The sequence below is a fragment of the Ictalurus furcatus genome, chromosome 6, assembly GCF_023375685.1.
Source record: "Ictalurus furcatus strain D&B chromosome 6, Billie_1.0, whole genome shotgun sequence".
NCBI classification, from domain to species: domain Eukaryota; kingdom Metazoa; phylum Chordata; class Actinopteri; order Siluriformes; family Ictaluridae; genus Ictalurus; species Ictalurus furcatus.
The window spans coordinates 20562614-20623561 of record NC_071260.1 but is presented as its reverse complement, the minus strand read 5'-3'; the positions used below and the strand labels follow the sequence as shown (position 1 = coordinate 20623561).

The window sequence follows — 60948 nt, the reverse complement described above, 5'->3', positions numbered from 1 at the left end:
CATTCATTTCAGGGTTAAATTTTAAGGGTTTGTAAGGCCTTAAAATGCAGAGTTTCATTGAGACTTGTCTTTAAGTGCATCCAGGGGAATTAACTTTGGATTTTGTGTCATTTGTACAACTTTATTTTCCCTTATCCTTTGATTTTTTTTTAAATTCAGATTCCTCTTATGAAGTGAATATGTGCTTGTATGCGTGTGGGGAATGTGTGTTGTGGAGGTGTGCATTGCATGTGTATTTTCTGATGTATTTTTGTGTATTTTCTGATCTTTATTTTTCAAGGTCTTTTGGTTGCTCTCTTTTAAAAAAAATCCCTTGGAGCGCTGGAACTTTTATGATTAAAAGCTCTCTCTCACTTTCTGTGTATGTATGTGTGTGTGTGTTATGCAGATTACACAGATAATGAGGTATTTCTGAGCTTTGTCACTTTCTTTTAGTCTCCTTTCTGGTACTTGATCAGCTACTGGACTGTAAAGGAAATATGTAGGATGCAGACTTGTGGGAGAGAGAGAGAGAGAGAGAGATAGATGGAGAGAGAGAGAGAGGGGTTAACAGAGACACAATGGGAGGCTGAAAGAGCCATAAAGAGGGTCTGAGAGAGCAGAACCCATTTCCTCTCAGGGCAGAGAACTGGCATGTCTGCAGACTGTGTGTGTGTGCGCGTGTGTTGTACATGTGTACGTGTGTGCGTGTTCACAGGGTGCAGCAAGCGGCAGCTCTTGTGTCCTTGCAGCCACTCACTGCTGTGAGGATGAAAGGAGTCCCACTGTGCCCTCTACACTCCTCCTGCTCACACTCCTCCATCAGCTCATCCCCTCTTCCTCTCATCCTTCCATCACTCCGCTTGCCCAGGGGGGCTTGCGCACTCACCTCATACACCTGGCACAACCAAGATAGGATTTCAATGTTTTAAATAAGAGATAGCAAAAGAGAAACAAGAGGCAGTTTTAAACAGAGGATGAAGTAGTTCAGCTGAGAGTGAGATGGAAAAAAAATGGGGAAGAAAGGAATAGTTGAGGTTTTGCTGATGAGTTGGTGGATAGCACGCATGCAGGCCAGCTAAAGCTGCAAACTAACAGCCTCTAATGCATCTAGAGAAGAGGAGAGGTTGGGTGGAAGGGAACAGCAGTGAAGATGTAGTGGAAGCATGTCTGGTAAGATCATGTCACAACAAGCTGATCATCAGCTGCAGTCAGAAAAATGAAAGTAAGAAAAGTGCAAGAAAGCTCACACTCTTCAGCTTTGGGTCATGTGCATTAGTTTGCTCATTTTTTACAATGATATAGCTGAGCACCCAGTTGAAATTCTGAGCACACCACTTAAACAGACTCAAATGAACATGACTACACTCTTAAAAATAAAGGTTCTTCAATGGGTCTTTACAGCACCATAGGTTCTGCAAAGAACCTTCTTCTTGTCAAGAACCATTTTCATAGTACAGGGTTCTTGAGCAGTGTATTGGTTCTTCAAGGTATCATCCCTTACCAGGTTAAAGTGAACCCGATAAGGTTCTTAGTGGGAGTGGAAAAGGTTCTCCTGGCATCACTCTTAAGAACCTTACTTTGGGTCTTTAAAGTACGAACTAAGGTTTTTTTTTGTTGTTGTTGTTTTTTTAGAGAACTTTTGATAACATGGTTCCCTGTGGCACTGCTGTGTAGAACCATTTCTGGGTTCTTTAAAGCACCAGTAAATAGATGGTTCTCTGAAGAGTAAAAATTTCTTTGTGCAACTTAAAAGTGTTCTCCTAATTTTGGTTCTAACTGGAACCTTTATTTTTAAGAATGTAGACTAGTTTATTTGACTACATCCTAAATGGCTTTCTGCCACATTAAAGATCCAATATAATACAGCAATATCCAATCTAATACACCAATATCCAATATAATACACCAATATCCTGTACACCAATATACCAGTCATAGCAGGTATTGATTTTGGTAGGTGGCTCTTTTTTAAAATATTATTTGGAACAACGAATTTCAAAATAAGACATTCAGTGAATATATCATAATACAGGCTGTCCCAAAATTCTTCATACATAGGGGATTATGTTTGCCAGAACCATGTCGGTTGTGCCTTCATCAGTGGATGTTCGCGGACGTCCACATCTCGGTTGGTCTACAACACTTCCAGTCTTTTTAAATTTGTTAAGAAGTTTGGCAAAAGTGTCGTGTGTGATGTGTTCGCCATGTTTCCTGTTAAAGTCCATCATAAGCTTGCGACAGTTTTCCGTACCAGCCATGGTTTATTGATTTCAGAATGATTTCAATACGTTCTTCTTTTACCACAGGCATTTAAAAAAAAATCCTTTTAAACTAAGTATGAAATTTTTTGGAAGACATTTTGCTTAAAAGTGTTCATTTCGCAAATGTATGTAGACTTTTGAGATACCCTGTAGTAAGTCTAGATGAGTGAATTTGTGTTATAATCTTCTCCAGAACTGATGAATGCAAAGAATACCAACCCAATCATATTCAATTCTCTTCATAACAATTCAATCATGCAAACTTGTCAACATTTACAAGCATGAGACCATGTTGACAAAAATGTCCTGAGGTGCTTTTGATTCTCTGTCCAGCTGTGAGAGGGAGTGTAATGAAGTTATGGGGGTGTAGATGGAGGTTTCGCCTATCTAGTCACCATTCAGTGTGAGAATGGAGGCTTTAGAGGCTTCAGCATTGCCTCACTTTGTCCTCGCTGGCCCTGTGGGAGCTTTACCTGCTTGAGCTTTTGGAATTAAGCTGCTCCACTCTATACAGCCACTCAAAGGGGCAGGACACAGGTTCAGGTAGCAGCACCTGTACTCCAGTCTGTTCCCTCCCTCCTGCTCTGTTATTCCTCTTCTTTCCCTCCTTCTCTCCTCTGCTCCTGCTCTGTGTCATTTAAGAAAATCAAAGAAGAGCTGAAGCCTGAGGCCACCTCTATCATGGGGGAAAAAAAGCTGAAAGTAACCTAGTTAAATGAGCACGCAAATGTGCACGCACACACACACACACACACACAAGCAAAACACTACCACTATTAACTATTTGCATTAAGAATCTCTCATCCTGAGACTCACATACTAGCACTAATCATCTGCTTAAAAATTTTTTCACTTCAGCCATAATTATTAAAGCTGTTTTTAAAATGTTAAGTGCATGTGTTTTCTTCATTTAAAATGATCTGAAGTACAACGTATTTCACATGTAGCTGTGTTTCAGAGTGTAATCCTATAAACAGTGCTAAAGTGTTTCTAAAAGCACAGACAGAGCCTGGTGTGTTCTGCGGCCGTGTTTGAGCTTTTCAGTTTCTGAGTGATTAGCAGAAATAATGTCTCTGTCAGCCTTAATCACATTAAAACATGGTTAACATTTAATTTTTCCCATTTGATATGCAAAAATTTCCACTAGATTTGCAGTGAAGGCTATTGAAATTCCATCATAAAAAGAATAAAAATTTCAGGCATCATTTGTTCAGATAGAAAGACACAGGGCAGAAAGTGCTGAATCTTCCTATTAGTGGTGATTTGAGAAATGAGCCACTCACCACAGGATGTTAGGACAGGGATTAGACTCCCATACCGCTCATTCAGTCTCTCTCTCTCTCTCTCTCTCTCTCTCTCTCTCTCTCTCTCTCTCTCTCTGTGTGTGTGTGTGTGTGTGTTTTTGAGTTTTCAGAGCTCTCAGAGTTGCATGTACTTGTATTTTTATATTATACTTAGACCAACATCATTATACATATTTGTTATATTACATGTTCTATTAAGATATAACTAATATGTTTTTTTATCTTTAGTTACAGATTTACATTTTCATTTTATCTTATAAGATTCTGTGTGTGTGTGTGTGTGTGTGTGTGTGTGTCTGATGTAGATAACACAGATAATGAGGTTCGTCAGTCTATTTTAGCCTCCTTTTTGGTAGTTGATCAGCTGCTGGACTGCCAAGGAAATATATAGGAGGATGCAGACTTGTGCAGGAAGGCAGGAAGGGGGAGAGAGAGGGGTTAACAAAGACACACTGCCAGACTGAAAGCCATAAAGAGGTACTGTGATTATTAATGATATAAATATTACTAACATATTGTATCATTATTCATTTAATAATTTAAAAAAATTGTAATTATATATATATATATATATATATATATATATATATATATATATATATACACACACATATATACACACACACACACACACACACACACACACACACACACACACACACACATATATATATTTGTAATTTAGATCAATTGTCTTGCCAAATCCTGTCCGATATATGTGTGTATGTGTGTGTGTGTGTGTGTGTAGTCCATAATTTCCAGTGAACTTTAATTTATCAACTTCAAATTCACGCCATTTCCTTAACACCTGGCAACATGACACTTCTACAAGCCATTATTTTCACAACATAATTGTATTCATGTCCAAATATGTTAAAATGACTTGCCAAAAAAAACCCAAAAAAAACCCTAAATTGATGCTTTGACATTAACATTTTTCCAGTTCATTTGTCAAGTTGTTTGTTCATGGACAAATAATTGGGAGTGACTTTTGATATTGTAAAATTATGAAATACGCCATAAAGTTACTTCAAATTGGTCGTGAAAGCAGTGTTGACAGAGCATCAAATCTCTTAATTGACGCTGCTATGTGTGTGTAGTCAAAGCAGGCTGTGTGTTTTGCAGACCTCAGAGAGAGTGTGTTACTGGTCGCATGTCACTCAGTGCCAGGACCCCAAGACCTCTGTGCTCATTTAGCGTCTCTGTGCCAACATTATGAAAATCATCCCTCAGCGTTGGCGGAAGAGCTTCTTTGTTATACTGCTGCTACTCTCGGCCCTGTCAAACCTTCACCAATTACAGTCGCAGGTACAATGGGCTATTCACAGGATCGCAGCCCTTGACTAGTGTGGCAAGAATGATTTGAGAATCATTACTCCAGAGCCTGAAGAGAATGTGATACCTGAGGGATGCAAATAATGTGCACACAGCTAAGACCGACAACATCCGCCTATTATTGATAACTTGCTATTATCCAGGATCGGATTTTCTCCCTCTTTAAAGAACTATCCATCTACCAGGTTGTGCGTTCTTCGAGGTCTTAAATAAATGTAAACTTCTCATTTTGAAAAACGGCCACCAGTTTGAAAACATCACAAGTTGCAGGATGAAGGTCTGATGATTAAATGTGAAATGCTGAGAGATGTTCAGCGATGTTGCTGTAGAAACGGATGGACCTGTATGTCATAGAAAAGGAGAAAAGTTTCACTCAAATACAGCACTGCATATTTGCAGAAATTGCATGCTCCTGTTCAGAGTTTATTAACTTGTGGAATTGCAGTAATAGTTCTGAGGGCATGGGGCTTTTTTGGACAGAACAAACAGGAAGTTTGTGAATAATGACGGGCGGATCCAGCCACTGAAAGCTGTCAGGATCAGGATCGGCGTGAGGAAGTGGCTCTCCAATTCTATTCTTTGAATCAAGTCCAGCTGAAAGCATGTGGGCTTAATCTCATAATTGCTCCTCAACTCAACCCCCGTCCCCCCCGTCCCCCGTCCCCACCATACACACACACACACACACACACACACACACACACACACACACACACACACACACACACACTCACACACACATTGTTCTTATGAGGAGGCACGGCTTTGTCCCATACTGTCAGGTGTCCCACTGGTTACGAAAAGGGGGAAATCCACTTAAAAGGGCCACAGAATAAGTGATTGACAAAGAAGGGTTTTTTTGGCAGACCTTCAAGCATTTTTCATTTTGAGCCATAAAACGCAGGCATGAAACATTAAAGTCATTCTCACAAAAGAAGATATAAAGGTGAAAGAGGCTCTGTCAAGAACTTATTCACCAGGCACTCCTTTTTCTTTACTTGATGGAGTACATTTAAAAAAAAAAATCATTCTTGTCAGAAATGTTTGAGCCTCTATGATCACATTTTCTTGTGGCTTTTTAATGTTGTTGTTGTTTTAATACATCACTCTAAGTTTTTCATTCTATGTAGGTAAAGTATAGGGGGGAAAAATGTAAATATCTTAGTCATAGGTTCCTTAAATTATACATTTTCATTTTTATTTTTTACTTTACAAATTATTATTATTATTATTATTACTATTATTATTATTATTACCCCAACCAAAATTGTTATTACCTCAATGTGTGTGTTGTAGCCATCATCCTGAAACAATTTGGTTAACTGATGATCAATGGTATCATATTATAATATACATTTATGGCATTTCGCAAACACCCTTGTATAGAGCAACTTACATTTATTTACATTTTTTTAATACAACTAAGCAGTTGAGGGTTAAGGGCCTTGCTCCAGGGCCCAGCAGTGGTAGCGTTGAGATTTAAACTCACAACCTTCTGATCAGTAGTCCAACATTTTAACCACTGAGCTACAGTACCACTGCCCTACCCCTAATATAGAGTTGTTTTATTCAGTGATTGCTGTGTCTTTGGCTTCTTCAGCTAACCGTGGCCCTGGTGGTCAGGCAGATTAGTGTTACCATCTGACTGAGTCATGGCACCAAGTGCTGGAGTGCAGCGAAGCAGAAGTGGAGGGGTGAAGCAGCACAGACTGAGAGAGAGGAGCAGCCATCTCTAAGGTTAATTAGCATTCACTCTCCCTACACTTTATTATCAACTGTGTCCTCAGCGCACTCGTTTAATTGCGTGCGCTGATAGAATAATAAATGGCAGAGTAATTACCATTATAAAGCAAGGATCCCTCTCTTTACGGAACAACTCAGTCAAAGGAGATTTTATTCTAAATTAAGTTTTTAACTGTCATCTGTCATCGCAGGTATAATTATAACTTAGACATTTTGGGTTCATTGTTCTCACAATGTGAAATTCTCGGCGGAGAGAAAAGAAATTGTGACAGCAGATTTTTCGGAGCATGGAAAATGATGTTGGGAAGAGTTTTGAATGTGTCTAAATGAGACAGCAAGTATGCTAATTAATCAAATGCCCTCATACCGGAATAATATATTCAAAATTCAGATGTCTTATTTTATTTATTTAATCAATTTATATATTGCTAGTAATACATACTGGAGAGGATTACGATTAAAAATAATTCGTTACTGAAGATACTCAGCTGGCTGAGCTGTGTACTTTTCTAAAAAGGTTCCAAGCGATTATGAATAATTACTCTGATTTGGTTTTACTTAGTGACTGTGCTTATTGTTTGTATTGATATGAATGTGTATGAATTTAGCCTTAAATGTGAAGTTTCTGAGACTATTTCCTCTGATCAGGAGAAGCTAAGGAATGATCACCCAGGTGAGTCGTGCTCACTTTTACCTGCACCACGATTCAAGCATGTGGCCAGTTATCATCTGTTTTCAGCCTGGTCGCATGGCCGCCCCACACCACCATCACAGGCCGCAGAGAATTGCAGTTACACAGGAAGCTGCTGAGCAGCGAGCGAGGTGCCGCATTGATTGAGGAGGGCAACAATTGATTTTGTCCATTACGTGGTGAGAATGTTTCCATCCTGCGCAGATCAGGCTGCCCTCCTCCTGCCGCTGGAGATAAGGCCCTGCTGCATTGTGGCTGCCTAATCTGTGTGACGGCACTTGTCTGGGTTGAAATTGATGTGGCTTTTCACAGGGCCGTTTTGTGGGCCTCTACAGGGGGGTTCCGCCCCCTGCGCTTCTGTCTCAGTTTTGCCACAGGACCACAGAGAGTTGAGCACATCAACAAACATAAGAGGGATTTGCATCAATACAGATGTTTGGCTTTGCATTCATTCGTGCAAATGTTTGTGAAGAGGATAAAAGGATTTGGAAGTCTTGTAATGAAGTCTCACGACTTGTTGAATTACATTTTGCTGCTGCAATGGCATGTTGGTTAGAAAAAGTACATTTACTAAAGCATTAATAATTTAAGCAAGGAATCTGAATTTGCTACAAGCACATAAAAAGGACTTCTTTTTTCTTTTTTTTACAAGTAACTTGCATTTGAAAGAGTTCATATGTTTATTAAGCCAGTGGTTGTCAGTGTGAACTCTGTCCCTGCACTTATCTCTGTGCAAACAATAAAGAGCTCTCTTAAACCTTTCAACCAGGGTCAACAACAGAGGTCAAAAAACTATTCATTAAAAAAACAGGTCTAGGAACATAACTGATTGCAGCCTGCCTTTATTCGGAATGAAGGGCATTTAGTCAGGTAAGCATCACTGAGTAACTATATTAACCCAATACATCTTACACTGTAAAAACTACACTCTGTAACATGGCACATGCTTTATTAGGCAGGCTCGAGGTGAGCATTATCTATCAGGCAGCTCCCTATAGCTGTCGCATGTGCTGCGTGTCACCCCCAACAGCAGTCCAGCGCGAAGCAAATCACGGTCTCATCTATTTCTCTCCACACAGACAAACCCTGATGCTGATTAATGGTAATTAAACTTACAGGCACTCCGTCAGTAAGATTACACATGGAAGGTAATGTATTGGAGTCATTAAATACACATCATTCTCCTGGCATGAAATATGTTGACCCCAACCTTATTATGTACATAATTAAAAGTGCTCAACAGTTCCCCAGCCGTGCTCCATGGAGCAGTGAGGGGATGTGATGCAGCTCACCAGCAGACTCAAGTTATATTGATGTGGAGCAGGAACGTCATTTGTTTGGCTCATTTGTCACTCTCCTTCCAGCTCATCTCAGCATATAAATGGTCTTTTATTAGAGCATGCAATTTCTGTGGAAAAGAAAAAGGTCTAAAAGCAGTTTTATCGTGTTTATACTTTTGTCTATAGGTGTCTATATTTTTCTTGCAGACCCTTACAGAAAAGTCACATGACCTTCACGTGTGATTTCTTTTCTGCATATTTTGTTTCACACATTTATTAAATTTACACAAGATATATTTACTTTCACATGTAGGACATGTGCTTTAATTGCTCATAAAATAATAATAATAATAATAATAATAATAATAATCATGATTAAATACACCTTAACAGGTCACATTCACAGACTTACATGTGAAAAATTTGTGATCACATGTGACATATATGTGATTTCTGGTAGCTTAGAGCATGGCTGCAAAATATGATGGACACAAACCAAATATATCAATACTTATAAATACTACTGAAAGGAAAGTAATGCAGATTTTGTTTTGTAATAAGGATAAGTATGGACTTTGGACATTTTGCATTGCATTACAACAATATTTTACACTTACTGCCAGAAACTGATCTTAAAATGACTGCCAGTGACTATCATGCAGGTCCCGCAGTGAAAAAGCCAGAGGCCTGTCATGTTCTCTGTCACAGTGAGCCACGATCGTTGCTGCACAGATCAATAGCAGGTGTGGATGTGGATCATCGGTGTGGCTGGAGGGCATTGATAGCAGCTCTGAGGCTTTATCAGACTTAGCAGTGTTTAAAGGCCAGAGTTCAGCACAGTGGCGTCCTCAAAATTATCTACTATTGGGGACACGCACCACCTCCCAGCTCCCTTCACCCCTCACCTATTCAGATGACCTAAAACCTCTTAAACACCTTAAATCCTCAGTACACCCAGTCGAGCAAGATCTACACTGCTGTATTACAAATCTGGACAGTACCTCACTATAAATTGTCTTAACAATGTATTCATTTTTCTCCTACTCTTTCTTCTTCCTCTGTCCATCTCTTACTGCTGTTCCTAATCACTGTGCTTCTCTCTTCTTTTTTCACTAAAGCAGAAAGGAGCTAAGACTCTGCAGGTATTCCAGAGTGAGCCATGTGCTCTTGGAGAAGGGCTTCATTATACCCAGTAATGAAATTCGGGCATCGCAAAGAGGCGTCCGAGGGAGCGCTGTCACGGTGTGGATGAGGGAACTCTCCAGTGATCAGACAGGACTGGCAGTCCCACAGCATATAACAGCTCACCTCTGCATTTCCACAGGGACAGAAATTACTGCACAGTCCTGACAAGCAGTACTGATCGTTGATCTAAACAACGCTGTTTTCCACCTGCTGCATATCCCCTGGACCTGCTTTACCAACCTTTTCTCTCTCTCTGTCTCTCTTTATCAGAGCAGATTTTCTTGGCGTCTGCAGGTTTCTCTATCTGGAGAATGCTGTATTCATTGCCAGCACTGCTCAGATGCTGCTGTTACACTGATAGTGTCAGACAAGTTAAATAATGTGTGAAATTCTTTACATAAGGACTGTTACACGGATGATGAGAGCACGGATTGAGGCTTGCATATCTTCTTTCATGGCTGGCGAGGTGTTGTGACCTTTTAACTGAGCTGGCCTGCTTTGATATGGCTGTGGCTTGTTCGTATAGAGTGTCGATTTTATTTCTTGCAGGGTTTCAGATAGCCGAGAGCAAAAGCATCGGAGCGTGTACTCAAAAGAACATAAAAGAATCACTACTGAGCTCTCCACTGTTCCTAATATGGTTAATACTATTATTAAAATGACATATACGGTGCATTTGTAAAGGCAAAAGCAGTGTGATTAAACAGGGCAAACACTTTTATGAGCAGTGTAGTTTTCACTTAGGTAGTGAATTAAAAAGCTGGGATCCTGAAGCCTAGCCAGTACATTGCAGGGCATTGCACACACATTCACACACACATTCATGTAATAATGCTATATCTACACCTAATCATATTAACTAAAAGAAAGAATTTGATACTTTTTAAGTTTTTAAATCATTTTTCTTAGAGGGGACTATAGAAATGTCCCCACAAGGTCAAAATCGTTCAAATTTTCCAATTATTATTGGGGCATTTGTGGGCATCCAGCGATAAATCTCACATACACCATCTTGTTCACAATAAGAATTACATTTCACCATTAAAATAAGTTTTATGTACAGTTGAAATAAAAATGTGATGAGTGGCTCACAAACATATGTTGTTTTGAAAAAGGGTCCTTTAACTAAAGTCTAACCACAGCTTTTAGAAGTTTCTCAGGCCCTAATTGGTCTGTGCAGATGTGTCTTCGTCCCGAGGGTATGTGTCTTAACTGTTGTTCGTCTCATCTGGTAGATGTGCTGCCATTGTGACACACCATTTCAGCTTTCACGGGAAGTGCCCGGGGCCAAGAACAGCATTTCCCAGAACGATGTCACAAAACTGTTTGTGTGTGTGTGTGTGTGTGCGTGTGTTGGAAAGCTTCACCTGGCGCAGCAACAACAGGTTGACTGATCCAGCTGCCTAAGCTGCTCTTGGTGTAATGCAGGTACTTCTAATATGGCTACACTAAACACATTCTACACAACTTGTTCCACAACTTACACATGTTTTGACATGTTTATAGATTTTTGGCCAGCTGTGAAATACAAGACGACAACAACAACAAAAAAACTCCCAGACTCCCAGTTTACGGCTTCTTAAATGGGAATACAGTTATTAGATGTACTTAGTTAAACCATAGCTAAGGGTTGCATTAGCATGTTATCAGCAGTAGGACATTGTAATGAATGTGTACACTATTCAGGTCAGTCCCTGAGGGAATGCATGCCCTGCAGGTATTTGCACTACAACACCTGTTCATGCTAATTTGCTCATGTTCCCGCAAGGCATTGTAACGAGGTTGTTTAATTGGGTGTTGGATGGTGTTAAGTGGGAGCAAACATATGAATACAGGCTTCAAATTGAAAAGCCTAAAATTAAATCCTAATTAATATGTGTAGAACCCAATTAATACTTAGTGTCACTGATATTAAAATTAAAGTCAGGTGAAAACACAAACAGATTACTGTGAAACTGTAACTGATTTAATCACATGAAATTACCGGTGAGGTAAAACAGCAGTACAGGTTCAGAAAAGTCTGAAGCTTTATTCAATGCATTACTGTTCTCTATCTATCTATCTATCTATCTAAAATCAATTAAAAAAAACAACATATATTTACTTGTGACACTGTAGTCTTGTCTTGTATTTTATTTTATTAATGAATGTGAGAGGAAGCAAGGGATTTTGAATGAGATTCTATCATGATAGGTGAATTAAACAATTAAGGATGAAATGATAGCCCCGAGCAGTTTGAGCCTTAGAAAAGAGTGTTAAGCATTAATCCTAAACAGTGTGTGTGTGTGTGTGTGTGTGTGTGTGTGTGTGTGTGTGTGTGTGTGTGTGTAATTGAGACAGCCCTTTAACCCTGATTAGGTGCCGCTCAGGGGACCTGACACATTAGTCCCCTACAACAACCCACATAACCTGATAACCTCCTTTTATTTCTGAAACAAACAATGGAAATATTTTTTCTATATTCTACCTTATACATATATTAATCTATACACTATAAGATCATAATATAACATTTTGTGTAATATAGTGCAATATAATAGCAGCCATGCCACAGAGGGATTTGGTTCATATAAATCGTGCACAAACTTTTTCTTGTGTGCGTGTGTTTTTTTTTTGTTTTTTTTAATGAATTATTTAATTAATTAATTAATTAATTAAATTTCATCACATAGGAATCTGTAGACCTCTGTCAGCATCAACAGTGTGAGATCCAGTTTGGTTCAGTTTCCTGTTTTACGTAGTGATATTTTTTTCTCTCATTCTCTCCCCTCCCCCTCCCCCCTTGGGGTGTGTGTGTGTGTGTGTGTGTGTGTGTGTGTGTGTGTGTGTGTGTGTGTGTGTGCATGTGTGTGTGTGTGTATATGTGTGTGATTCTATGACTGACTTCTCCCAAGGCAGAAACCAATGCTTTTTAATTTCAGCAGTGGGAATTGGGTGTTTGAATAGGCTAGTGTACGGGTATATCACATTATTAGTAATCATATCTGCTTAAGCCAAGCTTGCTGCTCCAGATGGCGGCTTTCAAGTGCAAATGAAGCAGCGAGACGAGGCTGTCTTTAATACATACTCACGATTCACAAATAGCCATTGATTTTTTTTCTGTCTCCCTCTCCATCCAGCCAGTCTGGGTATTGAGCTTGGATTAAATGGTCTCCTGAGTCTTTAAAAGGAACATCGATTCTTCTAATTAATTGTGCGCTGTTCAGAACCAGAATGCATAAACTCATCCATATTTGCACTTCAAGTCAATTATTTTGAGTTTGGCCGGAAGGGGAACAAATGGATCTAATGTATACAGAGTCAGTTATTTTGTTTCTTTGGGAAGTGTGAATACTCTGAAATGAAAGAGAGTTATTTCCATTTTAGTTGTAGGTTTGAATAGGAATTGACAGAGGAAGAAGTAAAGTCACCCAGTGGGATCCTGGATGGCCTATGAATAAAACATTGTCATTTTTTTTCTCCTCTGTGTGTGTGTGTGTGTGTGTGTGTGTGTGTGTTTTAAACCTCTAGTAGATTTACTTTACTAATGAGAAAGAAAATAGTTTGTGTGATTGTGTGGCTTGATTTAATGTGTTAACGAGTTCTCTCTTCTTTTTCTTCATTATGATCTTAAATGTTGCTCTTCGGTGGGCAAACACCGATATAGACCAAAAACTGCAAACAGATGAATTCCTCCTTCACAAACTGTGCACCGAGGGAATTAGTTTAGCGGAAATGAGTCAGGAGATTTTGATAGCTACCTGCCAGGAGGCGTCCATCCCCTCTTTACCTGCCTGCTGCTGCATTATCTGTGTCGGATTTTCTCTGAGAGCACTGTACTCCTCCTTGCCAAAAGCAAAAGGTCCTCTCACCACTGACAGCTTTGCTATTTAAGACTGGGATGGCCCTCTACTCCAGATTGTAAGAGCGCTTGAAGAAGCGCATTACTCTCCTGATACTTCATTAATCTCCATCAAACGTTGAGACTCTGCCACAGCTGACAGCGGGGACAAAGCAGGCCGCTGCTCTCCTCCCCGCTTAGATAATGCATGTTTTACAGTAGCCCAGATGTCCACACTCAATAAAACATTGGCTAGAAGCAGGCACTGTGTATTTGGGGATGTCTGTATTGACTGGCTGCTGTGTGGGGACGGTGATATGGGGACCTGCTGTTCTCTGATTACAGAATTAAAAGACCAGGCTGACAGAGGGACAGGGAGAATAGTAAGTGTAGAGGGACACTGGTTTCACCAGTGCATGCTGTCTTGGTTATCTTTTTGTAGGAGAAGCATGTTTTGGGAAATCAGACTGGAATTAACCTTTTTATGTTTGTGTGCTCAGGTATATTGAAAAGAGTTTCTGCATTGCTATTTTCATAGAACAACACAGATTCAACACAGACTTGTCCCCGTCTTTTTTTAGAACACGAAAATGATTGAAACTGTTTCTACAATTCCAAAAGTAGTCCTTGTCTGTCCTTAAATCTAATGATAGTCATGTGATTCTGTGATTCTTTGTAGTAAAAACATGGAAAGTAGGAATGCTGAGGATGCTGCAATACCCCTGACTGCCAGGATTTCTTTAAATGCAACTGCAGCTGCAACTGCTAAAATAATAAGAATAAGCACAAAAATAAGAATAATAATAGTAATATACAAAGAACATGTCAAATGTATGCTGCTTAAAATTCCAGCACCCCAATATAAAACGCTACCCCCATCCCAGATCTCCACAAGCATAGGAATATATGACAATTGTTTATACGTGTGTGTGTGTGTGTATATATATATATATATATATATATATATATTACACACACACACACACACACACACACCCTGGCATGCCGAGATTGTGTTCTCGGCAGGAGTTCGAATAGAGAGCCGATCACTCCTCTTCTTATAACACTTCTCTCTAAGACACAACAAATCACTCCTCTCACTCTGACTAGAAATTGAATAAAAATTGTCATCTTTACTCGTATTTACAAGGGAAAAAGTCGGTGTTGATTCTCCCTAGTGTAGTGTTCACTGCTGAAATTGCACTCTAAGGTATTGGAAATGAAATGACTTTTTCAATCCTGCTGCAGTACTTCAGTATGTGATAGGCTGGAAAATATGAATGATAAAATGTGAGAGTTGATAGAATATTTGAAATTGTAGTGATTTGCATGTTTTGATTGTGGGTCATTTTGAGAGATATCTATATTTACTCCCCAGGAAGTCTAGGCGTCCATGCATAGAGAATGTGTCCTTTCATGCCTACCAACTCGCACCACACACGCTATCCGATGATTTCAACAGTCCAGCAAATGTTGTGTATCGTGGAATTAAATGTGAGTAGTGTGTTCACAGCATGGGTGGAGATACAAGTTTAATATTCTCTGGTCAGACTAACTTTATTGTGTGGTTCAAAATGTTTCAGCATATGTGAACATGTAAAAGAAAAAGAACAAGCAAACACTGTGAAAAGGCACAAATGACAAAATGAGGGGCATCACTTATATATACATACCAAACTACATTGTTGATTGTTTATTGGCTAAAAGTAATATTGTGGTTTTCCCTGCAGGAATTTCCTTGGAACTTTATGTTTCTAAAATGATAAATCTGAGAATATTAAAGGCTGATTAGTTGCTGGTTTTAGGGACTCTGTCTTCCCAAATGCTATATATTCGATGGCAGTATCATCAATCAAATGGTGCCACTCGTCCCAGAGACAAACCACAATGGCACAACATCAAGACACAGAAGAAATAAAGTGTTAAACTCATGAAAGTCCAAATTCTGACAGACTTGCATACCCGTGACACACTTGGAAGAATATGTAGACTTTTTCATATTGAAATTTGTGGTGGATGGAAATAAAGATTGGCATTATTGTGTCATTTATTCACCCAGATTCTGTGTGGGCTAATAATGTATAATAGCTGATGATTAATCTTCTATATTCTACTTTCATGATATATGAAATAAAAATCAATAATGGTAACTATGGACAATTTTTCTCTTGGCTATATAATTCTTAGAAAATAATTCAGACATACAGTATATATCTGTATGGATAATTAGAAGTAAAGAATTAAAATCACTTGGTGCTTTAAAAAAAAACAACACATGGATAAAAAAGTACTATGTATATATACAGTACTCACCATTGGTGGTCTCTGTACTTCAATAGCATTCACATTATGGTCTTTTCACTGGCGTGACATTGAGACATATTTTATATTCTGGCCACATCCTTCTCTGCAGTAGCCTTCTGCTTGGAAACCTCCCAGTGAGGCTCAATTTCGCCAGATCTACAGGAATCTGCAGCCAGAGCAGCTATCTCCATGTGGTCCACACCATCACACACCAAGCCCAGCTAGTGCCTCTGTCAATATGTTAATGTGACACTTTTACAGACCACTTACGGTTACTCCGGTCAGTAGACCCCGCTATTTTCACCACGGTTTGAGCATGCAATACCTTTCCACTTCATAAAACACCTGACAATGACTTACCTTCCTGACCAAAACAAAACATGTAGATCGAGGTATCCAATTTTGTACACAAAGGGTTAATGTGGCTACAGGTTTCATTTCAATCAATTGAATGAAGCCCAAGATCAACCTGTGAATCAGGTGTGGCTTCTGTTTGGCCGAAACAGCAACCTGAAGCCACCCAGGCCCTTTGCAGATAAGATTGGACCCTCATGATGTAGATTACTGATAGAAATCCTTTAAATTTGCTGGCTTTGAAACAGTTCGTTATTAGTTTAAGTGTGTGAAATGTTGACTCATCACAGGAACCAATATTATAAGCCCACCACATAAAGCAATCCTTTCTCTTGTCTTTCCTTTACTACCTGCAGGGTGACTCATGTCATTTGCAGCTGGAGTTATTGGGGCTGAATCAGTCAATAACACCAATACAATCCCATGTTCTATGTTTCTACTCTGATTGTCTGATGATTGCAGATGACTTTGGTCAGTTCATCGACTTTAGAATACATGCTCTCACATTCAGAAGCAAGATCAGGGTAATTACGTTTTTGTATTTATCTAAATATATAAGAAGCGCACAGCTGCATTTTGCCTTTCCATTTGAGCATGGGGTCTTTGTGTGGAAGATTGCTGAGCAAAGCTAAGGTGAGCAAGACACAGCTGTGAGGCACTCTAAAGGCTCCGTCTGCCAGCCTGTGTTTACCTGACACTTGGACTGACAGCAGAGTGATTGGAAATATCCACCATTCACTGGTGCGAGCCCCTGAGTGCAGCAAAAGTGCCTTTGTAGTCTTGCTGTAATGGTTCAAGTTTGAATTGAAGGTTGAGGGAAAATGCTGCACTCTGGCCACTCTCAGGGAGGAGCTGACACAGTGGAAATGATGCAGGAACAGTCTCAGAGCTGGAGCGCACTGAACCTTTCTGAGCTGTTATCTCAATGCACTCTTACTAATGTTTTAGCATTTATAGGAGCAACTGCACCTCTGTGGACAAAATCCTACCACACATTTCCCTCTTTTTCTTTCTTTCAGATCCCACACACGCCCACTGAACAATCAGATATAGAAGCTAGATTATATATGTGTGTGGTATAATGTGGGAAAACAACTAAGACCACCGTAAACATTCTGACAAATTACCCTTTCTGCCCTTTATGTCTATTTGTGGGCATATTTTATTTGTTTACATATGTGTTGACTATACTGAACCTACCACCTACTCAGCTCTCCATGATTTACATTTATGGCATTTGGTAGACGCCCTTATCCAGAGAAACTTACATTTTATCTCATTTATACAACTGAAAAGTTGAGGGTTAAGTGCCTTGCTCATGAGCCCAGCAGTGGCAGCTTGGCAGTGCTGGGTATTGAATTCACGACCTTCTGATCAGAAGTCCAAGGAGCTTCTGACTAAGTGCTAATTAAAGAGCTTCTGACTATTTGCCATCAAGTAAAAAGCATTTTTTTTTTTTGCTCTGATAGAATATTTGGCATAGTTATGCTCCACATGGTCTTTCTGCAAAAGAATAAATGAATCTTATATTTACATTTACAGTGTGCAGTAGACGGCATTATCAAGAGCAGCAAACAGAAGTATGTCGTGTAAAAGATAAATTACTATTTTTAAAAAAACTGTTATGAAGAGCTGGTACAACAAAAAATACCTATATTTTATCCATAAAGTTAAAAAGGAAATGAGGGTGCATTCTGAAACTGGTTAATAACACAAGGAAAGGAAAAATAACAAAAGTCAAAAAGTTTTGATATGAATATAGCACAGAGGATATAAAATAGGTTGTAAATTATGGACAGGAGTTATTAGACAATATTCAAATTTCATTCAGAAAAGGAAATGCAAGCTGTGCAAATTGTTATTATTTTGGGTGACACATTATTAATTTTAATTACTTTTGATAATAGCCCTAGGTGTATATTAAAACTTTTGCATTCAAATGACAATTCTAAACAAATTACATCTCCAGCAACAATGAATAAGCCAGTATAAGGAGCTTCCACTCACACTAATTCCACTGTGCTTAAAAGTAGCGGTATGAGTAGGATGATTTGTCTGTCTTTCCAAGTTAACCTTTTAATCAGGTTAATATATTCTCATGATTATCTCATTTGTCCATAAGACTTTTTGCTGGCTCATGTCTGTACTTTTTGGTCTCAAAAATCATTATCTATCGCCAGCATCTGAATCTAAACTGGATACTTTCACTTTCCCTTAGGTAACCTGATGTCATGTGCACTTTTTTTATTTTTTTTTATTCCAGTAACCCAAATAAAGCCAAACAAATTAAATTTCTTGGATTTGTAGAAGAGGTGAGAGAGAGAAACAATATTATATTCATATAGCACATTAGAACCCGATTGTTTATAATGCACTTAGCATTTTCTTACTTAAAATCATATAGAGAACAAAATATTTAAAATACATAAACAACACAGCTGGTCCATTCAATACCTTGTTTACACTCATGATTAAAAGCAGGGCCGGTTCTAGACATTTGGATGCCCTAGGCAAAATTTCTGTTGGAAGCCCTATGCTCCCCTCCTCCACTCCACCTTTCCCTCCCACTATTTGGGATAACGAACAGTTTTGCCTACTCCATACAGTAAAATGAAAAGAAAAAATTACAAGACAATATTACATTGCCATCAAATAATTACAGATGGACACTTCCTGGACACCACTTCAGTAAATGAACATCAGTGCCTTTATCATTTTTTCCTAACTGGCTTTGAACAGGATTTCCCCCTCCCACTGAACCAATGGAGACAATAGTCATAGTATGTATTGCAGTGCATTACCTTAAATATTCACTATATAGCTACACAAATCAACTGCTAGTGGAAGTGAAAGAGACAAACGACTAAGCAGAAAGAATAGTTTGTTTCTTCATAAAATTGTATGCTTATTTTAAAATAAATATAGCCTAACAACAGTATTTTATGATATGACAACTAAAATGAAGTATTATCTTAGAGCAGTAATGCAAACATCAGCAGGATTCAGAAGATATAGCCTACAGACAATTGAGGTGCTTTCTTCGAAACATTAAAAATGTTCTAGTGTGTATGCTCTTTCACTTTGAATACAAACCTCTTTAGTATTTTAGTAGTATTATGTCATTGTACGCACAAATTTAAAGTGTCTGTCAGTCTCGATGCGTCGACGGCTCTTTTCAGTTCAGAATAGACTGCCAAATGAAATTTTTCCAAAAAAAATCTATATCGAAATGACACTGATGGACAGAGCAAGGCCCAGTTAATTTTTAGAATACACTATAATCACTCCAAAATAGACAATGACAACTCACCTGCATCACAAGCTGCTCTTTCTTTGTGTGCGTGTTTAGCCTTTCGCTCAGCAGCCCCTGAAGGAGATGTTCGTTTCTGCGACATCATAAGTCACTTAAAGTCAGTCAGAAAAGTTGCATTTTTGCATTTTGTTCATTGTACCGTATCTCTTCATCTCTTCATACATTCAGAGGCTGGGACTCAATTTGAAACGGTGACATTAATTGGTTTCACTACAAGTGAGTGACAATTCATCTATTTCCAGTGGACAAAGAGCCTAGTCTTTTGCTGCCCGTCTTGATTGGTCAATTAAAAAAAGTTACACATAGGTTCATAGAGGACAAAAATGTCCATGTCCAAAAACTGTTATAAAAATATTATATAATATTTTTTCCACTTTCACTAACGTTTTTTTTTTTTTTTTTTTTTTAACCAGCATCAGTTCTGATCATAATTACCAAACATTCATTCATTTTCTGAATTGTAATCATTCAAATGTTGGTTTGCTTACATAATGCCACAGATGGGTTTTTTAATTAAAAAAAAAGTAATTATTTTCCATATACTAAATGCTAAGCATAATTTTTTTTCTCTTTGATTATTACAATCTTTAATATGTCACTGGTTAACAACAACATTAATTTAGATTAAAAAAAAAAAAAAAGCAACAACAACAAAAATACTACCACTCAGATCCATAAAGGACAAAAATGTCCATGTCAAAAAAATGTCATAGAAATATTATATATTAATATTTTTTTCCACTTTCACTGACTTCGGTCTGTAGATGGTCATCAAGGCACATCAAGACCCTGCTGCCCCCCTCACTGGACCCCCTGCAATTAACGTATCGTCCCAACCGCTTGACAGTTGATCGTCACCACCCTACATGTGGCCCTCACCCACCTGGACGAAAAGAACCCCATGTTTGAATGCTGTTCGTAGACTTCAATTAAGCATTCAACACAATCATTCCTCAGCACCTGATTTGAAAGCTGAATCTGTTGGGCTTTAACACCTCCCTCTGCAACTGGATCCTGGACTTCCTGTCTGGGAGACCTCAGTCAGTCTGGATTGGGAACAGCATCTCCAGCACCATCACACTGAGCACTGGGCCCCCCCAGGGCTGTGTGCTCAGTCTACTGCTGTTCACTCTGCTGACTCATGACTGTGCAGCAACGCACAGCTCCAATCACATCATCATGTTCGCCGATGACACGACCGTGGTGGGTCTCATCCGCAAGAACGACAAGCCAGCATACAGAGAGGAAGTGCAGCGGCTAACGGACTGGTGCAGAGCCAACAACCTGTCTCTGAACGTGAAAAAAAAGATGTGGTTGTTGACTACAGGACAGCACAGAGCAACCACTCTCCACTGAACATTGATGGCTCCTCTGTGGAGATCATCAAGTGCACCAAATTCCTCTGTGTTTACCTGGTGGAGAATCTCACCCGGTCCCTCAACACCAGCTCCACAACTAAGAAAGCCCAGCAGCATCTCTACTTTCTGCAAAGGCTGAAAAAGCCCATCTCCCAACCCCTCATCCTCACGACATTCTACAGAGGAACCGTTCAGAGCATCTTAAGCAGCTGCATCACTGCCTTGTTTGGAAATTGCACCGAAATTATTCCCCCAAGCCATCAGCCTCCTCAATACTCGGAGACTGGACTAACAACACACACACACTCATACTGAACCACTCCCCTTGCAATTTTTGCATGTTTCTGTACTGACTATATGTACCTTTGATGCTACTGTATTAATTTCTTGTCACTATTATACACTTTAACTGGCTGCTACCGCCAAAACTGCTATGCCCATATATGGTATAAACTAATCTCCAGAATACTGTCATAGTATGTTATGTTTATATTCACAGCATTCTTTTGCACTGTGTTATATTTGATACTTCCACACTAGAACTGTGTACTGATCGGTGCTACACTGTCACTTACTTGCCCACTGTCTTGTGTTGTTTGCACACGTTTGCAAGTGCACTTCATGTAGAAATGTGTAGATCTTACTTAGTTCTGTGTCATCTCATGTGGTTAGTGTGTTGGTTTATGTAGCACCATGGTCCTGGAGGAATGTTGTTTAGTTTCACTGTGTACTGTACCAGCTGTATACGGTTGAAATGACAATAAAAGCCACTTGACTTCACCAATGCATCACGCCATTTGGTTGTGGATTATTTTCCTCTTACAGCATGCCCTGGTGTGTTTATTCCTTACATATGTATGCTGTAGCTTCAGTAAACAGAAAAAAAAATCTGTTGAGAAACAGGACATCCCGCAACATCACACTTGTGTTCATCGTTTATTTTGACAGTTTTATTATTTGCACAGGTAATACAAAATGTTTCGTTTGTTTTGTCCCGAATTTAAGCACAAATGCAAAGGTTTTGCTGCACTGGATTTAAAGTTAAAACGTTACCTGCCTAGCTGAGACACATGATAGCTTTTTGTTCTTTATTGTGAACGTTTAGTGTTAAACCTGTACATCTCAACAGACCTACTTGACCATGACCAAACAAAAAGCTGGGCTAGACAACGTTAGCTCGCTACTAATTTAATTATATAATATACACGCTGGGAGGCAATAAATATAATAACGCTTTTGTGAGACCATAAGTCAATTATCCGATCCTAATACTAAAAGAGATGTTGTACAACAGCGTAAAAACAGAAAACAGTAACTTCACTTCATCAGCATCGGTTAACGTTTGCAACGTTTTCTATCCGCGAGACTAGGAACAGGAAGTTGCGCAATTCAAACTGATTGACAGGTCGTACGACCAATCGGAAACCGAAGTCTGAACTAAGGCAGCCAATAGAGGGAGAGAAGAACGGCGGGACATCCTGTTCGTGACGCAAATTTTCACAGTCAACATCGGAAGCTCCACCTTTTGTGTTTCCCGCACCGTCAATCAAAATAGAAAAAAATAGACTCGATTCAGCGATCGCAGCCCGCCTCCGAATAATATAATCATGCTTGGCGTGTAATTAAATCGAGATTTTTTCCTATTAAAGTAATTCAAGTAATGACTGGTATGTAAGACTCAATACGTTTCCATTAGACGCATTCCGCAGCCCTGCCTTAGCTAAGCTAATGCTAATGCTGGCTAAGTGTGTAGGTTTGGTTTGCTAATCTCTTTGCAGTTGTGCTAACTGTTAACATTAGCCAGTTAGCTTAGCCGCTTCTGAATTTTCCGATTTGTGTGCAGATAAGCAGCTCAGTTTGTCGAAGTATTCTTTGTTGTGATCGGAGAGTTGAGCTGGCAGTACGTCCGACTGAGCTGTTTTGCTTCGTGTCCGTGCACCGTGCCTGTGTACAGCGCCCAAACAGCCGGGGAGACAAGAGGAAATGGCTGCCTTAGACGTGGACAGCAGTCAAAGCGAGTTTCTGCAGCAAGATGGTAGCAGAGGAGATCAGGTACTCTTTTCCGTTTCGTCTCTCTCCTTCCTTTGGTAGGGCTTTTTGTTGCCGTAGCTGGACGCATGGTGCTTTTGTGAAGTTCACACGTTTTTAAATTTGTTGTTTAAAAAAAGTGGTACTTCCTGTGTGGCTCCGGACTAACGGCCACCCCCTTTTCTCCTGTTTGAACCCGCCCATTGTGGGTAGGCCAGTCCGCCGTCGCCGCTCGTTCTGCTGGCGGCCACCTGCAGCGAGCTCGGCTCGCCCTCCTCCCGGGGGGAGAACAGGGCTGCCGCTGCCGGGGTAAGTCCCTCACACACCGCCTCCCGACCCCTCATCTGCCCGCCTGCCATCTAACCCCCCATCTGTAACTCAGTCCAGCTGGGGGGGAAAGGCGAAATTCGTCATGATCGGTCTGACCTAAGTGGACTCTGGATCTTAATATTTTGTCTCGCAAAATAACGAAAACAAGCCTCGTAACCATCTTTTACCTAATTCTCATTTTACTTTATTTTGTTTTCAGTTTGGTTTGTAATCAGCTAATCAACCGAGCTGAAGTCGCTCTGTGACTTTTCCAGTGCAATGTTTTGATTACCACAAAATCACCGTGTGAACCAAAAAAAAACAACAACAACAAAACACCATGTTTATTTGTATCAAAATGATTAAAATGTACATATTGTTTATTTAATTCTAAACACTGCATAACATTTGCACCAAAACAAAATCTTGTCCCAGACGCCATCGTTACTTTAACAGTGCTAGCCTGGGAGGCTTCTTTATATAACAACCTAATGTTCACGCTAGCAAGTCGCAGATGACCATTCATTTTCTACATTTCATTGAATACATTTGTCTTGTATGTATTTGATATATATACCTTGTAACGTGACCTTGAGCTTTGGAAAGGTGCTGTATAAATAAAACTTCTTTTCTTCTTCTCCTTCTTTGTCTGTGTGAGACACAGAGCCGTGTTTTCAGCAGTAGCAAGTGATCTAGTCTTAATTCCATGCAAATTAGGTATGACAGGTTAAATTGACAAATTCAAACAACTAGCTTGAATGATTCCTTGAATGAATCCTGTGGTCCGACGTTTCTTCAGTTCTCCACTCAGTTTTAGTTCCTACCTGCAGTTAATTCCCGTTTAGTGTTTGACATGCAAAAGTGGAGGAAGTTCACCTTATCCTATCTTATACAACCTTTCATTAAACATGTATAGAGATGTTGTGAAGAAAAATAAAGCTTGTTGTTGCTTTTGATGAGTTTATATACCTGATATAGTTAGTTTGCTTTGCTAATCTGCCAACCTAGCTAGTACACAGCCTATAATGTAATGCTGAATCCACCTCGTCCGTGAACACGTAACTAACCCCTAAAAAAGCAACCTTGCTCTGGCACTTAGACCTCTACTCTGCGCATTTTGCTTTTTCTCGAACTCAATTAAAGATCTTGTATGGTAGCACTACTTGTATTGTTCTCTGCTAGATATATAGCTTTGCTTGTATTTCCTAATTTGTAAGTCGCTTTGAATAAAAGCAACTGCTAAATGAATAAATGTAAATGAACAGTGCACGTGTACGAGTGACAACAATAGCAGTTGCCAGATGCCCATAAGAGACAAACTATAACTTGGTGCTTGCTAGTGTGAATGTAGGGTCGTTTGATATGTTGATACATTCGCTAAAGAATCTCTAAGTGGTGTCTCTGAAGAATGAATTTGTCAAATTATCTTATGTTTAATGGCATTATCAAGTATGATTTCAGCATGGAGTTTCTCAGGTAACGTATTAATCTTCTTTTTCTCAGGCTGCAGAATCAGGATCAGTGCAGCTAACAAGCTCATCAGAAAGATGGGATGGTGTCAAGGATGACTCAAGCATTGTGCAGCTGCCTGGTGGGGGCATAGTCACCTCCAATGGGCAGTATGTTCTTCCCATTCAGGGCCTTCAGGGCCTCCAGAGCCAGCCCATATTGTTAACATCAGGGACAGACTCCTCCGCCAACGCAGTGCCTAACATCCAGTACCAGGTTATCCCTCAGATCCAGACAAGTGATGGGCAGCTGGGATTCTCTGCTTCAACAGTAGAGGGTGCCTCGCTGGCTCAGGATGCCTCAGGGCACATCCAGATTCTCCCTGATGGCTCTCATGCCATCAGTGTAGCCAGCACCACCACGACTGGCATTCTCAGCAGCAGCCCGAACCTCATGGGCCAGACTGGCCAAGTGCAGCAGATCCAGGGAGTCACTCTGGGAAGCTCAGCCTTTAACAGTCAGGGGCAGGTGGTTGCTAACGTGCCTGTGGGTTTGCCTGGAAATATTACCTTTGTGCCCATTAACAGTGTAGATCTGGACTCACTAGGTCTTTCTGGGGCACAGACGATAGCCACGGGGCTGACCGCTGATGGACAGCTAATCATGACCAATCAGACGGTGGACAACACGGAAGGCTCAGAGAAAGCAGGAGAACAGCTATCACAGCAAACACTAGTGGTCAACAACACTAATGCAGCAGAGATGTTTGTGCCTACCACATCTTCCTCATCATCATCAACTTTGTCCTCGCAGTTGCCTGCTAGCACAATCGATGGTACAGGTGTGCTGACGCAGGGCACGTCTGAGCAGACTGAAGGATTTCTTGCTCAGAGCCAGGTGCAAGTTTCCACAGGGCAGCAGGTGATCCAGCTGCAGCAGGTGCCGCTGCAGAGCAGTGACGGACAGCTGGGCCAGCAACAGGGGCAGCAGGCTCTCCAGAACGTCCAGCTCATCAACCCAGGAACCTTCCTCATTCAGGCACAGACCGTCACACCATCAGGCCAGATACAGTGGCAGACCTTCCAGGTAGGTACTTGGAGTGAGAAATAGTTGAGATATTATTACGGTTGGCATGTCCCCTTAAGTCTGTTACAAGATATTTAGACAAACGAGCCCAACGCATATCAAGTAAACTGTATCATTGCGTTTATTTTTTATAAACTACTGATGGCTAAGAGCCATTCTCTCAAAGTTTACTAAAAAAAATTTCAAGACACCACTGTAGTTTTAGGTGGTATACAAAAAAAGAGCAGTTATACTATGAAAGTAGAAATAGGTGACCAGTAAGATCTTTTAAAAATTTTGTGGCTTTATTATGTACTATGCCAAATTATTTGTTGCCTTTCTTTATTTTTGTCTTTATTAAATATTCTGGTTTAATGTTTAAAAGGAAAATATGGCATTTTGTATTTTCATGCCTCGCTACTGAAAATAGTATCGTTACTTAAAAGTTTATTACAACACGTTCTTACAACATTGTAGCTGCTAACGTTGAAAATTAACTTTATTTTGTCTTTGCACTATTTTTCCAGGTTCAGGGTATTCAGAACCTCCAGAACCTGCAGCTCCAGACAGCCCCAGCCCAACAGATCACGTTAGCCCCAGTGCAGACCCTCTCTATAGGGCAGGGAGGTACACTTAGTACCACTCCTGTTAGCATCAGCTCTGGGCAGATTCCCAACCTGCAGACAGTCACAGTTAATTCAGTGGATCATGGGCTCCAGCTCCAGGCTGATGACACAGACAGCCCTGGAGGTAATGCTATTGCTGCCTCATAAATGTCAAGATGTCTTTATGCAATAGACTTGTCTAAAATTGTTTAAGATGTTTATAACAGGACTGACAGCCCTGTGAGCTTATACAAAGGAATTGTCCTTTGTGGTTGGCTTAAAATTGTGTGTGTGTGTGTGTGTGTGTGTGTGTGTTTTTATTTAACAATGGAATGAAATGTGGACAGCTGAAGTAGACGACCCAATTTGACTTTTCGTGGAATTGCTAGTTCCATAATGGCAGAAAAAAGATTTCTCTTTCTCTGATTAGATATTCGGATAAAGGAGGAGCCAGACTCAGAAGAGTGGTCTCTTGCTGGTGACTCCACTCTGAATACTAATGACCTGTCTCACCTGCGTGTGCGCTTAGTAGAAGACGAGATGGAGGGTCTGGGCCAGGAGGGCAAACGGCTGCGCAGGGTCGCCTGCACCTGCCCCAACTGCAAAGAGGGTGGCGGAAGGTAACACATTCAAACCTATTATCTTTAGACATGGCTGAAGCACTATTGATGCAATAGTGAGTGCATTACATAAAGCCAAATTGTGACATATCATGCGTACAAAATGCTAGTATTGTATGTGTTAGAATTCTGACCATCAAATCTAATATCTCGTGCTAAATACCAGTTCCTTCAGGCGATAATGTACTTACATTTTGCAGTCCATTGTAGGACATATATGTACATTTGAAATGCTCGATTACAATTATACTATTTTCTCCGACCACAGCTACACCCTCCCTACATGCTCTTTGACAGGCCTTTTACTATGTGATAAACCATTGTACCACTGTGAAATGCACCACACTCGTGGTTTTGCATATTGTAATGGGTTGTTCCTCAAAAACATGCAATTACCCTTGCACTAGATGTGCCTTTAACAGTGAATAAGCGATTAAATGCTCAATCATGGATTTGTCTGTTTATTTTGATAGCATGTATCTGTTGATTGTTGATCACCCACTGGTTATAACAATTACAAAAGAAACAAGCAATTTAAAGTCAATTTAATTAAAGTTGTAGCTGTTTAGTCTTGCATTCAGATCCCATCTTGTTCATTTTTTGTTTAATTGCCAGTGAGCTTACCTAGTGAGTTCCAGTGCTGGTGTTCTCGGTTTATAAAGTCCCTGACTGTGACATTGTCGTTTTAGTTTTGTGTGTGTGAACTCGACAAACCTAAGACCAACCTTATGATTTTATGTTAATCTTACTAACACTTTTTATGTATACTGAGTATACTAAATGACCGTGTATAATATGTATATGGCACTTCTTTCTTTAAACATTGTGTGCATGCTTTGTGCTGTAGGGGTGCCAACATGGGGAAGAAGAAGCAGCATGTATGTCATATAGCAGGCTGTGGGAAGGTGTACGGGAAGACATCTCACCTGCGAGCTCACCTGCGCTGGCACTCAGGAGAGAGGCCTTTCGTCTGCAACTGGATGTTCTGCGGCAAGAGATTCACACGCAGCGATGAGCTGCAGCGACATCGGAGAACACATACAGGTACCCATGTCATATCCTCTTCTTTCCTTCTTCCTTACTTTCTTTCTGCAGGCTATACAAATTGTGACCAGATTCTAGGGCTTGTTTGTTATATAGGCCTAACCTGCTGTACAGTGTAGCACAGATAGATATGGTGGTTGCACTGTGGTGGTGTCTGATAACATTATCAACTCAGGACCTTCTACTCATCTTCACCAATGTGCACTAGTAAAATTCATGTAACAGCTTACTGGATCTGCTACTGATCAGTAGGTTCTGAGTTCAAATGCTGGCTCCTTCATCTGCTCAGCTCAGTCGTATATCAATGTAAAGAAAAGCATTTGCCAAATGAATAAATGTAAATGTCTTAATAGATTTATCAGACATTACATTTGTGTACTTTTTCTTTTTGAACAAAAGTTAAACAGCACTAATATCGTTAAATCATGTGGTAAATTTTCCCAGAAATTACATTTAGACATCAAGGCTACTGTATCCTGATCGAGGCTACTGTAATATCGGAATATTTCATTAATTGAGGAGCCATAAAACATTACCCCTAATCTTAGTTATTAGGGGCCATTATTTAAATGTATGCAATAATAATTTTTGATATTTTTAAGAATATAAGAAAAGCCACAGAGCTTATATATCTTATATATAAATCAACTTTATATATATATATATATATATATATATATATATATATATATATATATATATATATATATATATATTAGATATAGATAGATAGATAGATAGATAGATAGATAGATATATTACATACAGTACTGTGCAAAAGTTTTAGGCATCCTATTTTTTTCTTTTTGTACAAAATTTGTTATAGGTTTTTTATTTTATGACTTCTGCTTTATCAAGTCAGTAGAAAAACATTTTAGATTCCCAAACATTAGTTTTCCAGCACAAAATGAATGTTGCAGAAAAATGTTTGTATGTCAGTAAAGAAAGCAGCATATTATGTAAGAGACACTTTTCAGATGAAAAAAACACAATGAAGGCTGCTGGGTTTTTGCTGCAAAAATAAGAAGCCAATGTAACAATCAAAGTCTCCAGAAGAACCGTGGCTGGTTCTGCAACTTACAGCTCATTTCCTTATAAAACTGCACTAATTCTACCAGAGACTTTTTCTGGAAAAAAATTCTTTTTTTATTTAGTCATACCAAATATTGACTTTTTCATTTACTACTGTTTACTGCTCTTTAGGGTATTTTTTTTTGTGTGTGTATATATATGTATGTATATATATATGTATATATAATATATAATATAATATAATATAATATAATATAATATAATAAAATATAATAAAATATAATATAATATGCACACACAGTACTGTGCAATCCACTAATATGGGCACCCTTGGTAAATATGAGCAAAGAAGACTGTGATAAATTTTCTTAGGGTTAGATAATTTACCTAACCTACATCATCACAAGTTGTGTTTGGAAGGGTTTCAAGAAAATAGCCTCTACTCTCATCCAAAAACAAACTCAAGCATCTTCAGTTTGCCAGACACTACTGGAACTTCAAATGGGATCGGGTTCTATGGTCAGATGAAACCAAAATAGAGCTTTTTGGCAATAAAGGCCAGAGGTGGTTTTTGTTTCACACAGAGAGGTAGCCATATGGAAAAGTACCTCATGCCCACGGTTAAATATGGTGCTGGCTCTTTAATCTGTTTTTCTGCCAGAGGACCTGGACATTTTGTTGGGATACATGGCATCATAGACTCTATCAAGTATCAACAGATATTAAATGAAAACCAGACTGCCTCTGCCTGAAAGCTTAAAATGGGCCGTGGTTGGATCTTGCAGCAGGACAATGATCCAAAACATACATCAAAATCAACACAAAAATGGTTTTCTGACCACAAAATCAAGGTCCTGCCATGGTCATCCCAGTCCCCTGACTTGAAACCCATAGAAAATCTGTGGGGTGAACTGAAGAGGAGAGTCTACCAGCATGGACCTCGAAATTTGAAGGATCTGGAGAGATTCTGTATGGAGGAATGGTCTCAGATCCCTTGCCCTGTATCCTCCAACCTCATCAGGCATTATAGGAGAAGACTCAGCTGTTATCTTGACAAAGGGAGGTAGCACAAAGTATTGACTAAAAGGGTGCCAGGAATTGTTGCACACCTATATTTAACAAAGATATATTTTTCTTTTTTTCTCTTAACCACCACCTGAACATGAAGTAATAAAGCTAGACCATGACCCATTCCTGAAGCTCCTATTCAGATATTTTCGGTATATATATTAATAACTGTTTTACAATATTTGTGTAAATTATACCCTTTGCTTCTTTGGCAGGTGAGAAGAAGTTTGTGTGTCCCGAGTGCTCAAAGCGCTTCATGCGAAGTGACCACCTGGCCAAGCACATAAAGACGCATCAGAAGAAGGGCAGCAGCGGCGCAGTGGTGGCAAGCGTGGAGACCTCTGCCTCCTCTGACAGCATCATCACCTCAGGAGCTACCACACTCATCCTCACCAACATCCAGCCAGGTACCGTACAGGGCCTCGCTACCGTTAACGCTACTGTTAACACGTCCAACTCACAGGAGCTGCTCACTACAGCAGAGATCCCGCTTCAGCTAGTCACCGTCGCAGCCAGTGAACCTGCAGAGTGACGTGGACGCACAGGAGCTGTGCAACTAACACAGAGGACTTTCTCAGTTGTCAGGAAAGAAACTGCTTCACAAGGATTCAAGTACACTTTTTATGAAACTGCCAAGGTTATGTTGCTTTGGGTATAGTGTCATTATTATCTTCTCCTGTCTCTTTTCCTGGATATCAGTTTGACCACAAGACTCCTCTCCCTCAAATTTATCCTGCTTTTTATACCCACACAGATTATTCTCATTTACGTAAATATATCCATTTACGTAAATGCACATATATAAAAATATATTTTACAAATATAGAATATCGATTTATGTTTGTCTGCAGTTTTTTTATGGCAAGAATGGAACAGAAGAAAAGCGTCGAAAGTGGTTTCCATAAAAAAAAAAAAAAAACACTGAAATGCCTTATTTTGTATCATACTCATGTTGTGTACAAAGGTAGAGTTGCTGACGAGCTTTAAAGCAACTGTTATGACATGGATTTGTTTGAATGGGAGTAACCTTTATAAAGGAAGCCAGGTCTGGTCAATGGGAGTGATGTTAATCTAATGTTGTGGCTAGTGTAGGGTATGTTGTGGCGTTAGTTGGCCGCATTATAAGGGAGGATGTTCAGGGTAGAACATTAGAATGAAGTGTGCCACTCTGGTGCTGGGCGTTATGAAGTTCTTCATGTCCAAATGTGTCTTTAATGTACGTGTTTCTGATGCTTTTCTCTGAAAACATGCATATATATATATAATTTTTTTTCAACGTGGTCCTTTTATTTTATTTAGTCCAATCAAGGCTCTGCGAAGCTTTTTCTCTTTAAACTGAAGCGTTGTGAAGAAACTTATAAAAATGAAAAACAATCAGTGTAATTAAAAACCTTTTTTTTCTTCTTCTTCAACCTCTTACAGTTGATCAGATGTTATGCATTTGTTAAGTCTTTTTGAGCAACACAATATTTATATGAGGCTTTGCATAGTAAATTGGTTTTGTGGTGTCTACATCTCTTCAACGAGCTTTTTTTATTATTATTATTTTTTTTTTTTTAATATGTATAATAATTCCAGTATGTCATTTTTCTAAGACTGAACTATCTAAAGTGAATCATTATCAGAATCATTGGATATGTAATGGGCAGATTTGTGGTCTAGAAATTGGTGACATGTCAGTGTCGCATAAAGAGGATGTGATTCTTCTGGACGTGCCTGGAGTTTTATCTCTCTGGGTTGTGCGTGTGTAGAGCTGTACCACCTGGTGATCCTTTAGGAATAAGGAGTGCTCGATTACAGGGGTGCTGTGCTGCCAGTGTTAAAGCTGTTTGGACCAAATTCAATCAAATCACTTTTAAACTGCTCAAGAGACAATGACTGATACTTCAAACCACAATGTAACGACAAGAAATATCCAGTTTATTTTTAGGCCAGCCAGTTCTGTACAAGAAACACAGAATTTCAACCTGTATCGAGATTTCTAGCTGCATGATGGATCTGATGGGTTCTGCAGTAATTTGATTGACTTTGTTCTGATCTGCCATAGCCATTTTTAGGAGGAGGCTGGGGTACTCCTGATTTGAGACCCTGCTCAAAGAGGAAAAATGTCCATTTCATGTGCAAATACACTTGTTTATTTTATTTATATATATATATATATATATATATATATATATATATATATATATATATATATATATATATATATATATATATGTATGTATGTATGTATATGTATATGTATGTGTATATATATATATATATATATATATATATATATATATATATATATATATAAATATAATATATACTCACAGTTTGATAATGAACTTTTTTATGAAGAGAGCATAACTCTTTTATATATTTCACAGGTTGCTGAAGGACATATTTTTTGCCCTCAGTATGCAGTTTGTTCTTCAAGCGATGGTGTAGGAATATTTCCCTCTTTATCTCCAGGATTGTTTTGCACTTTCATATGATGGATTATTCCACATAATCCAGACATGAATTATGAGTTCACTTGCCAGTCTGTTTTTAGGAGTTTCAGCTATTAAGGATGAGAAATTTGAACATGCTAATGATGATCCATGCTAAACTACCCAACCTTGCTGAAACGGATAACGTTATACTTAAGTGTAATTGATGAAACACTATTTTGTTTTCTGAATAATAATTTTTTTTTCTATTTCCTTCTATTTGCATTTTTAATATGTTGCCCTAGTTTGTGAGGTCAAATATAATTTTGTTCACTATAAATATCATTGTAACGTTGCTTGTATTGTTATTTGGTCTCTTTTTTTTTTCTGAAAAAGCTTCAAACTATTGTACAATGCCCACTTTTGAGGGCAGCTTTTTATTTCACACTAAAATGACTAAAAAGAAGTCTGGTTGTCAGGTCTCCTATTTTCTCTCCTATCTGAATTTATATGTTTCATATAAATTCAATTCATACATATTTATATGATAGCTTTTCATTAAATAGCAGGTTTTATTACAGAACATGAAATGAAGTGTTCATTATCACACGCACACAGTAGGTGTTCTGTAGAGAACCAAGACTTTCCATGTAGGTGTTTTTTGTTTTTTTAATTCTTTTTTTTTATTTATTTTTTTTATAAAGCCTGCAATGATGCTATGATGTTCCTGTGCATTGTGGAATTTGTTTTTTATGTCTCATCAATCTGACCCTATTTAGTGTGTGTGAGTGTGAGAGGGAGAGAGAGCGAGCAAGCGAGAGCGCGAACCCCCTGGGTATAGTCCAGCAGATGTCACTACATCCACAGCTACAATGGAGGAGGCCAGTTGACCCTTCGACCACATTGTACCCTCAGGTGACCTGAGCTGATAAATCATCTTTTATAAAAGGTGAGAATATTATTGATATGATGAGGATCATGATTAGGAAATGGCTACGGTTAGAATGTTGGTAGAGGAGTGTAATCCTACGTTTTGATTTACTTCGACATTATACATATGTTTCTTTCTGGATTATAATTCATCATGAACAAAATTAACAATGTACTTGACTCTCTTGATGAGTTACGTTAATGAATAATTAATCTAATATTACAGACGATTTCCCTGGAAATACTTGAGAATAGGTTCCCCATCCCCCCCGCCCCCCCCCGCCCCTCAAGGGCTCTATATCTGTGTCTTCATTCTTGATGAAGTTTTCATTTGGCATCTGCTTATAGCTCAAATGATGGTGAGTTTCTGAAGTCGTCACTAATATTCTGTCGCTCAGTGGGTGGTGTGTTCTGTATACTCTGCCTTTCCACAGGAAAAAAAAAAAAGAAAAGAAATCAACCACTCCAGTATGAACAAAGCAGCACAAATGGTCCACGTTATCTTTTTCCTGGTGTGAAGGTTTGCTTGATTGAAAGTATGTCTACTAAAATCTTTTATCTGTCACATCAAAGTGCAAAGCACATGTTCCTGTATTAAAGTCAATTTGCCATAGATGTGATCGGGAGAAAAGCAGGTCTATGAATATTGAGAAAAGGACACGTCCATTCCCTGCCACCTTTCATTTGCATAATTTAATGAATTCAATTCATTGTAATGCAATATGGAGTGCACAGCGAACATGGAATGACAGTTTGAGTTAATGAAATGTGTTAACGGTATCATCATTTACTTGTATGTTAATTAGTCCAATTAATTTCCAGTGCACGGTAATCTGAATATTGTAATAGCGCTGTGCAGGCCTGCTGGAAGGGTGGGGGGGGGGTAACAGTGAGGGGTAGAGATGAAGAAAAGGGTGATTCAGGGTTCATGAATCATAGCCTTACCTTTCCACTGCATGAGCACAACCATTACTGCAAAGTCTTCAAGAGTTTCCACTAACTACACTGTCTTCTATGGAGTAAAGAATCAACTGTTCTGAATATACACCAGCTCACATGGCCTTCACCTGCATTCTGACTGATAAGGCTCTTGCATCCCCACTTAGATAGGTGAGTTTTGTGTTGTGAGTCCTTTTTTGCCTTGTGTGTTGTACAGTGTTTGCCTTTTCCGATAGAGGAATGAGAGGCAGAATGCTGTATACCTCAATAAAGGCAGTGCCCACGGTGCGAGGAGATCGATTTCGGCCCTGCGTGGAGCCCTGACCACACAGCCATACTGATAAAGTGGAATTGCACCGGTGTGGATGGAGGAGTACAGGGAAGAGTTTCTGCTGGACTGGCCAGATAAAGGCTAGGACGTGAAGTAGGTAGGGCAAAGTGGTGGAAAACAGCCTCAACGGGTGAGGTATATAGGTAGGTGTCTGTAAATCTCACAACTGTTGTATTTGTTGATATTTTCAAGTAGTGTGTTGCTTCTTGACAACACAATATACTGAATGGTTGCCATATAGAAAAAGAAATCTGATGGAGTGTTACTGAAGAGGTTTGTTCCTGTCCAATTATTTGGGCCTGCGGTTTCTTTCTAGTTCATGCCTTATCAAATCTTTCACATTTAAAGATTTCCATTAGGACCCAACAAGTCTTTTCTCGAGTCTTGTTAAGATGTTAACACTGGTGTTGTACAGTGTTTGTATAATACAGAAGAAAGCTGCTCAAGAGATCTGAACATAGGCCAGTGGAAGAAAATGGCAGGTTTTAATTTAAAAGTGAAAAAGGATTCAGCACCCCCAATTTTAGGTGTGATTTGGGATAGAGGGCTATAATTCCAGTGGCCCACTTATATCTCTGAGACGTTATGAGGTTTGTGGTGGTAAATGGCTTTTGCATATTTCTCATTCGCTGGCCCACTCTTCCTGAATTGCAGAGTAATTGCACAGTCTCGTACTTTTTTCATTTCAAAACATGTGCAATATATATGAGCAAGATTCTGTGAGCCAAGCAGAGAAATCATGGTATAATAGCATAAAGGCATTTTTGGCTGCTGTTTTTATGACACAGTTTGCTGTTTCTCAGTGTGGTGGGGGGGCGGGACAAGAAAAATGTTTTATTTTTTATTGTCTTTTGTATTTGGACCATTTAAAAAAAAAAAAAAAAAAAAAAACTGGTCCTCATGTATTTCACATTTAATCTATTGGCATCACTCTTTCAGTCCCTCTGCAATTTACTAAGATGACCAGCATTCAGTCAGACTGAAAGCGCCAACTGCTTTGCTGACTCTAAAGAATCATTGCTGTATTTATGCACCATTTGAACGGGATCTTATTCAGAAACACCCCCAATTGCAATTCAAACTACGTAGCTTTGACATGCCTAGATTTTAACATGCTATTCACGCAAGGTCTACGTTATGTATGTCTGTGTTATCTATGAGGCACTTAATCCAAAAGAGTTTTTGCTTAACTTGTGTTTTTGTGTGTGAATCACAATAAATAAATGTAATAAATTTCCATGAAACAGTTTAATTTTGGTTATTCAATGAATGATATTAAGTTAGCACAGGAATGTGTCAAAATGTGTAGTAATATAAAATGAAATGAATGTGTTAAGATTTATAATCATTTCTCTACGCATTTCTAAATTGTCCATAATGTGTGAATGGGTGTGTGCAATTGTGCCCTGCGTAGGATAAGTTTTACAGAAAATGGATGGATGGATAGACTTTTAGGTTGTTAAACTGTACTCTTTTTTTTTTTTAAGTTTGTTTTGTTTGTTTTTTTGTCATTTTTGTGACTGGAAGATAATCTTTTTTTATCCTATAATTCTAACTAAATGAATGCAGTAATCTGGTGTATTTTGATTTTGATTATATGTGTATATTCTTAATTTATTGTTTAATGTAGTGTGCATTTATTGTAGGTTCAATACTGTTTAATTGGAAATATCTTCTTCAGATCAAATTATCATGATGCATCAGAATAACAGTTTTGTTGTTGTAACTTTTTTCGGCCCACGCGAAGTGCTTGAGGTATAGAAGTTACACTGTCAGTTTGACACATTGATGGCACTGGAGCTGAATGCTCCAGTGCTGCCATGCTCTTCTGTCTCCTCTATCTGTCTTTAGAAAGTGAAAGCTCTTGGCGTGTCTCTTACCCACTCGCTATGCATTCACAGCACACTCCTGCCCTTCATCAGCTGCAGAACACACACAAACACAATGAAGCAGATCATTTTCCATGTGTAAAGATAACTCTGCATGGATCAACTCAATAATCTGATATTCCCCTACTGCTGAATATGGCCAATTTTGCAGCAGGTCAGTGATTCACCCCCCCTTCTTTTTTTCAAAATAGAGACAATTTAGTGACCACCTCTACACTGCCAGCAGGACTCAAGGAGGTGCGTGTGTGTTTGAAAATAGAGAAGCAGCGATATTGGAGGGTGAGAAAATAGATCTAGATAGAAGAGGATAGTGACATTGTGGTCAGGGTATTAGTTTCAGGGTAATGTGCTACCTGAATGAGGTAAGGGGGCTATTTATGCAAATCATTTCCTCCAAACACAGAGCACATTGCTTTGGATTGTTTTTGTCCAAACATTTTCACCCATTATTTGTCATCTGCATTTAACTGAGGTGTCTTTGTGGATGCAAGATGGAGAGATGTGGAATTTGAAAACAGGGGGAGCAGAAAAATAGAAAACACCCTGAGCTGAAATTGTTTGATGTGTTTTCTCTGGTGATATAGAGAGGTGTGTGATGCTCACAGGGTCTAATTAGGTGCTTTCTTGTTTTAGGGGAAATTGTAGGTTTGCATCTCTCTGCTCTTCCAAGGAGAAAAATTTCAATAATTTTATTCGTTGTCATTTTTTGTTTGTTTAAGTGTTTTAAAATGACATTTCATTGGCACATTTTGGCTTTTTCATATGTTTCTTGCTGAACATCTATTCAAAATGGTGGTAATTCAAACGAATTCTAAATGGTGTGTTTAGATTTTTTTTTTTTATTATTTAGATATATTTTAGAAATGTATTTTTTGTGTATGTAGAACTCATTAGTTGTTTAAATGTTTCTGTATTATACGCTCATTATCATATACTGCTATCTAAGTCTCACAGTTTATAAAGCTCTTCACTTTTCAAAATTATATACAGGTGCATCTCAAAAATTTTTTCATTTTTTCCATAATTTAGTTCAAAAAGTGGAACTTTCATATATTCTAGATTCTTTACACATAAAGTGAAATATTTCAAGCCTTTTGTTTTGTTTTAATCTTGATGATTATGGCTTACAGCTCATGGAAATCAAAAATCCAGTATCTCAAAATATTATAATAAAGAATTTATAATACAGAAATGTTGACCATCTGAAAAGTATGTTCATTAATGCACTCAATGCTTGGTCTGGGCCAATCAAGCACAGTAATACCACGGTCAGAAAACCAGTTACTAGTAGTTTTGACACTGTGGATAGGTGCCAAGTCAGTGCATTTTCCTGTCAACTTACAGCTATATAATGCTTGTACATTTACATTTGCCTACCTAAAACCTCTGCATTACTTCCACCCTTCCTCACTGCAATCCTGTGAGCTGCCATTCACTGTGAGAGTTCAGACTCTGGGATTGTTGAGAGATGTACTATCTGTTTTGCAGAAATGTATATTAACTGGCATGTGCCACTAAATCAAGGGATGGCAACAGCAGGTCCCCTTGGTGACAGTTGCCCACCCTCCCAACCCTCTGGAATGGCAGGTGTCTAGCTCTCTGTCTCTCCTGTCATACCTGTGTCAGGTCTGCCTCAGGTAATATGCAGAGGGGTGCCATGCCATCAATAGCACAGGTGATATACATATCATTTTCCTGGCTGACTGATTGAAAACTGTAATCTGGGTAGGACTGTCTCTCTGATTACAGCCATCCACATGAGGCAGAAAAAGCACTGAGGCAGTGCTGCAGCTGGATTCTGTGCTATATCTAATGCCGCCGATGTGTTTTCCCTCTCTCCACATCCTTGAGAGGGCACTGCCCTGAAGGCCATTGCAATCTCCATCCCATTTGTACTCTGCTTACGTGTGTTGATGAGACACACCGTGCGCTCAGTGGTCAAACAGTGGCTGTCTGCAGGCATCTAACTCCTACATCTATCTGACTTCCAAGGTCACTGCACTCCCTGGTGAGAAAACACAAAATCCTCTGCAAAAAAAAGGAGAGGAAACTTCTCCTAATACCTTTTTTTTTTTTTAGTTGTGTTTCACTATTTTCTCTGACTAGCCATGATTACAGGCTAGGCCTCTTTACAGGAGTGACCCCTGCAGCAGTCTACACCCGAGCTCACAGATTGCTGCAAAGGCCAGCGAGTAAGTGGCTGGAAGAATGGGTGTTTTACATGAAGGAACACTTTTCTTTTGAAAGCCTGTCACATACACGCAATTGTCCCTCCTCACACATATGCACACTCTTTCAAAAGAGTGCCTTGAATCTGTTTTGTCAGGGATGTTTCTGACAAAGGCACACTGCCATCCCTGTAACCTTGTCTTTCACATTAGTCTTGTCTGTAAATGAGGGGAAATTTCGGTTTTGACAGTAGGGCGCTGCTCAGCAGACGATATGTAACACATTAGCGCATGTGCCGTAGCGCATTAGCATGGTTTCCTGTGGGAGAGGTGATGTGTTCAGGGCGATTGCTCCTGACACGCGTTACTGCACTTACATTGCGTTAGAACTGCCATCATTACCACTTCCTGCCCGTTCTCATGGCAACTCACGGTCATGCAGAGCAGCATTAGCAGGTATCGCCATGGTGAAATAAATACCATCAGACTCTGCTGAAAGAAGCTCTCTCCTCATTATCTAACTGGGTGCCTTTAAGTCAGTAAGACGGCTTAGTAATATAGAAAGTTGAGGTCTGAGTTATTTATTTGTTTGTTTATTTAATGAAATTCCTGTTATAACCACTGTCAGTGATTGCTGAGGTTATTATCTCAGTTATTTAGGCCAAGATGGATGTTAAAACTATTGCATTGAGTAAAATTGTGTTTGGCCGTGCATCATTTCTGTGTCTTTTGATTTTTTTTTTAACTTGTCCTTCATTTTTTTTTTTTTTTAACCCATCAGGACCAATGATACAGCGCGTTCCTCTTTGTTTTAGTTGACAGACATCTATCAAGTTATCATACAAATATCTGGCACGTATATTTGACAAAGTATCTGCTGAAACTATTTATTCTTGTAAAGTAAGCATCAAATTAGTTTTTGACTCATGTTGTCCCGTCCACCCCTTCTTCTCCACCCTACCAAACCCCCCTTCCCCCCCTTCAGATTTTCTCGTCAAATTGTCTCCTCCACCCACTCTTGTCTCTCTCCTTGTTTTTGCCGTCCAAATGAGCGGCTTGGGAAATAAAGGAGAGGAACTTTACATTGTGCTGGAAAAGGAAGGAAAATTACGGGCAGTGTCAGATAATTGAGCTTGTCTTAAGAGACGCGCTAATAACAGGCGGAGACACGGAAGACGTGTCAGTCGGCGCGCGCGCTGACAGTCTCTCTCGGTCGCTGATGAGCTGTTTAGAGCGAAATTGTTCCACACAAACAGCGTCGTCATTACGAGCTGGCAAGGCGCTCGCATGTGTGTGTACCCAATTCGGCTCGAACTGACAGAATCCAATTGACCGGGGGGACACATTCATGCACTTTTATTTTCTTTATCCTCGCCAACAATGCATATAATTACTGCGGCAAGTAAAACTGAAAATAGAATTTCGCAGCGTGCGGCGTGCGGCAAAAACAATGCGCGCGCTGTCAGCGCAAACCTCCGCGCGCCTGATGAAGCGGCCCGCTCAGTATTTACTCGCAGTTGGGGGGAAATGTTTCAGACTCAGACAGCCTCCCACTCTCTCTCTCTCTCTCTCACCTTCCTATCACAAGCCAGGAGCACATGCTAGCATTTGCTCACTCGCCCCTGCGCTCACGAGACTGACAAGCGCGGTAATGAAGAAGTAACGTTGTTAAGACGCAGCGTCCAAACTGCTCTTTTTCCATTTGCTCTGCGTTTTGTGTGTGTGTGTGTGTGTGTGTGTCAGGACGACACTTGTTCTTCTGAAAAGTTATTATTTTCTTATCGAATGTGAAACCACAATTGGTATCAGAGTGGGCTCTCTGTCCACCCCCTGCTGACCTTTGACCTGAATTCCCTACTGTTGGGTAAAATTAGTAGAAAGAGTGTTGTGCTTTCTAACGGGTATTCAATTTCAGTTTAATGTGGATTCCTATAGCACTTTTGTTATACAGAAATCTGGATATACCGTAGATTTAGATCCCTATTGAGCAAACCAGACACAACAGTGAAGAGGAAGAAACCTTGAGATCTAGGCTACCAGACTCGAAAGGGAGCTCGTCTACGTCTCTGTGACAAATATTAGTAGGGTTGTAAATTGTTACTCATTTATTATACTAGTCAAAAAGTACTGAGATTGTTGAAAGGATGTTCAGTATGTGGATCAGGGTCTTTACGATCACAGCAGGAGTTTAAAGGTAGTACAAGCTACAACATAGTCTACAGTAGGCGAGAGAATTTATCCAGTGGAGAATGGGCGAGTCCTACATGTAGACTGTTTTATATGAGTGTAATCTTTAGGATATTCACGTGGGATCATACACGGCAAACTGCCAGCCCACTGGATTCCCTTACACAAAATCTCATCAGAATGGGTTTTCAAGAGTCCACTCAGTCAGTTAAAGATCCAGGATTTTTTTTTAGTGTTCAATTCAGTGAATTGTTGTACATTTTCAGGAGAAAAAGGGTACTAAGCTGTACCTTTCCTTGTGGCTGGAGTTCCCTCAAAAAAATCTCTTTTGTATCTTTAGTATGTATATTTTACCTAGATAGGTGTTCAGAGTTTTACACTGAAAACTTATTTAATTTCTACCTTTAAAATGATCTATATATCTTAAATTATTTAAAGATACACTATATCCACATTTCCAGGTGAAAGGTACAAACTAAAAGTAAGAAAGATTTAACCTTAAGAGTGCCACTGCAGCAACCAGGAAAGGTACAGCTTAGTACTGTTGTTTCTGAGAGTGCATCTTAATGGGATATTTCTCAGTTCGTTCTAGTTCCTGGGTTTTCAACTCCATCCTGGGGACCCACTACCCTGCATAGTAAACGTTTCTTTCTTCCCAAGGAAGGATCATTACAGAAGTCCATTAACTCCATAAAATCACCAATAATCCACAGACTATTACCTTGAGGTCACCATCAGAGACCACCATATTCTTATAGAAAATCTCAGGATCCTATTGGAAAACAATCAAACTGGTCTTAGAATCTGTCACAGATCACCTGCTAAAATATTAGGACACTTTCAGTATAAACCTATATAGAAAGCACAAAAAGTCGAAGCATTGCGAGTCATTATGAAACCATCAGACATAAGAGAAACCCATGGTGGTTCTTTTTGCACATGCTTGGCCTTTCTCTGTCTCTCAGCATGCAGTAGTTAGCTCCTTGAATCTGGTCAATTCAGTTTTATTGTCCTCTCATACATGTAGACTCAGAATCAAAATACAATACAGAGCCAACGTGCATTTACATTCATCCCGTTGGCAGATGCTTTTATCCAAATGGATTTACAATTTAGGCAAGATACAATGTAAGTGCAGCACAGTTTTTAAAAAAAAAAAAAAAAAAAAGGTAGACAGAAGTGGATATGCAATTCCACCGAACAAGAGCACTATCAGTATAAACTATTCAGTGTAGTTTGTCCTTGTGTCCCTTCTTGTCTTTGCAAGGCCTATTCAAGTCCAACAATCCAAGGATCAATTTCTTTCATACAGCTTCTTTCAATAGTTTCATAGTGAGAATCTAGATCAGTGAGTATGTGAGAAGTGTATGCATGTGTGCGAGAGGACTCCTTGTCTTCCACTGCTACAATACAAGTTGACTGCTATCAAAAACGGAAATGTGTCTAGCCAGGGGGATGAGTGCTGCTCATCTCTCTCTCTCTCTCTCTCTCTCTCTCTCTCTCTCGCTCTCTCTCTCTCTCTCTCTCTCTGTGTGTGTGTGCTTTGTAGTACTAACAAGCCCTGCTCAGGCTCCAGCGAAGCGAGAAATTATAACCTCTTGGAGAGGCCTGGTGTAGATAAGCTGTAGTGTGTGTGTGGTTCTCCCACTCACAGAGGGATCAGATAAGCGCGAGTCCCGCAGAAGGCCGCCACTGCTCAGGCCTGCCTCTCTAAGGAGAGCGATGTCTAATCCCCATGCCTTTTTATTCACTTGCAAATCCTTCTGTCAACATAAATATTTATTAGAACCTCCCCAGACAGTGCTCAATAACTGCTATATAAATTTGATCAGATTTGGGCCTTTCTCACTCATTTTCCCCATTGTGTCATCTGGCGTGATTGCCAGGAAAGCTCATAAAGAATTTTTTTTGCAGTCATACAGATAGTGACTGGTGGCTACATTTGCTTTAGTGTTTTGCCTTGTTCAACTAGAGTTTGTGTATTTCTTTTTGTGTATTTCCATAAACCTGGACAAGGGTATAGGATGTAGGTGATATTTACACACCCAGTAAAAAAAAAGAAATATTATTGTATATAGTATATCTATTTTGAAGATAAGAATTTAATTTTAGTGCATCTGTTAGTCTCAGCTGATGGAATCATGTGAACCATATTTAGATCCTAGTATGTCAGTAATTACCAAAATGCAATTAAACAGGTCACTACATCTACCAGTGTCCCCAGAGAGTATTCAAGTGCATGGTGTATTTACCCTGAAAGCTGGATCTTATTTTTTATGAACTGGAAATCTACATATAATGGCGATAATCCTTCAAAGGCTGCAGGATTCATACACGCCTGCAAGGTAGTGAGCCTACTTTGTACACTTATAAATCTTACTGTTGCCAGCAGAATGGCTGATAATCACAGGCCTACACACCAGGCTCTCTCTCAGCCCCTTCTGCCTCTTTCTTTCTTTTTTTTTTTTCTTTTTTTTTTTGGCAGACGAGCCCAAATCAAGCTGTCAATTTCAGCAGTTTGTTTATGGAAATTACATGTTTGTTAACATGTGAGGGAAATGTGCTCTATGCTCGAGAGGCACAAGAGCCCAGAACAAACTCTCTCACACAAATCACCTCTCTAGCAAGGCAGTAGGTGAGAACACTGACTAGGAGGGCTCTTTAATGCACAATTATTTTAGAATATAGTGGGGAAACAAAAAAGCCTAAACAGGAAAGTCTGTCTTGTTTTTTTTTTTGTTGTTGTTGTTTTTTTTATTATCAGTATATAGTGTGCAGGTATTTATTTAATGCACCAAAAAATAATAATGCCCTTTTATTTAATTGTTGTAATATATTTATTAGTAGGACATCTTTTCTATTAGAACCTTTGGGAATAATTTATTTTGTTTTGTTAAATATACAGACGCACTAGAAGGAAATTATATTCATTATACTATAAACTATGAGTGTATTGCTAAATATTGGGATAATCTTTGTGAAATTCATGAAAAAGCAGATTTTTAAGACTAAATCAGGTATATTTCTGCGGTTATGTTTTCAGTTATTTCACAGAATGAAAGAGAGCTGGATCAATTAGAGAGAAGACGGGGAAGAAATCCATGTGACAAATGGCCATCATACTGTACATACTGAGAGTGTGTGTGTGAGAGAGAGAGAGAAGGTTATGCCTGTACTGTAGCCAAGGAGTGTTCGAGAAAGAGCTACCCATCTTAACCACGTGTCCTCGGTATGACCAAATTCGAAAACAAATCTATCCCAAATTTGAAATTATTTGGGCCAACTTCAAAAAGCTGGAGAATGACACACAACTTAAGTATTTGCTTGGAGAAAAAAAAGAGACTGCCTCTCACTAGTGTCATGGGATATCGATGCCTGCCACAAAAAGAGGGAAGAGTCGACCAAACAGTGATGCGCTCATGAAATCACACACACACAACACACACCGCTCATAGCCCAAGGACTGTATTTTACTGTTTTGTCATGAAAGTGTGTGTGAATGTGAGAGAGTGCGAGCTTCTGTGATTCCACCTCTACCTTCAACAGGACAAGTGAAAGGACAGCACAGCACATGTTCTGCAAACTTTAGGTTGTAATAGAAACAGATTTCTATGATAACAAATCATGCTTTGATTAAATCAATGAATGTTTTGTGCTTATTAATATATTTGACAGGCAGAGATGTTTCCATGTATTTTTTTGTCAGGTTAAACCTTAGACTTGGGATAATTAATGTGTTGGTATAATTATATACTCTACATATATCCCAGGGAAAGAAACAGGGTTTTGTTTGTGGTGTCATTCTCTGACAGCATGTTTTGAATCAGTTAGCATTCGGTGCTTCCGAGTCTGTCTGTGACGATCATAGTTGCTGCTGAAGCGGCCGCTCACTAACATTATTCTGACACCAGTGGCACCAGTTGCTTGTACAGTATATTTGCACATAGCTGTGTGTATGTGTGTTAGATGCTTGTGCACCACCACCATGTGCAAATCTATTCAAACCTTAGTGATGTTGCTGTGAAGTGTGTGTGTGTGTGTGTGTGTGTGTGTGTGTGTGTGTGCGCGCGCACACATATATGTGTGATAAGTAATTCTGCTGTATCTATGACAGTGTGTGTGACTTTATGAAGAATTGAGCACCACTGTAAAATAAGGCAGTTTCCCACTGCAGGTGAATCACCTGTCAGAGATGATCACAATACCCTGAAGATCCCTGTGCACTGAAACTGTCATCACACAATTACTCAGCCTATTACAGCTGTACCAAACACATCTCTCTCTCTCTCTCTCTCTCTCTGTCTCTGTCTCTCTCTCATATATATACACACATTATTTCAACTGCTGCATATTCACCACTTACATGCCTCTTGCTTTCTCTCTCTGTCTCTGCTTTATGAAAAGATAAAGATCTGTGTGATCACGGCTGGGTCTTTGTATTCATGACAGGTTCAATTTTTCCATCTACCTGAACAGATTTCCCAAAACGTTCACCTGCCTTTATATTCAGATTTTTTTTTCTTCCAGCTTTACACATTGAACCTGTGTTCCCAGATATGTACATGATGTCCAAGGCAGCCATGAATTAAACATTAGGTTTCATTCTTTTTCTTTGTAAGATGGTGGAATTGTACCTCAGTTGAGTTCACACGTCTATTCAATATGCCTATTTTTCATGGACAGATTATATTAATAAGTGAAATTTTTTTAAGGGCTCTTTTTTCTTGTTACTCTTTCAAATAGTAACAAAGGTTGTACTCCGTACAATTCAGTCCATGTTTTTTTTTCCTTCTGTTTTTCCTAATAAGGAATTCAGTTTTGTTTAATTAAAAATGATAGAATAGAATAAGCTTCCATCTTGTTTCTTTAAGTAGTCCAACTAGTTTTGACTCCCTACAATTAATATTTGGTGAAGTCTCAACTGAAGAGAATAACAGCGTTAACAGAGTTCAACCTGTAGAGAGATCTCAGCACAAAATTTCTCAGACACTCCATAATGCACAAAATTTGAAGTCCCTTTTATTCGTTAGTTGGCAGTTATGGATTGTTCACTGTTCACTTCAAACCACAGGTTTTCAATAGAGTTTCAAATTCCAGCGAATGAGATGGCCATTGCAAAATGTTGTAAGGGGCCACTGTCTAGTTAAAAGATCCATCTCTGGCCAAATATTACCCTCCTGACAGAAGCAACCCAGATTTGGAATAAATTATTCTGGTACTTTTCAGAATTCTTACTGCCATTAATCTTTACAGGAGCTGTTGGACTACTCGGACTATTGGACCAAGTTTCTGACTGCTTGATGAAGTCCAGGTGCTTATATTTGTGGGTTACATTTACATGCAACCTGTCTAAACAACTAATAAGAAATGTTCTCATAGTTAAGCAAGAGTGAACTAAAATGTTTTATTCTGAAACTGTCTTGCTTGTAGCCTTCTTTGCTGTCTCACTGAGCAGGGAGGGAGGATACACTTGTGTCCAATTCCTAGCAAAAGTTCTATAATGCCAAACATATTATGGCCAGAAATGGGAACATCTGAATGGGATGTTCAAAAACACATATGATCGAATCACATGTGATTGTTAGGTGTCCAAATACTTTTGGTCATAGTGTTTTGGGGTTTTTTTTACTTGTATATCTTTTTATTTTAATTGACTTTTGCAAGTCAAGTTATCAATTGTATTGAAACCTCTTTTTTATGTGAAATCTTTGTGCATATTTAAACACCAGGAACATGACAAAGTTAACACCAAGTTCCCAAAGACAGAGGAAGAAAATACTATTTTTATTTATTTATTTATTTATTTTAAAGTTCTTGTAGGGGAATGTACAGTTAAACACCCAGATGGGACCAGATAGGATCAATAAAGACCAGGAGTAAAGAGATGCAATCAATTGAAGAAAATTTTTACTGAAGAATAGTTTGCAGCTTCATCAGCAGAATTCAGTTTCAACACTCAGCAAGGAGTTCGTAGTCCATTCTGTGTACACACTCATTACAGCCACAATTATACTCTCACACAATCACTATGCTAGACAATATGTCAGGTTGAATGATTCTGATTGGTTAAGGCGTAGACAAACTTGGGAAATTTCCACATATGGGCTATGTCAGAAGAATTTCCTCATCGCTTATCTGGATGTCCAGTTGTCTCATCAGATGGTCAGTTCAGCTCCTCTGTTCACCTCCGAAGGTCCTGTGAGCAAAGAGTGCTGACACACACACACACACAGAGAGAGAGAGAGAGAGAGAGAGAGAGAGAGATACACAGCACTTCATGGTTGGATTTGATAGAGCTGGAAACTTTCCCAAAACATACTGATTAGATAACTAAGAATAGTCAGTAGGCACTTTAAGTCTCATAAGCTTGAAGAAGCCATTCAAATCATTTTATATTTTGAAAGATTAATATTCATTAATAACTCATTACAAATCACTCAAATTATATATAGCTGCAATCAAAATTATTCAACCCCCATTGCAAATCAAGTTTACTGTCAACATTTACAGAATTTCAGCTGTTTGCAACAAACAAATCAAACAAAAGCAATTGAAATATTTCGACACAATGAATGCTTCAAGTGGTTTCCCCAAATTCAACTGAAAATGCTAGTTATAATGATTTGTCCAGTTTCAAAATTGTTCAACCCCCTGAATAGAATCCCTCACAACAGCACAAATATGTAAAACAGGTGTTGTTTTAAGCACACCTGATGCAACTAATCAAGGACTTCATTAGTTGTACCAGGTGTGCTTGAGCTGGAACACATGAAATACCTGAACTGGCTAGGGCAAGAAAATATATTATATACCTGGACAGGGCAGAAAAATCAGCCACAAAAGTTTTGGGATTCTGTTCTGTGGAGCGATGAAACAAAACTGGAACTTTTCGGCATGACGGATCAGCGGTATGTCTGGAAGAAGAAGAATGAAGAAAGAACACTCTGTCCACAGTCAAGCATGGTGGAGGCTCGGTGATGCTCTGGGGCTGCTTTGCATCCTCTGGCACTGGAAACCTGCAGCGTGTGGAAGGGAAGATGGATTCATTGGAGTATCAGGAAATCCTAGGAGAAAACACCATGCCATCTGTGAGGAAACTGAAGCTTGGGCATCATTGGACCTTCCAACAGGACAATGATCCCAAGCATACCACAAATTCCACCAAGGCTCGGTTGCAGAAGAAGTCCTGGAAGATTCTATAGGGCCATTGAAGTCACCTGACTTAAACGCCATAGAAAATCTCTGGTGGGATTTGAAGAAGGCGGTTGCAGGACACTAACCCAAGAATATTACTGACCTGGAGGCCATTGCTCATGAGGAATGGGATAAGATTCCTCAGGAACGCTGCCAGAAGCTGGTGTCTGGCTATGCATCTCGTTTGCAGCAGGTCATAACAGCAAAAGTGTACTCTTCTAAGTGCTAAAGATGTTTGCTATGAAGGGGTTGAATAATTTTGAAACTGGAGAAATCATTATAAGTTGCATTTTCAGTTGAAGAGGCAGGGGATTCCAGAATCCACCCTTCATTCTTAAGAAAATAATTTTTTGTTATATGACTGGTAAATAGCTTCTCCAGTCATTTTGAGTAGGAAAAAATGTAATCATTGTGTGTAATATTTATTTTATTAAATTATTTTCTATAATTTTATAAAATCTAAAATCTATATTTTCAATAATTTGTTTTATGGGGCAGCACAGTGGCACTGTGTTCAATCCTAACGCACAGATTACTGTCGGTGTAGAATTTTGTATGGTCTCTCCATGTTCATGTGTGTTTTCCTTTTGATTCTCCAGTTTCCTCCCACCTCCCAAAAATGCCAGTAAGCAGATTGGGCTATGCTAAATTGCCCGTAGATGTAATTGAGTGTGCATGTGCTGTGTGATTGACTGTTGTACCATGTAGGGTGCATTCTCACTTCGTACCCAGTGCTCTGAGAATAAGCTCCAGATCCACCACAACCCTGAAAAGGATCAAACAGATACTGAAAATAAATTATTTATTTATTTTTTACTATTCTCTGGTAGGATGTCTGTACTAAATCACTGTCATTGACTAGGCTTCTCTTCAGCAACAAATAATTTGAGTGTGTATCTGTCCAGTACCCTGCTCTCCTATTAATGGGCCAGAAATACATGGGCACTCACCTGAGCTCATGATTGTACCCCAGATGCAGAAATGTTTTGCGTCAGTAAGTTGACAAAAAAAAGAAAGAAAAAAAAAAGAGTGTGAGTCTAGCAGATTGAGTTTAACAAGCCAGATGGGTTGTAATTGTCTGCTTAATCCAATGTTTGTGAACTTTTATGCCTTTTATTATGGTTTGTTTTGCTTCTGTGTTACTCAGCCTGCAGATTCTAGCATCCCTCCCAGGGGACAGCCTGTGTGTTACACTTGCACCCACACACAAACACACACACACACACACACACAACTGGCATGCATGCAGGGTTATGCTGTGGCACATGCCCAGTATTCCAGGTGTGTATCTATGGCTTATACACAATGCCTGCCATGCCAGGCCGGTTTTAGTGCCCACTGCAGAGGACTGCATACTGTGGTAACATATGGCTAATGTATTCACTTCACTTTCAGAGCCTGTGCTTATAAGAATAGTACAAATAAGCTGATAGCATTCACTTACATCATTGTATATTAGTCATGTTGTTAAAGGATGTCTAAGTGCACAAGTAATTCATATCAATTGCTAGAGGTGATTAGCATTAGTATAGAGGGCTATAAGCTGTGTAGAATACTCATTACAGACATGTTTAAATGGTTCAGTAACTTTTTTTTTATCACCTGCTTTTATCTCTCACTCTCCTATATCTGAACTTGTCCTCCAAATTTATTTCACAGCACATTTTTAAAAATTTCACTATGTCCCCTGCAGTAATAACGTACCTTCTAAAATGTCCCCTGTTAAACATAATGATGTCTGAGAAGAATTGACAGGTTAATATGAGCATAATACTCAGGTATGTGTTTCCTGGTTTTGATATACAGGAAGATTGCTTTGCACTTTAAGATAAAGGCAAGCACACCTGTCTAAATGATTGAAATGTAATTCAGCTTGCCATATGTCCTGGTGTTATATATGATTATATAGACTTTCAAATAATCAGTGATATAATTGAAAAGTTGATGGGAACGTGAGTGCATGTTTGATGTTTAAAAGTTCTTTCAGTTTACTTGGTGTACAGAGAGCGAAATCATGTCACGTAAACGGTGAGTCTTATTCTAAACAAAACCTGAAATTAACCTCAGGCCAAAAAACAACTTTTGTTTGTGGTTGTACTCGGTACAACCGAACTCAGTCTGGTGTTTCAGTTTTGCCTAATGAGGAATTCAGTTACCTTGTTAAACTAAAAAGAATCCCAAATAGTGTAAGCTTCCATCTTGTTTCCTTAAGTAGTGCAACTAGTTTTGACACCCCACAATTAATATTTGGTGAAGTCTCTCCTGGAGAGGAGAACAGCGCTGAGCCTGTTGAGGATGTTTATTTTCTTTTTTCTTTTTTTTTTGTTGGTGTTATTAATTTCAAGGCAGTCACTGAATACAAAAGAGTTCATATACTGTATGCACAGTGCAGTGCCATATCTGCTAATGTGAGTGTGGTAGAACTTAATGTACTAGCTTTCATGTCCACTAAAGTATTTTTCTTTTTATTTTACCACATACTGGCTGTCTCTAAGGCTTGATTCAGTGGCTGGCCCCCTGCAGTAGTGTTAGCTCATTTATGGTAGTGTAAGTGTGAGTTTGAGAGGAGTGAAGGGGTTAATCCTCCACTCGGAGTCCAACGGCTGGCTTTGTCACTCCACTCTTTATGTGCGTAATTGAGTCAGTTTAAACCGCACTTTTGTTTCTTTTCTTAGGTGTGTAATGAGTGAGATTGCTCCTTCACACACCCAATCAGAAATAGCTAATCTGACCATATTGTTTGACAAGTGTGTTCCTTACTGCTCCCAGCTATGGAGATGTAATCTGAAACAATTATCCCAATTCCCTACGAACAGTATGGTGCAGGTAAGTAGCGTGTTTTTAACCTTCTTCAGGTTAAATTCAACGGCCTTTCCATTTCCTTCATTTTAAAAGTGAATTTTGAGAGTTAGAAGTTAGTTAAAGTTTGTATAATCAAAGTTTGAAAAGCACGCTGCTTTTTCATGCCAGTCTTCAGCACAGTGCTGCTGTTCATATTGGGTCTTTGGTTCCAATTGGATTTTCAGATTCAACCACTGCCGCTATATAGTATACTAAATTAAAGTTTACCATGCTTAATCCTTATAACTTTAATTATTGGTAGCTTAGAAAGGTATCTAGCAGACAAGCAATAACTTGTGATAGCAGAAGTACCAGTCAGATCCTACATATGTTAACAGCTTTTATTTACTGACGGTAAGCAGCTTTTATTCAATGTTATTTCAGTGAATTAATGTTCCAAGGAATGTTCAATTATGTTCATAATTAAGGTAGTTTACTTTTTTATTTACATCAGTGAATGAGATTGGAGTTATCTGCACATGAGAAAATCTATAAGAGGCACAAAAATTTATTTTCTAAATACATTTTGCAACATAGTATTATTTACTATTATATTGTATGTATTCTACTATATCTTAGACATGTTGACGCACCTTGGCAATCTCTTTTCCTAGTTTCTGTCCATCCACTGGGTGGGTGCAGGGCTGCCTCCTCTCTTAATTCCACTGATGCACTCCCGTTACACTGGACTATAATTCAGGAATTCAGCTACAACTCTCTACAAAGTAGACTGATGGTGGCTTAACGTGTTCTTTTAACACACATGCACGCATACACAGACAGTGTTAAGCTGGACTCAAGGTTGTAGAGGACTGCCGTTCACCCAGGCCAAATTTTACTCCCTGTGGAGCCTTCAAATTTTATCACTCCTGGTATTTGTTCTCTATGGCAAATTAACAGCCTTCACTCTGCCGTTGGGTTTGGGAGACAAGACTTAAATTCTCAATAACTGCTCCAAATTTACTACTTTTCTATTTTTCACACAGCGGAATCAATACCAGGACTGAAGTAGAAGATATAAAAATTTATGGTATCTTACAATTTAATGGTTGAAAAGATGCAATTTGAAAGATCATAAATTGTGAAGGAGTGTACGCTCCATTGGGCTTGATTCAGTGCTTGCTGTTAGACCTTGATTTGCGAGTGTCTGCAAAGTGTGATTAACGAGGCGACGAGCCCGGGCCTCCGCTCACCATGCCACCATTAATGCTCCTCATTAGAATAAATAAAATAAATTGACTGCAGCTCTGTGAAAACTCTGTAATGGTTAAAAATCAAAGAACATCGTCTGCTGGCGACGATTTAGCTCCTGGAGGCCTGTGGGCACTTCCATCATGTCGGCCATGACAGGACTGAGGGAAGGCTGCAGGGGCACACAGGGAGTGGAGAAATGCTGGCAGGGAGGAGAGAGGATTGTTTAGTTCACTGGTAATCATATGTCAGGGTGCTTTGTGCTCTAAAAACGTTTTGAGAAGAAGGGGGAGGCAGTATGTTCGGTATTAATGCATAAAATTGCATTTCAAGCTGATAATCGGTTTGTGGAAAGGGTCCTGTGTGAAGATTGCTCTGGTGCTGTTGGGTGTTTTTATTTTATTTATTTTTTTATAGCTGGGGCCTTGCGCTCTCTAATAGTCTTTTTCATGAGCTTTTTAGTTCTCTCTTCTGTGGTACATTTGCACAGGAAATGCACTTAAAGCATCTATGTAGATGTTCCTGTTTTAAACTGATGATAGTCTTGTCTGAGTTGTTGCTCACATTAGGAGACAATAGATTGATGTAAAAATGTGTTTTTCACACGACTGAAATGACAGACACATATAGGATGAAGGGTAATGTTTAGAATAGTCTTAGTGCAAGGAAACATGGTGTCCATCTATTGTTAGGAATACACTGTTGAAAATAAAATATGAATATGATTTTATTTTTAATTCTAATGAGATGAAATTCCCAGTCAAATTTTCTTAGGATCGTTGTCCATTATTTTGTGCTCTCTATTTAAATATTATCCCAAAATGTGGCCAAACTATAGCCTAATTATATCCTATTGTAAGACAAATATGTCCTCATATTCAAACCTTTCACACATAGCTGATTACATGCAATTGTGCAGAAATGGTGAATCTTTTCTTTAATCTCTTGAAGTTCATGGTTTAAGTGTAACCTGATGAACATGAGCATCTTTCTCTGCTCTTTAATCAATTTTATAATATTTTACCTGTATTCATTTACTTTCTTTCCTTCACCCAGTAGACTGCCTTTTTTTTTGTTTTGTTTGAATGCTTGTTGATTGGTTTCTTGGATTAATTTTCTATCAAGTTGTTGAAATCAATGACCAGTGGAGCAGAAATTATATTTTCATTTTTCCTTATAAGTTGACTCCCAGTGACTGAGAGTTCAGGAGGTCATGTTCCCTATCAAATATAAGACTGATTGTTATTACACTGTTAATTATGTATGGATATATTTGTCTATAAATCAGATGAAATTGTTATAAATTGAAAATGCATAAAAATTCCATAGAAAATAATCTCTAAGAGTATTTATAAAAATAAAAAAAAAGAGAGAGAGAACTTTTCCTTCAATCTATTCTGTTTATCAGGACAACTTTATTTTGAGCCGTTTTATATTTATAGTTTCTATTATAAGAAATAATAAGTCAAATGTTCATACTTAAATAATTCAGGAAAAAAGTAACTTTAAACTTGATTTGTATTCACTAAAATATAAAAGTCTATTAAATCAGACTGAGAATTTCCAGCTTAGTAGTAAGGTTTAAAGTCCAAGAGATTTGCACAGTCAGTGTACACAGTCATAGGCAATTAAATCAAACTGTTTGCCCAGCCAGATTTGAGAATTCAACAGTGCTGTGGAATACTTTTTTTTTTATTTTTAAACGAACTAATATACTTCTATATACCTTTGATATATTCATCTATAGAGTATTATAAGACTAAGGACCAACTGGGGTGAAATTAACTTGTTAGAAAACTATATCATGTAATACTCTTAGTGTACTGTGTAAATATTTCATTCCCACAAACAGAAGAACAAACTCGCTGTGCAGTTTGTGTTGCATTGTTTCATTACATTATTAATGTGCTTCGTCACTATAGAGCTTGTTCCCCCCATAAGAGGGGCTTTGTCCCAGTGGTAGGTATTTAAATGTGTATGGTTTAAGAGAAGTATTCATTTTCAGCCATGACAATTCACTATTACATACACATGCTGACCCAGTGAATATACAAGTGAACATCTCAGCTACACAGAATGGACAGCTGCTGCTTTCAATTGTGCTAGGTCACTAACAAAACACCAATTCTGGGATTTAGTTATTCACTAAACCTGGTTTTAATCTCTGAACACACAGACATGCTTATAGCCTGTCCACTCCTAACCACATATGCATGACCACAAATGCATTACGCATGAAACACATGCCTTCAGAAAACTCCTACCTTTCCTACTCCCCATATTATCTCTTTCTCGTCATCTCATTATCAGCTGAAGGAACACTGAACTTATTTAAACACATATGCTAGTAGCCTTGTGTAACTTACTACTATGAATGCTTTCTGAAAATTAACACTGATGTTCAGCGGTTTACAATTAATCAGTACTGGAAATTTTTTTTTCATAAGTTTTCCCTCATTCCTGATTACAAAATAGTTTCTGTAGCCATGCTAATCATAAATGACCACAAAATCAGTGGAAGATATTGTTTTAATTAAATGCCCTGGTTACATGTCAGCAGCATTTCTGTTTCTGCACCACAATCTCATAATTATTCACTGGCATACTTTGAATGTTCACAGAAATATCTAGCCTCTAGAGTTCTAAGACTTGTTTATGAATAAATAAATATTCATATCAAAAGTGTGTGTGTGCGCGCACATGCACACGTGACTTGAAAGTATCAAGGTGTTTATCTTGCTATATTTTGGTATAATTTGCTCTCCCACAACATATTTGTGTCCTAAATCTCGGACACAATTGCTTCAGAAATATGTACACAGGAGACTTTCATACCCTGAAGTAATTACAGACTAATTCATTTGAAATGTAGGTGTTTGTGTTTTTGATTATTTCCCCTGATATTTCCTTTCAAAATCAGAACAATGTGCTCAGTGACTCGATTCTTTGTTTACACACTTTGTCATTAAACAGGCTGTAAATAAACTGTGTCCATTTACTAATGCCAGTCTGTGACTGAATAACTGAGTAGAACAAAACATAGGAGTTAAATCTGTATTAACGCTGATTAAATTATGGTTTAGCGTTTGTTGAATTTAGTATAATGACCTATACTTACTTCCATAGAGCAGGACTTTTCTTCAGTTATATAATTTCTGTAATTGTAGGAGGGCACTTTTCCTTGAATTAATTTGTGTGAACAAACTTCTAAGAGCCCACTATCTTCATATAAGGTTATTACTTCTTCTCAACTTTTGAGTCTTGAGAAGTTGTAACGTAATTGTATTTTATTCAGTCAGTGATTGATTTAATTTATACTGTTTTTGAAACACACAAGCATTATTCAGCACATGCTGTTGAAGGTATGAGGGCATGAAATGTCCAAAAAAATTTTGAGTTAGCTCATATGAGCAAATAAATATAACCTAGCGAGTGTGTCACTTAAATATTACAGATTATTACAGTTTATAGATAGGATTTTAGATCCCAAATATTATGCTTATAAAACAAGGATTGGTGTAACTTAAAATAAAACCAGTTTATGATTCACTGGATGAAGTTGGTGAAGTTGGCTTATTTTGGAGTCTTGTGACTTTTGGGAATCACAGTGTTTATTATGTTTTATTTATGTGTATTATTTAAAAAAAATTGTGAGACTTTGTTGCTTTAAACATATGTGTGTGTGTATATGTGTGTGTGTGTGTATGTATATATATATATATATATATATATATATATATATATATATATATATATATATATATATACACGTACATACATACATACCTTTTTTTCAAGGAGCTCAAAAAAATAAGAAAAACAATTATATTGCAATTTCTCTATATATTTTTTTTCTGATCATGTATAAATAATAACCAATATGCATTTTTTAAATCTATTTAAATATGACATGTTAAGTACCTATTGTAATATATAGTCTTAGAATTTGTGCAAAAAGCATAGTGGATAGATATGTATTGCTATGTCACTGTCCTGCACTGCTGAGCATTGCTGTGTGCTTTCTGCTCCCTCATAGAGCTGAACATCATTTTACAGCCTCTTTTACCGACACAGACTGCAGTGTAACAGTCTAGGGTTAAAGGGGAAGAGGGGTGTTGATGCATAGGGAGCAGAAAGGCCTGTGTTCTTATTGCACCTAGCTTCAAACGTTAACTATCATACTCGTGATCACAGTGAAATGGCAGCGCGCCGGGGTGTGTGGGGGTGCTCTTGGGGAGGGGGTGCAGGTCAGCAGTGCTGTGAATAGACCTCATCAACGAGGGCCACAGATCAAATCCTCGTATTACTCATGGCTCAGTCACCTCCGCGACCCCGCCAATATTACACGCCTAACGCAATTATTTGCAATCAGCAAATGTGTGATTCATTATAAAAGATTTCTTACCCTGATATAATTTGCTATTGTTCACAGGGGGAAAGAGCCACACAAAAGACCTTTTTAAGTGTTATTGTGGAGAGTAGGCGCCTTTGTTTAAGACACTTTCATATTGCCACAGTTAAAGTCTGATTAAAGTTTGAAATGGTGAGATGAAAATGAGCTGGTGTAATGTAGCTGGTCTTGCTGAGAAGGAAATGGCTGGTGTTCGAGTACCCAGTCTCTATGGGTCTGATTTGTAAATATACTCTTTTTTTTTTTTTGTGACAAAAATCATACTGTTTATTGTCTGTTCTTTTCACAGGTTATTTTTTAACCTGATTGTAGTGAATAGTACTACTGGGATCTAATCAATCTGTCTGAACCCTTTAACTGTTTTTAACAAAAGCATTCACTTATATAAAATGTGATGTTTGGCAGAATTATGGTCAAAATTTTAAACTAAATCCAAGTAACTGTTGCTTCCCAGTTTGTGGCCATCAATACATTTATGTTCCTGGGATAATGAGCAAGATCCATTATTACAAACTTAAGTTAAAGTTTGAAAGCTGCTATCTGTATTGTTTTTGTATTTCTCATTAATGAGGAATAAATATCTGCTTCATTAGCATTTCCCAAGCGTTACCATACGTCATTTTTCTCGCTCTGCATATTTCTGCCTACCAGATAGTAATGTAATTAACCTAAACACGGTAGTAATTAATTGTATAAGTAGATGCACTTAAGCTGAAATATTTGCATATAACAACTCGGATTGTATTTTTGACTAAACTCTTGCTGATATTTATATATATATATATTTCATTTTTGAGATCTAAAGGCCTGTGACTTTCTCTCATGAAATGAAATATGTCTTGTGAATATGTATTAGTGAAACTTTTTAGAGCTTAGATGTCGAAGAATTCTGAATCACTAAACTCTTTCTCGGAGATTATATAATCAATCAGTGACATCTTGGTCTGGATGTTGTTGAAAATGTCGCTGTTTTTTATCTCATTCAGTCATGAAAATCAGCAGAGGTATCTGATGGATTCATCAGTTCATTAACTTCCTAAAAGACTTTCTAACACACACATACCCACACACTGGTGGAGACATAAACTTGAGGGGACATTAAAACATTAAGTGCCAACATCAATGATCAGTTACACTTAGGCTAAAGACCACATGACAGGAGAAATGACTCTAATTAACCAGCTGCTCTGGTTGTGTGTGTGTGTGTGTGAGAGAGAGAGAGAGAGAGAGAGAGAGAGAGAGAGAACGAGAACGAACGAACTTCACAGTACAACTTCCACTGTAGTTGTTGCAAATATCCTTAAATGTGCATGTGATGTGATTATGGGAGACTAAGACAACAAGACGCAATACTGCATCTATACATAGTCAGGTGCCAGTTGTACAATACAGGTGCACTTTGTAGGTCTATTACTGAGTCTATATGAGTGGTCACCAACACTGTTCTGGAGATCTATCTTCCCACCTGACCATCTAATCATCGTTTTAAGAGGTTTTTGATCAGCTAAAACTGGTGTTTAAGATTTTGGTTGGAGATGAAACCTGAAGGTAGATCTCAAGGAAGAGGGTTTGTGACCACTGGTGTAAATCTTCTGCTGTCTTACAGTTTATCAGTCACACTCTATCTTGTCCATCAATGCTACAGTCTCTAACCAACATAAAGTGTCTAATAAAGTGGCCAAGTAATGTACACCACCCAAATAATATCTGTTCTATGGTGTTGGTGCCTTTTATTGACGATCAGGGCAGAGAGGACGCGACAAATTGTGCATAGCAACAGATGGGCCACAGAGTGTAATAGTATTGCAAACTGTATGGTACTTGATGTGTATGTGTGGATCTGGATGTAAGATAGAATGCATGTGTTGAAGAGTGCACATGCTTGCCTTTCAGAGAGAGAGCGAGAGAGAGAGAGAGAGGTGCGTGCGTGCGTGCGTGCGTGCGTGTGTGCATGCGTGTGTGTCAAGGCCCAGTAATGCCCGCAGTGCCATGAGGACATGAGTGGGTGGGGATTGCCTGTCAGTAGAGCACTGGGAAAGATAACAATAAATGGCTAATAATGACACTTAATGAGCTTGATTAAGTTGATTTGTTATGGAAAAAAATGAGAGAGCAAAGGGGCGATGTAGGCAATGTAATAAGAGATTCATTTTAATAGATACAAATTCAGTGGGGTTTTGGAACACAATGGGACTGCATGGAAAATTAGCAGCAAGTACAAAGGGACACCAAATTAATTCTTTCACAGACATATTTTTCATAATTGCACCAACGAGGCTCATTACGCCGTATACCTGCCGTCGACGACAGACAGAATTTTGAAAGGGGGGTTAGCAAGCAAACTCGAGGGTGCAGTTCATGCTTTTGTCGTGAATTTTCTAAGCCAAACCACCACCTTCAGTTGAAGACAATGTTACATGTAATGACATTTTTACCTCTCTGAAGAACACATGTTCAGGCAGTGTCATTTTCACATATATAATTATGCTTTCTATGATCACAATGAATTGCTGCAGTTCTTTAAAATGTTTGATGACTGAATATGGATGTATGGAAACCTTGATCCACATTGTACTTCACCAAGAACTTTGTGCTTTAGAAGCTTCTGACACAAGTTTCAACAAATGTTTCCACATGAACTTTCCTCTTTTGTGGAGTAAAATTTCATTGAAAAGGTTTGTTTATTAATTTATTTATTTCCCAGTCAAAACGAGAGGGTCTCAGCTCTTGGGAAGTTTAATTAAGAAAAAACCTGTTGAGAGAGATTTCTAATCAGCAGGCTGAGAATGAGAGTATTCAGAGCATTCTTCTCCAGGCAATCGTGTCTCTTCACACCAGTGTATTTGTGTGTGGGTGTATGTGTGTTTCGCCCATCTCCAGAGGGAAGCAGTTTAATTGAATACATTAAAGGAGAGAGGAGCCTGAGGCCTTATTTATTTCCTCTTTCTCTCACAGACTTGTTTAAATGAGACCCGCCGCTGATGTGTGCGCCGTGCTGCTGTCCTTAGGGTGCTGTCCTGTGGGTGAGCACTTGCTTTGTTGCTCTGGCGAGCTGTGATATGCTTCTTGTTATCCAAAATCTTATTTATGAATGTTGCACCCTTGAGCAGGGAAACTGCAGTCACTCTGGCAGTCATTCAAGTGATAAGGCTTCATAATAGAGTGTCAGAATGCACAAATAGAAGAAACCAGCTGAAATAAACTTATACACGCTATCCCTTAATGTTGTTCCTTGGCTGCTTAATCGGGATCTCATCTTCTTACTGAAAAACGTAATATTACTGACCAATTCATTTTTAAAATCTCATGATTTTAAATTGATTAGATTTAAAATATTGCTTAGAATAGGGCTTAAGAATGAGGCTTGGAAGTGACTTTAATCAGATAAAGTACTGTAAACCTGTAAAGTCTGTTTAAACCTTGTTTAAACCCTTAAAGTCCTGGTCTATTCAGTTTTTCATCTTAAAACATATTTAGTAACAACTATAAACCAACTTTAGTTATTAGAGAATAATTTACTGTTGCTATGGGAGACATGAGGATATGTACAGGTGTATCTCAAAAAATTAGAACATCGTGGAAAAGTTCATTTTTTATCAGTAATTTAATTCAAAAAGTGGAACTTTCATATATTCTAGATTCATTACACATAAAGGGAAATATTTCAAGCCTTTTTTTGTTTTAGTCTTGATGATTATGGCTTACAACTCATGGAAATCAAAAATCCAATATCTCAAAATATTAGAATAAAGAATTTATAATACATAAATGTTGAACTTCTGAAAAGTATGTTAATTTATGCACTCAGTACTTGGTTATGGCTCCTTTTGCACAAATTACTGCATCAATGTGGCGTGGCATGGAGGCAATCAGCCTGTGGCACTGCTGAGGTGTTCTGGAAGCCCAGGTTGCTTTGATAGCGGCCTTCAGCTCGTCTGTATTGTTGGTCCGGTGTCTCTCATAGATTCTCTATGGGATTCAGGTCAGGGGAGTCGGCTGGCCAATCAAGCACAGTAATACCATGGTCAGCAAACCAGTTACTAGTAGTTTTGGCACTGTGGGCAGGTGCAATTCCTGCTGGAAAAGGAAATCAGCATCTCCATAAAGCTTGTCAGCAGATGGAAGCATGAAGTGCTCTAAAATCTCCTGGTAGATGCTGCACTGACTTGACATTGAAACTTCACACTGGACTTCAAGCATCTTGGATTCTGTGCCTCTCCACTCTTCCTCCAGACTCTGGGACCTTGATTTCCAAATTAAATGCAAATTTTACTTTCATCTTCCCCATGATTGTGGTTGT

The 60948-nt window shown here is 38.7% G+C and overlaps 1 protein-coding gene across 4 annotated transcripts; it reads left to right on the top strand.

The window, feature by feature from the left end:
- Positions 1-21861: 21861 nt before the first annotated feature.
- sp3a (sp3a transcription factor) lies at positions 21862-32277 on the top strand. 4 transcript variants are annotated; one of them, XM_053627040.1, is made up of 8 exons: positions 21862-22597; positions 22774-22982; positions 23172-23267; positions 24771-25802; positions 26309-26531; positions 26817-27006; positions 27854-28050; positions 30366-32277. In XM_053627040.1, the coding sequence occupies exons 2-8, from the start codon at positions 22914-22916 to the stop codon at positions 30680-30682; spliced, it is 2124 nt and encodes a 707-aa protein (XP_053483015.1). In that variant the 5' UTR covers positions 21862-22597; positions 22774-22913; the 3' UTR covers positions 30683-32277. The 4 variants fall into 4 exon arrangements, with proteins under 4 accessions (XP_053483015.1, XP_053483019.1, XP_053483018.1 ...); XM_053627044.1 differs by having other exon boundaries at positions 21862-22982; positions 26919-27006; XM_053627043.1 differs by having other exon boundaries at positions 21862-22982; positions 26916-27006.
- The last annotated feature ends 28671 nt before the right edge of the window (positions 32278-60948 follow it).

What these genes read in the sequence shown, in the direction of transcription:
- sp3a (XM_053627040.1), top strand. Translation starts at nt 22,914, where the DNA reads ATGGCTGCCTTAGACGTGGACAGCAGTCAAAGCGAGTTTCTGCAGCAA. An exon ending in ACAGGGCTGCCGCTGCCGGG is followed by an intron (nt 23,268 to 24,770) that starts GTAAGTCCCTCA and finishes TCTTTTTCTCAG; the next exon opens with GCTGCAGAATCAGGATCAGT. An exon ending in TGACACAGACAGCCCTGGAG is followed by an intron (nt 26,532 to 26,816) that starts GTAATGCTATTG and finishes TTCTCTGATTAG; the next exon opens with ATATTCGGATAAAGGAGGAG.